Below are 62,843 nucleotides of genomic sequence, written 5' to 3' on the forward strand. Positions count from 1 at the left end.
TACAGCTCAGATGTTCAGATGGAAATCATTTCTTGAGTGATTTAGCTACATCTGCGACGTGTGAAACGAATAAAGTGTCAGTTCGTCTGCATGTGTCGGGGTAATTCTTTCTATTCTTCCTCCGTCAAAATAAACGGCCAAATACGGGAACTGTCCGGTCAACACAAGCCCTGCTTTTAACTGTTCTGTTTTCTTGTGAAAATTGTTGCAAATTAAACTTGATTAACACCAGAGCCAGGCGCACTGCACCGTTGTCTCCGTCGCTGTAAATGAGGGAAAACAAAATGATCGGATCCTTTTCTGACCTTCCCCACCTACAAAGTTTAATTACAACAATCAAACGTGACAGAGCCTGGATTTGTATTCTGAACAGTCTAAACATGTTTTAAAAGGAAACGTATGACAAAAGTGGCACCTGCTCAGTAAAACCACCAACAGGGTGAAAAATATCAAAATATTGTCGGCAGAGACGGGCTACAACTTCTGGATCCACTTTATATAAATCGTTTTATTGATTATTGTCTTATGAAAGATAACTTTGGTGTACACAAGCGACCGGTACCGGCTGCTGTCACCTGTTGTGAGCAGCGCTCTGCTGTCTGAGGGTAGGCCCTGCCCACAACGCTCCGGCTGCTGCGGTGTTTTCTTTACTGTGGGAAACGGGTAATAATGGCTCTTTGATGGGAACAGGTTGCTGACCCCTGGTTTAGCGTGACGTCTGATATATATATATATATATATATATATATATATATATATATATATATATATATATATATATATACATATATACATATACATATACATATATATATATATATATATATATATATATATATATATATATATATATATACATATATACATATACATATATATATATATATATATATATATATATATATATATATATACACACATATATATATATATATGTGTGTATATATGTACAGGTGCTGGCCAGTAAATTAGAATATCATCAAAAGGTTGAAAATATTTCAGTAATTCCATTCAAAACGTGAAACTTGTACATTATATTCATGCAATGCACACAGACCAATGTATTTCCAATGTTCATTACATTTAAATTTGATATTCATAAGTGACAACTAATGAAAACTCCAAATTTGGTATCTCAAAAAATTAGAATATTCTGAAAAGGCTGAATATAGAAGACACCTGCTGCCACTCTAATCAGCTGATTTACTCAAAACACCTGCAAAGGCCTTTAAAAGGTCCCTCAGTCTTGTTTTGAAGGCACCACAATCATGGGGAAGACTTCTGACTTAACAGCTGTCCAAAAGACAATCATTGACACCTTGCACAAGGAGGGCAAGACACAAAAGGTGATTGCTAAAGAAGCTGGCTGTTCGCAGAGCTCTGTGTCCAAGCACATTAACAGACAGGCGAAGGGACGGAAAAAATGTGGTAGAAAAAAGTGTACAAGCTCTAGGGATAACCGCACCCTGCAGAGAATTGTGACGACAAACCCATTCAAAAATGTGGGGGAGATCCACAAAGAGTGGACTGCAGCTGGAGTCAGCGCTTCAAGAACCACCACGAGGAGACTCATGAAAGACATGGGATTCAGGTGTCGCATTCCGTGTGTCAAGCCACTCTTGAACAAGAAACAGCGCAAGAAGCGTCTCGCCTGGGCCAAGGACAAAAAGGACTGGACTGATGCTGAGTGGTCCAAAGTTATGTTTTCTGATGAAAGCAAGTTCTGCATTTCCTTTGGAAATCAAGGACCCAGAGTCTGGAGGAAGAGCGGAGAAGCACAGAATCCACGTTGCATGAGGTCCAGTGTAAAGTTTCCACCGTCAGTAATGGTGTGGGGTGCCATGTCATCTGCCGGTGTTGGCCCACTCTGTTTCCTGAGGTCCAGGGTCAATGCAGCCGTCTACCAGGAAGTTTTAGAGCACTTCATGCTTCCTGCTGCTGACCAACTTTATGGGGATGCAGACTTCACCTTTCAACAGGACTTGGCACCTGCACACAGTGCCAAAACCACCAGCACCTGGTTCAAGGACCATGGTATCCCTGTCCTTGATTGGCCAGCAAACTCGCCTGACCTTAACCCCATAGAAAATCTATGGGGTATTGTGAAGCGGAGGATGCAATACGCTAGACCCAACAATGCAGAGGAGCTGAAGACGACTATCAGAGCAACCTGGGCTCTCATAACACCTGAGCAGTGCCACAGACTGATCGAGTCCATGCCACGCCGCATTACTGCAGTTATTGAGGCAAAAGGAGCCCCGACTAAGTATTGAGTGCTATACATGCACATTCTTTTCATGTTCATTCTTTTCAGTTGGCCAACATTAGAGAAACAAACATTTTTTCATTGGCCTTTAGAATATTCTAATTTTCTGAGATACCAGATTTGATGTTTTCATTGGTTGTCACCTATAAATATCAAAATTAAACGTAATAAACATCGGAAATACATTGGTCTGTGTGCATTGCATGAATATAATGTACAAGTTTCACGTTTTGAATGGAATTACTGAAATATTTTCAACCTTTTGATGATATTCTAATTTACTGGCCAGCACCTGTATATATATATATATATATATATATATATATATATATATATATATATATATATATATATATATATATATATATATATATATATATATATGTATATGTATATATATATATAGCCATGCCCTGATGTGGGGCTGGGGGGTGCGTCAACATGGACGGGACATAGAAGGGGGAACACGGCTAAATAAGTTTGGGAACCACTGTCCTAACACATGGATGGTCTGCTTCCTGAGCATGTGATCTGTGACATATGCGGATGAAGATCGGCTTCAGGGCTGAGATGTTTGTTCTCTCAGCGCGGGGGCTCGTTCTGATGCTCAAACAGTAAAAAAATGCAAATGACGACTTCAGTCGTCAATGGCAGTGAACGGTTGGATCTAAAATGACGACTTTAGTCGTCAATGGCAATGAATGAGTTAAACATGCAGCAGAAACTTAAGAATATGGAAAATCTGCACCTGAAAAAAACAACCAGAGATTTTCTTTTGTTTTAAAGCAAAGGATTGTTAGCCTGACGAACCACCCTGTAGGTAAAGTCTCCTCCCCTTCCGGTCGGCTCATGGGTCCCCTGACAAAAAAAAAAGAATGTCAATAAACGGGCTATGAAAGTTATCTTCTGGTCTTCTTTGCCTGATGCCCTGAATCACACACGCCTGTAATTCATATGATAAATAATTTTGTGTGTTCTGACCATGCCTGTCATGTAATTTGAGATTTATTTGCTTGTAAAAACAATTAAAAAGAGTACTAATCAGAAGTCACTCTGCAGAATCTTTCCTCCCCCAGCATAGCTGCACCTTACAACATTGCAGATTTCTAGTGGTTTTCTCCACGTTTAACGCTCTTTCATTCATCCCGTAAGAAGGATGTGAAGCTCGCTCAACTCACAGCCGTTTTCATCTCCTCGTCTGGTTTGATGATGTAAATGTGGTGAGACGAGTAGTCCACTGCGTGTTTTCACACAAAACCCAAAGTACATTGCTCCACCTGTCGAAAATAAGCGCTTTCTTTGCATCAAAATGGACAGCGCCAGGACCACTCAGTGCAATGAACAATGGTATTCATTGCTACAAAAATCAGTCGACCGGACAGTTCAACCTACACCGTTGAAAAAGAAAAAAAATACACAATTTTTCTAAATATTTGACTTACGTACCACTATCTACTCATTTCTCAAAGGAAAGCCCAAGTCTAAATCATTCAAACCGTAACGTCAAAGCCAAACAAGAGCTACACCTGAGCTGATGCCATCTTTGTAGTTGTTCACTGCAGCTCTGGCGCTTCAGCTCATCTAGATTCCTAGGCTACAGGAATGTCTCATTTGTTCAGGATTGGGGGCGCTGAACCAGGAATGGGGCCTGCAAGTTGTAGTTGAATCAGTCCCAGTGTCTCCTGGTGGCTGATTCCAGAGAAACTTTTAAAGGCACACTTGGACCAAAAGAAGAAGAACCAAAAGCGACACTTATCCCTTCGCTGTGTGTTCGTCTTGTTAACACCTCAATTAATCAGCCAGCCAGTCTGAAGTTATGAGTGCAATATTCTGGTCACAGGGTGTGGTGGGGTCTGAGTGACATTCCACTAACCTTGTAAAGGGTCGTTTTAGCACATACTGGCTCAAGAAAACGATTTAAACATATGAAAAAGTTGCACGAAGTTCCTTTAAGATCTGCCCACAAGCATCATGAACACATGCCTGGTCTATATAATGGTCAGAACTGGTCTCTAATGGCCCTTTCCACCACCTCCTACTGAGCACACTTTGAGTTGACTCTACAGGATTCTAACTCCCGATCCAGGGTGCATGTGCAGCGCGTTGCTGCAGTGCTGCGGTTTAGTGGCGAGCTACGCGGCGCATATATCTGGACCGGTAGTCTGTCAGAAACTAAGCAGCTGTCATTGTATTTGGACTCTCGAGATCACAAGTTTACGGGAGAATTGACGTTGAATGGTTTAAAATAACCTAAAATGACCATTCACTCCTCCTCTCGGTTATCTTGTCTGAGATGCTTCTACCTGAACCGGAAACCCGCAATGCCGGATGAAACGAGAACGCGCTAAACACCAGTCACTGTTTTCCAGGTCCAAACGTTCTTTTGTTGTCCGTGACTCCAAATGGTGTTTTTCTTTTAGGGACACTGATAGTTTGTCCTGAAGTTGAAGTGGTAGCAGCTGGCTGTTTCTCCTCTGATATTATTGAGTCGTGAACCTCTCACACCAGCGGTGTTTTGTTGCTAAATACTTGAGTGCGTAATGCGGCGGTTCGGTGAGACGGACAACCGGAGGGTCCAGTAGTTGCTTTCAGTCCAAAACGTATGATTGGTGATTGGACCATGTGATATTTGAGTTTTCATTTTTTTAATAAATCTGCAAAAATTTCTAAAATTGTGTGTTTTTCTGTCAGTATGGGTGCTGTGTGTACATTAATGAGGACAAAAAATGACTTAAATAGATTTGAGCAAACAGCTGCAAAACAAAGAGTGAAAAACTGACAGGAGCCTTACAGTTTATCTCCATCGGTTTGCCTCAATTCCTGAAAAACTCTAATATTTAGCGTTCCCACTGTATGGGTTGCCAGGCTAGTAAAAACATGAATGTATTAAAGATTTTACTCGCAATTTTAGTATCATTCTCTTGTGGGAATCCAGTTCAATTATTCCATAAAAAATAAAAGCTTTTGTATCATTTCTATCTTTGAAAGCACGAGTTAGCTAGTGACCGGTTTTGCTAAAGTTATTAAGAGACACTTGTGTCTCCGGAGTGCAGACCCTGCTATAGTGTTGGAAGCAAGTTCAAGATCCTGGTTCTGGTCTATAGGGCCTTACATGGACAAGCACCATCTTACATCGGTGATCTTCTTAGTCCCTACACCCCCAGCAGGTCCCTGAGGTCCAGTGGCCAAAGCGTACTGGTTGTGCAGCATCAGGCTAAAGGTCAAAGGTGACAGATCATCTGCTGCTGTGGCCCCCAGACTCTGGACCTCTCTCCCCCTGAGCCTGAGATCAGTGGACTCAGTGGTCTCCTTTAAAAAGCAGCTGAAACTCACCTGTTCAGGCTTTGGTGTGACCTTCATCACCACCTCTCCTTGTTCTGCTCTTTCTAATAATTTCTCAAAATTTTATGATTTTTTTTTCATCTTTTATTTTACTTTTAATTTTTGCTCTTGTGAAGCACCTCGTGATTTTAACCTTGAGACTTGCTTTATGGAAGATCTTTCTTCTTTTTCTTCTAAAAATTGTGGAGCAAAAATACATTTATGTTATTGGTGGAGGTTTGTAGACAAATGCGAGAGAACCACTGTGTTTAAATCTCCCCAACGTATTTATATCTATTCTATGTTAGAATGTGGGATGCATGAAAACAATGTTTTAAGTTAATTTGTTTTCCACATTTGCCATTGCAGCTTTAAGTGTGGCGCCACATCTTATCGTTGGCAGCTTGGTAAGACTCTTCTGGGACACGCTGGAAAACTTCTGTGTTGCATCTGATCTGAATCAAGTCATAACGGCTTCTGTTTGCCACAGAAAACTGCCACTGCCATGACGCACCACAGATGTGTGAATTGGGGCTAAATCAGCTCCGCGAGGGAGAGGCGCACACGCATTGATGGAGATGCTCTTGGACTTGTCTGTCAGCTCGGGATTGTTGCAAAACAATTCCCCGCCAGGACAAAAGAGGGCGTAGGTTTCCTGCCACCATTACAGTCACGTATCCGGTCCACCATAGTGTATTTAGTAATGTGTTTACATTGTTTAGATGTCTTTCAGAAACTTTTGAACACGAACAAATTTGTCCCTCATCCACTTCTTTGGCACCTCTAAACTCACGTTTCTCGTCTTTTCTGTCCACGAATAAAACCCTTGCTGCACATCTTACTCCTTCAGTCACGTGTGAATAAACATTCATATTTTCACACGTTTTCTGCGACGCGTTCTTCAATCTGTTCCGTGCCTGAAGCTAAATATCTTCTTAATTTCTGAGGGGGCAAAGGTGGTGCTGTTGACAAATGTACAGGAAGCAGCGTCCTGGCGAATGACAAGCATGTGGTTTCCATCACTTTCGACTGATAGTCAAAAATTGGAGGATGTCTCTGTCACCCTCTGCGAGTCCATCGGAGAGCTCTTTTGCTGGCATGGCATCGCATGTCTCCACACCGACGCAAAAGTGTAAATGAGGCTTTAGGCTTCTCCACTGTGTGCTGCACCTGTTTTAGAAACAACTTCGTTGTGGTCCCAAACAGACCGAGTCAGGCCAAAAACGAGATTGCAAAAGATTGCAGTCACTGACTGACTACGGTGTGGAGTCTCTGTTTAATCCAGAGTTTTGTCTTGCTGCAGCCTTTTCTGGGCCGTTTCCTTTTGGATCCTGGCTAAAAGCCACTGACTGGTCCAACCAGGTCCATCTCAAATGGTCTAAATCACCATGTTCTCCATTGTTGCATTGTGTCATGTCTCACTATTTTTTTCTGAGGTCCGTCTCTCTACGACCCCACCCATTAGAGCTTGTCGGTTGTAATGGAAAACCACCCAAGCCGAGAAAAGCATGTGGAGTGGCTCTGAATAGACGCTTGTGGGAAAGGACCATTTCTACAAACTGAGGCTGATCCATTCCTCTCCAGCAGCCACGATCTGTTCAGTTTACACATGGTTTGAGTTTTCGACACAGATTGTCCTCAAACGCTGAGAGGGTCTGCAGTGTTCACCCACATTTTCACAATCAATGTTGTTGTGACTGTGCGTCATTGCATAAACAACGCCAGTGGCATATCTCTCTCTCTCTCTCTCTCTCTCTCTCTCTCTCTCTCTCTCTCTCTCTCTCTCTCTCTCTCTCTCTCTCTCACACACACACACACACGCACGCGCGCGCACACACACACACACAGAGGTAAAGTTTATGTTGTTTTTTAGGAATATGAAGGGCAGAAGGGTTCATTTACCTGGGAGAACAAAACGCAGACGTAAATAGAGTGAGAGAGCGGTTTAATAAATCAGAGAAGAGCTAAAGAAAGAGAGGGAGAGGATTCAGCCTCCATCTGCAGAGGGAGTCAGGAGACATGCCTTCTGGCAGGAGCTGAAGACAGCTGTGTTTGGTGTGGTATTTTTAAACGCATCAATGCTGCTCCAATCCCTGCGCCTCGCCTGACCTATTTTTAGCCAGGGCTGGCCATTGTTCTATTTCTGTCACCTGTGGGCCCCGGAGTTGTTGATTCACATGCAAATGAAGCTCCCTCCCCTGTCTCTGCCTCCGCACAGCTCAGAGGCAGCGCGCACACGGGCAGCGCACGGCGTCGCACTCGCAGCTCTGTCCCTGCTCACACACGCAGCTGGAGAGGGAGATAAATGAACGGACCGGAGGAAATTGTGAGGAAGAAGCTGGACTTGTAGTGTCTGGAGACAGGCTGCAGAGAGAGAGAGAGGGAGAGAGAGAGCGAGAGAGAGAGCGAGAGAGAGAGAGAGAGAGAGAGAGAGAGAGAGAGAGAGAGAGAGAGAGCGAGAGAGAGAGAGAGAGAGAGAGAGAGAGAGAGAGAGAGAGAGAGAGAGAGAGAGAGAGAGGTCTCTCCCCCTCCTGAGTGGCTGAGGGCTGGCTCTTTAGTGACAGGAAACGCAAGGCTTGCGATGAGACCTGAGCGCTGAGTGGAGTATGCTGCAGACGATTTACGAGGGCGAGTCAAGTTTCTCCACAACAGAGGGGCGCGTTGGACACCAGCAGCTCCTCAGCCAGACCAAGATGCACAACGTGAACAGCTCAGGTGATCAGCTCCTCTCCTGCTTCTCCTCCTCACCCTGGAGGGTCGCCCATCCTCTTCTATTCTGAACCAGCTTCTACTTCTTCTGTTCTGTCTTCCACTCCTCTCACATTTCCATTTCTGTCTCATTTTCACTTTTTTGAGTGAAACAAGAAACTCGGCTTCACATCCCAGTAACCAGGTAGGACCAGACACCTGAAAAGCTCTTACTGCTGCAAACGTCTCTTTCTTGACGAGGCTGTGAAAACTCAGTGGGCTTTTTATTCTCGTTAACTGAAGTAATAGAGTGACTGAACTTTGCATTTCCTCTTCTGGAAACGAGCCTGTGTGAAGATGACAGGGATTTCGGGTTTTGTGTCATGGTGCACTTTTCAGGGAACAGGAAGAGCTGCAACAAAGATCCTGAAGTATGTGAGGCTTCTCTCACTGTTCTATTTTTGACCCAAGAACTGAACAGTTTACGTGGCTGACGTCAGAATGAGTAACATCCATTCTCTGTGTTGACTCGAGATGAGTCACAGTTAAATTGTTTCTCTTGTCTTTTGTTTATGCTGGAAGCCTGTTGGACTGAAACCCGTGTGTGTCCTGTGCACACTGGCTGAAGTGTGTGTGTCATGCAGTTGCTTCTTTTACATCTGAGTGCTTGCCACATTTAAAGTCCACGGCAGCGTGAGAAACATTTACTTTTTGATGAAGATGTTTGCAGAGATGAAGTCAGATCCCTGATAAACACTTGAAACATGACTACTTTATAAGAGGACATCTTTAGAGGCATGGGCTGAAGATGAAGAGAATAAAAAACACAGTATTTGGAAGACAGAGTGATGACACGGTACCCGCCTGTCAGGTTATCCAACCATCCCACTCCACTAGCAGAGCTTTTGTAATTTATCTTGCAGCTTGTGAACCAAATCCGACGTATAACCAGTGCCTGCATCCAGGCTCCTTGCTTATTCTGTGGGTCAGCTATTCTTAGGTGAGTTATTTTCAGCTTATGGCATTAGCCTGCTAAGATTAGGCGTCTGTGCGTTATCATTCCATCTTGTATGCTGCTGATTTAACAGCGGTTTGGAACAGATATTTATAGAAACACTCTCAGCTGCCTGGTTAATTTGGTCTTTCCACTTTAGAATCAAAGCACGTGAAAAACATGATATGTGAACCTAATTTGAAAGGGTTGTTTAAAGAGGATGGCTCTAATAGTTTCATTTGTGAGGATTCTGTTCATGTTGGGGATGTTGCTCCAGCTTTGGGTTGTGTATAATTTCTTTTTCCAAGGATCAGCAAACTAAAGGGCTTAGTCACAATTTTATTTTGATCAGCGTCCGGACCTTCCAGGTTCTGTGAAAAGCAATCCTCAGGTGGGCTCTGGAACACGGGGAGACTAATGAGCTTCCCTGGGAGAAAAATATCACGCAAATATGGAAAAAGGGACCTTCCAGGCTGGAACCATGCAGCACCCTTTATGTCCGCTCATCTGTGTCTGTTCAGGCCACGTTTATCTGAAGTGTTTACAACTGAGGGGATTGTGGAAGAACACACACACACACACACACACACACACACACACACACACACACACACACACACACACACACACACACACACACACACACACACACGCACGCACGCACGCACGCACGCACGCACACACACACACACACACACACACACACACACACAGGGTGTGGGCTTTCAAACTCGTTAAACAAGACTACATTTGCATTTGTTTGGGCTGCAAAGTGATTCTTTTGTGAATTCGTTTAATAATAATAATAATAATAATAATAATAATACATTTTATTTCAAAGCGCCTTTCAGGACACCCAAGGTCACTTTACACAAAACACGTAATAAAATACAATAAAACAATAATAAAACCCAAAGAAGAAAAAACAGAGAGAAACATTTCAATAAAATCAGAGGTTGTAGGCAGATTTAAACATATGTGTTTTGAGTTTTGATTGGAAAAGGGTAAAACTGTCGATGTTCCTGATGTCTGGGGGAAGTGAGTTCCAGAGTCGAGGAGCAGAGCGGCTGAAAGCTCTGCTCCCCATGGTAGCGAGACGGGCAGAAGGAACCGCAAGATGGATGGAAGAAGAAGATCTGAGTGAACGGGACGAGGTGTGAATACTTATAAGGTCTGAGATATATGGAGGAGAGAGGTTGTGGATTGCTTTGAAGGTATGGAGGAGAATTTTGAAGATGGACCTGAATTTAACTGGGAGCCAGTGGAGCTGCTGGAGAACCGGCGTGATGTGGTGAAAGGAAGGGGTTCTGGTGATAATACGGGCTGCTGAATTCTGGACCAGTTGCAGTTTATGAAGGACTTTGTTGGGGAGACCATAAAGAAGTGAATTGCAATAGTCGATACGGGAGGTGACGAGGCTGTGGACGAGAATAGCGGCAGTGTGAGGGGTCAGTGAGGGACGAAGACGGTTTATGGAACGTAGATGGAAGTATGCTGACCGAATTAAGTTATTAATGTGAGCCTGAAAAGAAAGGGAGCTGTCGAGAATGACACCCAGACTCTTGACATGAGGTGAGGGGGAGACTGTGGCACTGTCAATAGTTAAAGAAAAGCTGTCAGATGTTGAGAGGGTGGAGTTAGTGCCAACTAGAAGAAGTTCAGTTTTATTGCCGTTGAGTTTGAGGAAATTAGAGGTGAACCATGATTTGATTTCAGAGAGGCAGAGTGTAAGGGAGGATGGTGGGAGAGTTGAGTTGGGCTTACTGGAAATGTAGAGCTGGGTGTCATCTGCAAAGCAGTGAAACTGGATATTGAATTTGCGGAAGATTTTGCCGATAGGGAGGAGATATACTATGAAGAGGAGGGGCCCCAGGACAGAGCCCTGGGGCACACCTGACTTGACTGGGGAGGGTTCTGAGGTAAAGGATTTTAACTGGATGAACTGAGTGCGGCCAGTAAGGTAAGATTGAAACCAGCGGAGGGGGGTGTGAGTGATGCCTAAGGAATAGAGTCTATTAAGGAGGATGGGATGAGAAATGGTGTCAAAGGCCGCACTCAGATCGAGGAGAATAAGAATAGAGATTAAACCAGAATCAGCAGCAATGAGTAGGTCACTAGTGATCTTGATGAGAGCTGTTTCTGTGCTGTGGTGGGGACGGAAGCCAGACTGAAACTGTTCATAAAGGTTATTGCGGGTGAGATGTGAATGGAGCTGAGATGCAACTGTTTTCTCAAGGACTTTGGAAATGAAGGGAAGATGGGAAATGGGACGGAGGTTATTGAAATCATTGGGATCTAAACCAGGTTTTTTTAGAATAGGGCTGACTGAAGCGGATTTGAATAGGGATGGGACCGTACCAGAGGATAGTGAGGAATGAATAATGGCTGTTATAAAAGGGAGCAGAGAAGAAAGGCAGGATTTAACTAAAACAGTTGGAATAGGGTCCAGTTGACAGGTGGAAGGTTTGGATTTGGTGATGTAATCTAATATTTCTGAGGGATGGGGAAGTTCAAAGGAGGAGAATGGAATGGTGGGTTCAAATAAATCAGGAGAGGGAGGGGAGGAATGAGGTAAAGAGAGATGGATTCTATTGACCTTCTCATTAAAAAACTGAAGGAGAGAGTTACAGGTTTCTGAAGAGTAAAGATGGATGGGTAAGGAGTCGGGAGGCTGAAAAATGCTGTTCATGATGGAAAATAATGTTTTAGTGTTGCTGGAGTTGGACGAGATGAGACCGGAGTAATACTGAGATTTGGCATGGGAGATGGAGTCCTTGTAGAGAGAAATCTGAGCAGAATATAAGTCTTTATGGATGGTGAGACCGGTTTTCTTGTAGAGTCTTTCAAGCCTCCGGTTGGTAGCTTTCAAGGAGCGAAGGGCAGGGGTGAACCATGGAGCAGACCGAGTAAAATATACAGAGCGGGATTTGATGGGAGCAAATGAATTAAGGATAGAAACCAGACCGTTATTGTACTGAATGACAAGATCATCGGGAGTAGAGGACAAATTAGGGGTCAAGGTGGCAAAACTGGAGGACAGGGAGGCTAGATCAATGTCCTTAATATTACGAAAAGAAATGATACGTGGTGACTTGATGATGGAGAGACGGAGGGGAACAGAAAAGGAGATGAGGAAGTGGTCCGTGAAAGGGAGCGGGTCAGCTGTACAGTTGGAGGGGGTCAGGCCGGAGCAGCAGATTAAATCCAGGGTGTGACCTTTAATGTGAGTGGGAAAATTGGCATATTGATGAAAACTGAGGCTGTCCAAAGATGAGGAGAAGTCTTTGCTGAGGGGGAGGGCCATATTGTCCATATGAATATTAAAATCACCAAGTAAAATTACATTTGGGGAAAGGGCGGACAGATGGGATAAAAGAGCAGAGAGTTCATTTAAAAACTCAGGGCTGAACTTGGGGGGACGATAAACAGTGACAATTATTGTGGGGGTCGGGCCGGAGAGTTGACAGGCGAGGCATTCCAGAGTGGTGAGAGGCGGAAGGTTTACGGGAAGGACCTTCCAAGTCTCGCGATACAGTATCGCGAGACCACCGCCGCGGCCCGACCCACGGGGTTTGGAGAGGTAAACAAATCCGGGAGGAGTACAGTCATTGAGTTGTGAGAAATCGCTGGGTTGTTGCCATGTTTCGTTCAGACAAAGAAAGTCTAGCTTATGGTCACTGATGGTATCTTGGAGGAGATGTCCTTTACCAGAGAGGGAGCGAATGTTGAGAAGACCAAAATTAGCAGTGCGGAAGTCCCTGGCGACAGGAGCATTAGTCCGACTAGCCAGCCGGGCTAACACGCTGGAGTCGGCAGCTCGGCAGGTATTCCTGGGTAGCCGCCGGCTAGTCGTGGACCAGAAGGAGGGTATTCCTTTGGAGCCGTCGAGATGGAGGTTCCGCCGGGACCCCCGATGGATATACCGACGGCGAGGCTGGAAGGTGATGTCGGGGAAGAGGCACAGAGCTGGTGGTGGAGATCCGGAGTAGCGAAAGCGGAGGTTGAAGAGCTCCGCCGCCGAGTACTGGAGAAGGCCATCCACGGACAGAAGAATGAGCGACAGGATGATCCAGGCCAGTGCGAGGCACACAGAAATCCTGCTGGACCACATTATGGAGTGGAGCAGGGAGGTGGTGATGTGCAACCAGAACGCAAGCTGAGCAGGTAGGTGAAAATGAGTTTTCACCGACACAGGGATGTGACCAGGGTGAAAAAGAAGAAAAAAAAATACAAAAAGTTTGTTTGCCAGCGAGCAGCGGCAGCGAGACGCGCCAGCGTTGAACGCTGGTTAATTGATCAGATCATCTGAAGCCAGTGTTTTATTAATATGTCTGGGAAGAGGGGCCTCCCAGTTTGGCTGGATGAGGACTACAGGTAAGGGTGGGGCAGCAGACGAGTGGACGTATCGGCATGGATGAGTAGAGAACACTGGTGATAACCCAGCTCTGTCAGTAGACAGACTCTAAACCACAGCCCTGGCTCAGCTGCAAGGACGAGCCTAAGACTTCAAAATAAAAGACCCGTTTCCTGCTTTAGACGTACCAGCTGCTCAAAATAACAAGGCACTTAATGAGAGATCCAGCACCACATCGCAGTCCCGAGCACTGGCTTATTTTCTGCCCTCAAACATCTTCTGTATCTCTGTTTCTATTTATACAGGCAGACGGGGAATTTAGATGAGCAACTCGCTCTATTTCAGACTAACAACAGTAAAGTTCAAAGTGGAACTAAGTCGCTTTTCTCTTTAATTTAATCAAAACTGGCAACTTATGAAAAGGATGTGGGCGGTTTATGATTTTATTCCCCTGAAATATTCAAAACTCTAAATTAAATCAGTCTAGTGAAACTTGGATTGCACTGTTTGAGCGGTAACTAAACTACCAACATGATGTCGCACTTGAACATAATGTTGTAGCGCACAGACAGAGATCTTAGTAACATAGATGTCAGTTTAAAGGCTGCAGACGTACAAACGGGATGCGGCAGGTTTCTGATGAAAGCATCATCTCCATCTGGATGCTTTAAGCCCGGAAAGGTTTACTGACCGTTGTGATAACGGTCCACACGGGGTCAGTTCTCTAACGGCAAAATCTCTCAGATATAAATGATCAAAGCCTAAATTATAGTTTATATTATAGTTGGCAGTAATCTCATCTTTATTATTTTACAACCACTCTGAAGAACATTGCTTGTGGACAAATTCCTCTCTTTGTGATGTAATGAGTAGCATACTTTAGATCTGGTGCTTTTAACCTACTGAGAACCAATTCAGTCAGGTTTTGATGTGTTTGACTCGTCATGTTCAGCAGTAGGGTCACGTCTGCAGTCGTGTGCGTCTCTGGGATGGGAAGCCTGCTAATGTGGCCTGAGGCAATAAAAAGAAACACACGCAGCCATCAAACATCTCAAATTAAAGCTGTGAGAATCAGTCTGACTACCACTGGGGCTAATGAGAGGCAGATCAGTGATAGAAATAAACACGTCGGGGATACTGGCGGTGCGACGCTGCAGCGGGAGAGTGGTCACAGGCAGTGAGTCACCCAATCGCCCCTTGGCAGGCCCTCTGTAGGGAGGGATCTAGGCACGGTACAGGGTGCTTGTTGCTCCCCCGTGCTAAAAACACATTTGGGACCTGTCATTCATAAATCTCTTGTTTACCAGCGCCTACAGACGCTGCACTTTCCACGAATCGAGAGGCACCTCACCATCACCCGATATGAAGCATTCCTCTTAGGGGCTCCAGATCACCGGCGACACTGCTTCAGAAGAGGCAGGCTTTGCTTTAAGTGATGATTTCATAAGTTACTCAAATGTGACACTTTTATTTTAGCCCATGTTAAACTGAGCAGGCGGCCTCACAACTGCGACAGTATTTATCACGTTGTCTATATTAAGACCCTGCTCAGAAAAACATTTAAATTTAGCTCAAGCTACTGCTAGTTCCCCGCTCTCCTCTGCCTGAAGAGAACTGTCATCATACAAAACACCAGATTTCAATTTCAGGGGTCTATCTATCTATCTATCTATCTATCTATCTATCTATCTATCTATCTATCTATCTATCTATCTATCTATCTATCTATCTATCTATCTATCTATCTATCATCTATCTATCTATCTATCTATCTATCTATCTATCTATCTATCTATCTATCTATCTATCTATCTATATCTATCTATCTATCTATCTATCTATCTATCTATCTATCTATCTATCTATCTATCTATCTATCTATCTATCTATCATCTCTCTCTCTCTCTCTCTCTCTCTCTCTCTCTCTCTCTCTCTCTATATATATATATATATATATATATATATATATATATACATATATATATATATATATATATATATATATATACATATATATATATATATATATATATATATATATGTATACATATATATATATATATATATATATATATATATATACATATATATATATATATATATATATATACATATATATATATATATATATATATATATATATATACATATATATATATATATATATATATATATATATACATATATATATATATATATATATATATATATATATATATATACAGTACATGTATATAATTACACACAGCCAGAAGCTTTGTTGAAGCGGGAACTGCGCCTACTCACCTTAAGGGCTTTATTCTGTTTGCTCCTCATTGTCATTCAGTTCGGAGTTATTCTTGTCGACACGGTGAACGGTGAGAGGACAAGAATAGAATGTGCACATGAGGCCGTTGTGGTTTGCTCAGGGTCCGTTTCAAAAAGCTTACATTATTGAAAACGGCTTCAAGTGACTGTTCAGGTGCTGAAAGTGTGTTTCTGTGAAAATATTAACAGTTAATATGTTATTTTCCAGTGAAAAATAATGTAGCAACACAGAAAACGGATTTTATTATAAAATATAATTTGCTTGAACCACTATGACATTTGGGGAATTGGTGTTGTATTACAGCAGCAGTTTTCTTTGACCTAGCTGTTAGCCTGTTGGAATAGCTGTTAGCTCATCTCTAACTCTCCAAACTAAAGCTGTTCACAGAGCTTGCGTACAGGTAAGATATTAATTATTCACGGCTGCTCCATAGAAACCCACATCACAAGCTCTGAACTACCCTCTCTGTTAAACCACTCCGAGATGGTTTTAATGGAAGCTCTGCTTGTTGATCAAAGACGAGATCCTTACTGCCAGTCAGAATGAAACATGAGATTAATTAGACATCACAGTGGCATTTATTTCTGCGTGTGTGTGTGTGTGTGTGTGTGTGTGTGTGTGTGTGTGTGTGTGTGTGTGTGTGTGTGTGGGAGAGCTATATTTGGAGCCATTAAACAAAAGTAGCTCTAAGGCTGTCTGGCTTTCGAAGCCCCTCGTTGGTTCACAGGTTCACGGCTGCTCCTGGAACAGCGCCCGTTACAAAATGGTCCTTTGTCAAGTACTTCCAGGCTAAGATTAATATTCCCTGTCAGGAGAGAAATGGCTATTCCACAGGTGCCCGTTCACTGTGCCCGCCTCTGCCGTTTGATTGAAGTTGTTTTTAGAACAGAGAGAGAGGGAAAATGAAAGCACCGGGGTCCCCTCTGTTTGCATTCTCTTTTTGAACAACTTATCACTTAAGAAGCACGGATTCTGCGGCAAGTCTCGGTGTGTTGGAGCGTTCTGTACTGTCTCCTCTCATTCTGTCTCCACCTGGGACTCCGTTTTCTTATATAAGAGCTGAAAAGCTGATGTAATAGTCAACATGTCACATTGGCACAGTAGGAAGGAGATGACATGCAGGGAGACTTGATATCCGCACATTGAGGGGAGACATAATTACGTCGCTGGCGTTGCCATGGCAGCTGCGAGTTAGGGTGGTGGATACCAGGGTGTGGGGGTTGTCGCAGACCGGGATTGCGCCACTTGCTTTTATGTTTCTATTTCTAATCATCGCCGCCGCCGCATGCACACGGGATGGTGGCAACAAAAAGCAGAAGAAAAGAACGACGAGGCTGCATGGTGAACCTGGTGGGAGTCGGAGAACAGGAGGGCACTGCCTCTCTGATCGTGCCATGATCTCAGATCTTTTGGCAGAACATATTTTATTGTTGCTGTTTTACTCCAGTTTGTGAGCAGAGTTTAACAACAAGGCTGTCACGCTCGTACGAGTATTTGTGTACAAGGACAGAGTTCTCCTGTGCTGAACAGGTGGTTTGGGAGCATTGCAGATATTTGTTCTCTCTGATGTGACACTTGAGAAGATTAAGGCAATGAAATGTCCCTCCAGCCTCTGCAGTTTTAAGTAGGTGGTAATATTTGCTCAGCTTGAAAACAAAAGAGACTGAATACAGTCTGAACAGTTTCATATTCTTAGAAAAGTAATCCATAATCAGCTTTGTTTAGGAGAAAATCACCTTCCATCATGAATGGAGACCGTTTAAAAGCTGTGGCTCAAACCGAAGAAGTTTCAATGTGGAGAAAAAACTGTAAACGTTTTTAGAGCTATGTTATAATCCTTTAGACCGCTGCCAAGTTCACATTACATGGATGTTTACATCTCTTATTTTGCATGCAGCTGCAGAGAGATGTAGCCCTTCCTGTGCAGCCTGGGGCACTTCCTGCTGGAATATCATCCGATTTCTGCTGGAATAACCACATAAAGTTAATCTGACTGATGCAAAGATTTATAAAACTGCATTTATGTGAACTGCAATTAAAGAGTTGTTGCCTTTGTTCTTGGACCAAGTCGTGGATTAGGGCTAGGGTTAGCCTGTCAGTTTGGTCAGAATGAAGCCCCATTCCTCCATTCCGGTTGTTCACAGAGCCTACTACCACAAACAAGAGGCTAACTCCTCATTGTCCACGCCCAGCAATGTAAATTTGTCTTTTGTGCATTTCTTAGCCATTTGGGGCAAAATAATAAAAACAAAGAGATATCATCATCATCATCATCATCATCATCATCATCATCATCATCATCATCATCATCTTTCTTTATGTTTTTTGTTATTCTAGTTAAGCTCAGTGCTCACCTAAATCCTTTACAGGGATTGAAACACGGTGATGAGAAACCTCGAACAATCGCCGATCATTCTGTGTGGAATAAAAATTAAAGCTGTGTTCCTGTCTGGGGACTGATTTTCTCTGTGGTACAGTCTATACATAGAGCTTGGAGACCAAAGGGATGCCCTCTCTCACTTTGAATCAGCAAATTACTTCTAACAGAGGCATCATCTGGACTCAAGGGCAGAGACGGAAAGATCACAGGTACATAAATGCATGCAGCAGGTTCACAGCCGACGTTGTCTTGAATTACTTATGAGAGGAAAGAATATCTGCATGATGCTCTGCTGCAGACAGAGAAGCTTCTCTTTATTTATTCATCCAACGGCGAGACAGACTTCATAAACACGCCTTGAACAACCACTTCTACATTTTGTGCCACATGTCAGCCGAGTTCTGTAGTTCAGTCTCCCAGCAGACTCTGATTGGATAAGGTTTGTTTAGAAGTGCTATTGTCATTCCGGCGTTTCTATTGCCATAGGAGAGGTGCTCCTAACAAGCTTGTATTAACCCTTAACTAAAATCAAAGCGTGGTCTTTTATTCTGTCTCATTTCAGTGGACATCAAGGCGGACAGTGTCCTGGCTTCGGAGCCCTTATCTCCTTTGGACCTGCGTACAGATTTGAGGATGCTGGGGCCTGGCTCGGACCCCGGACTGTGGGAAAGGCAGCTGCAGCAGGAGCTGCTTCTCATTCAGAAGCAGCAGCAGATCCAGAAGCAGCTACTGATCAGCGAGTTCCAGAAGCAGCACGAGAAGCTGACCCGTCAGCACCATGCTCAGCTCCAGGAGCATCTCAAGGTTAGCACAGCACAGCGTGGCACCGTGCAGATCCAATAGAACAATGCATCAGAACAGCATATGAGAGCGTAGTGGAAGATAAACAACTCAGCAGTGCTGGGAAATGTGTGTAGAACAAGATTTTAGAGTGAGGTGCAGAGCAGAGCTGTTCTTTGCAGCAAAACAGAAACAAAAACATCTGTGAAAAAGCTGCAGTGGTGTTTGCTGCCTGCTTGCTGCTTTGAGCCCCCGTGTCTCTCAGCTCCAGCAGGAGCTCCAGGCCATGAAGCAGCAGCAGGAACTTGCAGAGAAGGAGCGGCGCTTGGAGCAGCAGCAGCAACAACAGAACCAGCAGGAGAAAGAGCAGGAGAGGCATCGACGGGAGCAGCACGTCTCTAGCATGAGCCTCCGGGCCAAGGAGCGCTCCAGAGAGAGTAAGAGCTCACCACCGTCGTCATCTACATCTTTTTACTGTCAGAGGGCCAAATACACACACACATATGAACAGGAGCATTTCATTCCACCTACTTCCTTCTGGGGAATCATCATCATAATTAGTATTATTATCAGAATAATGGTTGTGGATGCACATGTTGTATAGTTTAATGTAGCCACTAACCCTTTTATCCGTTCCATTCTGGAATAAACTGGTATCTGATTACAAAATGCAGACGTGGTAACAACACAAACTGGTGCTCATCCTTCTGGGTTGTTTTACATTTAATTTGCCCGGGTTAGTTTATGTTTCAAATATACTTTAAATATGGCTAATTGAACTGGATCCTTTCTCTTGAGTTTTAATAGTCAAAGTAAAGACTAACTGGGCAATAAAAACGGATGAGGGTAATTTGAACACCATTCATGAGAAGGACAGGAAAGATGTCAGAGATGAAACTCACAGTACTTAACCAGCTCAGGACCTGCAGCCGGCGGGCGGGGAGACATTTGACACCCCGATTTTGGAGAAACGTCTTTCAAAAGCAGGATGAAAATAGCGTCTGATATAATATTTCAATTCTGTTTTTAACTTATAGCTAATAATAGAGAAGATTCATGACTTTGTCGAGTCAGGTAATATGAAGCTTTTCTCTGCGACTGTAACCAGCTCTCTGCACTGTGCAGCGGCTGATGTAACCACTAGGGGGAGCTCTTCATACACGGGTTGCATGATCAGGGGAAGAGAAAGGGACAATCAGAAGTGCCATTATTGGAAAAAACGTCATTTATTCCGATCACAGCTTTTATGTTTTTATGTGCAACCACATTTATGTGACTTCATATGGTAAATTAGAACAAAGAGCCATTACATGCATGTTAGGGTAACCCCAATCCCTTTGGTTCTGGTTTTTTGGTTTCACAGGTGCGGTGGCCAGCACAGAGGTGAAGCAGAAACTCCAAGAGTTTCTGTTGAGCAAATCAGCAAAGGATCCTGTCGGCAGTGGAGCCAATCATTCTTTTATCCACCACCCAAAGCTCTGGTGCACGTAAGTGCTTTCTGATCAGAAACTAATCTGGGTTATCACGCCACATTGGTCTTTAAAACCCGACCTTTTCTTGTTACCAGGTCCTCCCACCACACATCCTTAGACCAAAGCTCTCCACCTCTGGGTGGAGCATCACCCACCTGCCAGTACACGCTGCCGTCGCCCTTAGAGAGCAAGGACGACTTCCCCTTGAGGAAGACAGGTTTGTGAATTCACCGATATTCATACATATGTGTTCTATGTACATGGATGCTGAAATCTGTCCAGGCATGTGTGCAGTTAATGTGACGTATTACTACAATTAATGTCTTTAAATATTAGGAACTCAACATTAAACTCTCCTGGATGATGAAAGATGCAAGTTAACTTAGATGTTTAAGGACTCAAATTAGTTGTAATAGTGATAATAATAAACATCCAGTGTTTAGAGGGGAGAGAATTGGAGAATTTTGTCAAATTAATATTGTTTTTTCAGTGAGGCTTAGCTAAATTCAGGGTTTGTTGCTTTAAAGCTTGTGAAATTCTCTGGGAACGGCTGTGTAAAATAAGATCGATTCATCTTTCTGTTTTTCTTCCTGTACAAGCATAACGGCTTGCTGAGGTCAGAGCTTCATAGTTTAGCTATGAAGTCACAAAATGATATTACGCTTCTCTGTTCATTTGGTCCCGCAGCAGCCTCACTGAGTGTGTGAAGTTCAGGCCCCGTGGTTTTGTGTGTATACCCAGTTTAGAGACCAGGAAGAAGGATCAGACCTTGTAAATAAAACCGTCACAGCATGGCAGCATCAGTTTCAACAGGTCAAAGTAAGCAGCTTGACTTGGTGTTCTTTCTTGTTTTTCGCTTTGATCTTCGACACGTTAGAAACAAAACCAAAATAACAGCTTCACAAAATATTCATACACCATAAAAATGCTTCTATAAGTAAAGGAATGAGGAACAGCGTGCATTTTTTAGCTGCAGTTATCAGGTTTCACTTTGCCAGATGAGACTTCCCGTTTTGATTTAGGGTTGATAAACTCTCTCCAGCCTTCTTCTCTTGCTCTGATCAAACTATTTCTCACTCTTTGAATTCCTGAATCTATATGTGGTCATTTCCTGCTCAGCCCCCTCCCCCCCCCACACACACACTTCCTTTCTGTCTTTATTAAAGTCCTCTGAGAGTTGGGCACGCGAGGCGGACTCGCACACAAAGGTGGTTTTGTTCACCAAGCTGCCGGCTGTCACTGATAACTGATTGGCAGGTGCTGCCGACTCCGGACTGGCACGGGCAGGATATGGACCTCGACGGGAATGTTTATTTATGCACAGAAAGCTCTCTCACAACAACGTGGAGGTGACTTTAGTGCTCTGAGTCAGACTCCCTGCTGCTCGATGTCAGAACGCTGAGCTGTCCTGGTTGAGATTCACAGAGAAGATTATATGATGCATTTAAAACATTAAAGCTATTAAATAATTATCATCTTTTAAAACTTGGACACAGTTGGACAACCCTGTCATTTACTTGTTGACAAAACCATCTGTGCTTTAAGATCCATAGAGGTCCTATTAAAAATCACATACACACACTTTTGGTCACCTCACCCAACTGAGAAATAGTTCATGCATGGTCACCTAATTGAAATGTTTATTTGAGAAATATTTTTTTTGTTTCAATTCCTGGAGTTAGGATAGAGTCGGCTGAAGGCACGTGATAGTCTGTGGCAAGAGTAGTCGTGGCTGTAAGCACAGTCCCCCGGCTCTGGTCCTGACCCAGTTAAAAGTGTGTGTTCAGCAGGTGCAGGAATGGTTTTCTAAAATAGTACCGCCACGGTAAAACTAAGTCTGAAGCATAACAGTTAAAATACTTCAGGAGTGTGTGCTGGCCAGAATCTGGTGCTACGGTACACATAGGGAGCCCAAGTCACGCCCATCTACTTCCGCACCATGGGTCCCCGGAAGAACAAAAAAAAAAAAAAATGAATGCAAGTCAGTGGGGCTAAAAACGCAGTTTTCTGAATCAGCTTGTTATGTGCCATGGATTTCACATAAGATGTCCGTGAATTTAATAGGATGTCCGCAAATTTAATAGGATGTCCGTGAATTTAATAGGATGTCCGTGAATTTAAATACGCATTTTGATACCAAGAATGCGCTCCTTTTCTAAAGGAGGGATACGTTATCTTAGATTTTGTGTGAAAATGAGTCCAGGACTACTGCAGACCACGGTGGGCACCAGAGTAAGAATTTCATTGTGCAGGAACACTCGTTTCCTTCTGCACTCATTTCCTTCTACCCTTGTTTCCTTCTACCCTTGTTTCCTTCTACCCTCGTTTCCTTCTACCCTTGTTTCCTTCTACCCTCGTTTCCTTCTAACCTTGTTTCCTTCTACCCTCATTTCTTTCTAACCTTGTTTCCTTCTACCCTCCTTTCCTTCTAACCTTGTTTCCTTCTACACTTGTTTCCTTCTACCCTCCTTTCCTTCTACACTTGTTTCCTTCTTTTCTTGTTTCCTTCTACACTCGTTTCCTTCTGCACTTGTTTCCTTCTTTTCTTGTTTCCTTCTACACTCGTTTCCTTCTGCACTCATTTCCATCTACCCTTGTTTCCTTCTACCCTTGTTTCCTTCTAACCTTGTTTCCTTCTACACTTGTTTCCTTCTACCCTCCTTTCCTTCTACACTTGTTTCCTTCTTTTCTTGTTTCCTTCTACACTTGTTTCCTTCTACCCTCGTTTCCTTCTACCATTGTTTCCTTCTACACTTGTTTCCTTCTACCCTCATTTCTTTCTACACTTGTTTCTTCTACACTTGTTTCCTTCTACACTCGTTTCCTTCTGCACTCATTTCCTTCTACCCTTGTTTCCTTCTACACTCGTTTCCTTCTGCACTCATTTCCTGCTACCCTTGTTTCCTTCTACCCTTGTTTCCTTCTACCCTCGTTTCCCTTTAACCTTGTTTCCTTCTACACTTGTTTCCTTCTACCCTCCTTTCCTTCTACACTTGTTTCCTTCTTTTCTTGTTTCCTTCTACACTCGTTTCCTTCTGCACTCATTTCCTTCTACCCTTGTTTCCTTCTACCCTCGTTTCCTTCTAACCTTGTTTCCTTCTACCCTCATTTCTTTCTAACCTCGTTTCCTTCTACCCTCGTTTCCATCTAACCTTGTTTCCTTCTACCCTCATTTCTTTCTAACCTTGTTTCCTTCTATCCTCGTTTCCCTTTATCCTTGTTTCCTTCTACACTTGTGTCCTTCTACCCTCCTTTCCTTCTACACTTGTTTCCTTCTTTTCTTGTTTCCTTCTACACTCGTTTCCTTCTGCACTCATTTCCTTCTACCCTTGTTTCCTTCTACCCTCGTTTCCTTCTAACCTTGTTTCCTTCTACCCTCATTTCTTTCTAACCTCGTTTCCTTCTACCCTCGTTTCCTTCTAACCTTGTTTCCTTCTACACTTGTTTCCTTCTACCCTCCTTTCCTTCTACACTTGTTTCCTTCTTTTCTTGTTTCCTTCTTTTCTTGTTTCCTTCTACACTTGTTTCCTTCTACCATTGTTTCCTTCTACACTCGTTTCCTTCTACATTTGTTTCCTTCTACACTTGTTTCCTTCTACATTTGTTTCCTTCTACCCTTGTTTCTTTCTACACTTGTTTCCTTCTACACTCGTTTCCTTCTACCCTCGTTTCCTTTTACCCTTGTTTCCTTCTACCCTCGTTTCCTTTTACCTTTGTTTCTTTCTACACTTGTTTCTTCTACACTTGTTTCCTTCTACACTTGTTTCCTTCTGCACTCGTTTCCTTCTACCCACATTTCCTTCTACACTTGTTTCCTTCTGCACTCTTTTCCTTCTACACTTGTTTTCTTCTACACTTGTTTCCTTCTACCCTCGTTTCTTTCTACACTTGTTTCCTTCTACCCTTGTTTTCTTCTACACTTGTTTCCTTCTACACTTGTTTCCTTCTACACTTGTTTCCTTCCACACTCATTTCCTTCTGCACTTGTTTCCTTCTACCCACATTTCCTTCTACACTCGTTTCCTTCTACCCTCGTTTCCTTCTACACTTGTTTCCTTCTACCCTCGTTTCCGTCTACAATTGTTTCCTTCTTCACTTGTTTCCTTCTACCCTCTTTCCCTTCTACCCTCATTTCCTTCTATACTTGTTTCCTTTTACACTTGTTTCCTTCTACACTTGTTTCCTTCTACACTTGTTTCCTTGTACCCTCATTTCCTTCTACACTCGTTTCCTTCTACCCTCGTTTCCTTCTACACTTGTTTCCTTCTACCCTCGTTTCCGTCTACAATTGTTTCCTTCTACACTTGTTTCCTTCTACCCTCTTTCCCTTCTACCCTCATTTCCTTCTATACTTGTTTCCTTTTACACTTGTTTCCTTCTACACTTGTTTCCTTGTACAATTGTTTCCTTCTACACTTGTTTCCTTTTACACTTGTTTCCTTCTACACTTGTTTCCTTGTACAATTGTTTCCTTCTACACTCATTTCTTTCTACACTTGTTTCCTTCTACACTTGTTTCCTTCTACACTTGTTTCCTTCTACACTTGTTTCTTTCTACACTTGTTTCCTTCTACACTTGTTTCCTTGTACCCTCGTTTCCTTCTACCCTCATTTCCTTCTACACTTGTTTCCTTCTACACTTGTTTCCTTCTACACTTGTTTCCTTCACACGCATGACAGTAATGCTTTGAATCCTTAAATCCTACAACCAATGAACTTTTGAATTGATTATGGGCAGTACTAGTAATTGACTTTGGCAAACAACCGTGACCAAAACATTGTTACTTTTATGTATTTTATGCAAAATTAAATGTGATAGCAGCAGACTCTGGGCCATTAACTAGTACTGGACCTTGAAAAAAGAAATAAACATATATAAAAAACTAAGAACAAATCTCTTCATGTATCCTAATATAATTGTTTTGCAGGGCAATTTATTTTTAAATAAATTAAAAGAAAACAGTGAATAGTAATTACTTTTGTTCTATATGTATGACTTCCACCCCTATAGCCACTTTTTTCTGGGAAGAAATGTTGTTTTGAGGAAATGTAGTCATCGTTGCAAAAATGGTTAAAGATATTGAGATGGTATGAGATCATTGTTGCATCATTTTTGACCAAGGGTCTGAGTTCCTTCAAGCTGAGGCTAAAAAAGTCAAGCTATCTGTATGATTGAACATCAGTATAGGCAGCAGGTTCCCTCGGTTTTTTCAATAGACGTAGGGTAAATTTTCATTTTTATACCAGTCTTTGTACTTCTAAAACAGGGGTGTTCAACATTTCTGAGACAAAGGCAAAAGTAGTCTAGTTACAAGTTTCTGTGAGGCCACAGAATTTTTTAAGTTAATAAATACAAAATAATAATTTATGGTAGAATTTTTTGTCTTTGCATTTAAACAACACTCCTAGGATAATCGTTCTAGCAAAAATCTGACCATAACGATGACCATCTGACCATAAATCTGCATTAACATCCAACCAAACCATTCTAGACACGCAATTGGGGGCTGCACAAAGTCACACTGAGGGCCGCCAATAGCCCCCAGGCCTAACTTTGGACAGTCCTGCTCTGGAAGAATGTGTTTTTCCCTTATGCACTTAAAACCGACTAAAAATGGCACCTTCACCTAACAACAAAACCTATTTGTTTGGGTCTGTATACATTTTATTATTAGCTGGCTGTTGCAAAAGATTCTTTTAGCATAAAAACAGCAGTTAGCTGAAATTGTAATTCCAGGGTAGAAACTCATTTCAAGTGACACCCAACTCTCCACATGGCAGCATGCAGAGATGAAGTCCTTGGTCAGCACCACCTGTTTACCAGACGGTGCTCCTCTGTAACTTTGGTTAAAAAGCCGTGTTTGAAAAATAAGCATTCATTTCTTCAGTTCAGCAGTAGTTAAAACAACCGAATCAGCAAAATGCCCGACAAGTGTCCTGATTTCCAGAGAACACACCTCAGCTTTTCACACAGCCATCTGTCCAGATCCAGGCTGCAACAGAAGCACAGACGATGACACCGGAGATGTCTCTCTGATCGATTCACGATCGCCCGCGTCAGCTGACGTTGTTGTTAAAAAGACGTCAGAGCAGACGTGTCCCAGGTGTGTTGCTGCCTGTTGCTCCAGTATTTTTATTTTTTTCCCCATGGAGACGTATGAGAAAGTGTTTGTTCCTGGGCTGCTGTCTGGCGTTCCCGTGGCGACCAATTGGGATGCGTAGCTTGGTGGTTGCAGTGTGTAAAAATAGAAAGCAATCAAGGCAGCAGGGCGTGAAGCACAGAAAAAAAATCATGCGACTCCCGACAGCGCTTCCTCTCCATTTATCTCTCCTGCCTCATTTTCTTCCTCCCCAGCTTTTTCTTTTACCTCACACCCACAGGATTAGAGGTCTGTGCCACGTTTTAGGGAAGAAGGTTCTGCTGCTTTTGACTAAATCCAGAAATAGCAGCATCTGGGCTGCTCGTTTTTAGCTGTGCCCTCATGGCTGATCCCTCTCCTCCCCACAGTGGTTCACGTCACAGCTGCACTCTCCTCTGTTTAGACGTACGATCCAGGAAAGGTACTTTTAATTATTCATTAGAATTATATGATTGAACCAGGTTTGCTATTGTATAACAGAAGGTTTACGTAATAAAAGATTTAGTCCCAAAATGTGAGCATATCTGCTCTGGTTATCTATTAGAGTGAGTCAAGGTGAGATTTAAAAAGCTGAAAGAGTTTGATGTGAGTGCGATGATAAAAAGGAGTTCCATTCATTTAACTGGTTTTCATTCAGCCTTCAGTCTCGGTAAGAAAGCATCCAACATCATTTATCTGATCTAACCAACAGCTTCAGTATAAAATGGGTATGAGGAACTCTTTTGCTGCAAAACCTTTAATCATGATGTAAAAACGAGGTCCTGCTGCAGCCTGTAGATCCGTATTGATTGTGATGTCATCCTTCTTTCCCAGTCACAGTTGGAATCTTGACAACGAGAGGCTGACCGTTAGTTCTGTGTAACAAAGCTAGAAATGTGGTTTTGGACTGAAGACTTCACACTGAGGGGATTTCTTCCCTGCTGACTTGAGGTTTAAAACTGATCTAAAAATGGAAAGAGAGACAAGACGCCATTTTTTTTACTGAAATCCATCATCTCAAGCAGATGGGAAGTTTAAAAACATCCTTTTAGGACTGATAGTAAATTAGCATAAAGTTGGAACAGAGGCAGCGTGTAAGGGGGTGTGCTCGGACCGGGTCCGGGTACTTCTGGATTGCATTAGGAGCAGGTTGTGTGTGTGTGTGTGTGTGTGTGTGACATCTGCATGTTTTTGTGTTAGTTTAACTGTTGCTACTGTATCAGACTGTGGTCACCGGGGCGGCAGGTAGCTTTTGACCTAATGTGGTCCAGATGATGTGGAAATGAGCCCAATCCAGACTCACTTAACTCGCCTCAAACCTGCTGAAATTGATCTTTAACTGAATTAAAACATTTCGTTAATACTTCTAACTGTGTTTTCTCTTTTCTTAATTTAATTTTTTGATCAGAAAACAATTCTTATAGCTTTATAGGATTGTATCAGTTAACCATATTTTATAATCAAATGAATCTCTCATGATTTTCAAGGCCAAGATCACTTGGAGAGCATTTTTACTTGTTATTCTTGATCAGCCACTGCATGTCTCCGCTGGTAGATGCTAACCATTAGCCTTAGCAACTCAACATGGCAGAACTCCATCAGGCTTGCATTTGGGGAGACCAAACACAACATTGCAAAGCAAATGGAGTCAGTGTTCGATGTGTGTGTGTGTGTGTGTGTGTGTGTGTGTGTGTGTGTGTGTGTGTGTGTGTGTGTGTGTGTGTACTGGTGTTGGTGTGTGTGTGTGTGCTTGTGCGTGTGTGAGTGTATGTGTGGACTGGTGTTGGTGTGTGCGTGCGTGCGTGCGTGCGTGCGTGTGTGTGTGTGTGTGTGTGTGTGTGTGTGTGTGTGTGTGTGTGTGTGTGGACTGGTGTTGGTGTGTGCGTGCGTGCGTGCGTGTGTGTGTGTGTGTGTGTGTGTGTGTGTGTGTGTGTACTTGTGTTGGTGTGTGTGTGTGTGCTTGTGCGTGTGTGTGTGTGTGTGTGGACTGGTGTTGGTGTGTGTGTGCGTGCGTGCGTGTGTGTGTGTGTGTGTGTACTGGTGTTGGTGTGTGCGTGCGTGCGTGTGTGTGTGTGTGTGTGTGTGTGTGTGTGTGTGTGTGTGTGTGTGTGTGTGTGTGTGTGTGTGTGTGTGTGTGTGTGTGTGTGTGTGTGTGTGTGTGTGTGTGTGTGTGTGTCTGCCTGCTCTGTCTTCTCCATCCCCAGTGAGTCGTGGAGGATGGCTGCTTATACTGAGCCAGGATCCTCTGGAGGTTTCTTCCTGCTAAAAGGGAGTTTTCCTCTCCACTGTCGCTGCATGCTTGCTTAGTATGAGGATTGCTGTTGACACTAGTCAGTGACTCAGTGCAACCTGCTGAGTTCCTTATATAGGAAACTTTTTACTGATTGGCTTAATGAACTGACCTGTACTGGGATGTTTATTATGTGAAGTGCCTTGAGACGACTCTTGTCGTGATTTGCCGCTTTATTAATAAACTTGAATTGAATTGAATTGAGTGGTGTTGTTAGCCAATCAGAGGCGAGACGTCTGAATATCAGAGAGAAAAAAAACTACAAATCCTGCCATGTTCAGCTCAACGCTGAACAGGCTAAATTCCTGAAACAGGAGTTCCAGAGCTTGACTCACAAGACATTCATTCACACTAGAGACCACTGCAAATGTACTGAAAAAACAATTGAACTTGGTCTTTAAAGCTTATGTATGGAAATCTTACATTTTTTAAATCATGAGCTGAAACTAACACGGAATGTATTTGCATTATTACGTAGCATCCGAGCCAAACCTGAAGGTCCGATCCAGGCTGAAGCAGAAGGTGGCAGAAAGGAGAAGCAGCCCGATGTTGAAGAGAAGAGACGGAAACATCATGACTCCATACAAGAAGCGGGCACTGGAGCTAATGGGTAACATCCGTTTTTACCTAAACTGAATGTTGTTGCACTATATTTGAGAAATAATATGTTAAATTCTGGTTCATGAAAATAACATAAGTTGTGTGTTCTTTAATTATTTTTTACACATTTAACACTCGTAAAACAAAACGTGTAAAATAGGATTTATTCCATAGCAACCGAAGGAGCTGGGATTCCAGGTCCGTGTACTAGTGTTTGGACTGTGAGTATATGAACGAACCCTTTGGCTTTTTTTTTTTTTAGATTCAGCTCCAACTAACAGTGCCCCTGGATCTGGCCCTAGCTCCCCCATAGGGGCCTCCAGTGCCTTGGGGGCTGAAAACGGTCCCTCTTCTCTGCCAACCACTACCAAAACCGAGGTGGGTGTATAAACCGCTACAATATGTATTTAGTATTGTGTTTGGAAATAAAATTTTTGTTTTACCATATTAATTTATCATTATACCCAATATTTCTGCTGCTTTAAGAAATTAAAAGCTGTGAGAGATAAAAATTAGAAATGATTATTTCTGTTTGTTTCCTGTTTGACTTCTGGTGATCTTCCTGCCCATCGTCTCAGCAGGGACACCTAGTGTTCAGGAGGAGAATTATAATGTGTTGTAGTATAATCTTGGCTTTACGCTCGACTAAAACGACTTTCCACCCTGACACTGAGAGTCATAACTTGACTCAAATGTCTCATGTCTATATATAAAACTGAATTTTTGAACATCCAGATGCTGGAAGTCACAGTTGTGTAAACTTTATCAGATGTTGTCAGGTGTTCCAGATGTGCATTTTCGAAGTGAAAAAAAAAATCTGCAGCTTGGCTGCGAGGTTGCGTTTCTGTATTTGCCTGCTGCTCGTTTTGAGGCGTCTCTCAGTAGATTCCTGACTGGTTTATGGACCAGAACTCCCTTTAGACTGAGCTCATGAGGCCGGCTGCTGCAGAATGTGGCAGATATGACACATCAGCGAACAGTCTGTACAGAGCAGCTGTGTTTGCTTTAACCATTACTGTTTACTTTCTCAGGGACCTCCAGTGACACCAAGTAGGGAGAGACGCCCTGACACCGGGCTGAAGGTTGGGGCTTAGGAGGACACATGAACTGTGGATTTTAATTGATATCCCAGGCGCTGGTAGCCAGAGACACCCACATGCTAACAACATTAACAAACGGGTTTGCTATTGTGTCAGCCCAAGCTGAGACTCTCACGAAAGTCATGGGTTGACTGCGGGGCTGCTCATGGACCCCATGCCTGCTCCAAAAGCAAGGCGTGTTTGTGTACCGTTACATTAGGTATCCCTTTTCAGAGGGAACTGGTCCCTCGGGTCAAATATGGGCCGGATATCCCCGTACAGGTCACTGAGCACTGGCAGGGGTTGGAAGGATAAACATGGCTGTTCCAAAGCCACATGCTGCGCCGCGGCTCTGCTGGGTACAGGAAGTATGCCCCAGTGCTGATGATCTCTGAGAGAGTAGCCTGAGGGTGGGGACCGACTGGGAGCTGAAGAACCGAGGAACAAGCTGCAGATTCAGACATTTTCATGTTTTTTTAGCAGTATTTTATCTGTGCTGCTGCCACGCTTTGATCATCTTGCTTCTATAATATCATCGTTCCTTTCTCCCTATCATGATGCAGTCATGCTTTCATGTTGAGACTGCCCATGACATCTCCTTGAATCTTTCTGTCTTGCTCTTCCCTGCATGTGTGATGTAGAGGTGGCCTTCCCAGCCAAGATTATTCCGACCCGAGGGCTCCGTGTCCATGCTGAGCTTGTACACGTCTCCATCTTTACCCAACATCTCCCTGGGACTCTCTACAGCATCCACACCGATGAGTGTAAGTACAACTTCTGCAAGTATTCTCACATGTAACCTGATCAACACTCATTCAGCAGATGCAGGGTTTTCATCTCAGTGTGTGAGCTGCTAAAGCAGCCATCAGTGGCTGTCTGGGTTCTCCGTGTGGGCACGGGTCACTGACCTGTGGCCCCAAATGATTTTATTGGGCTTAGATAAATATTGTTCTGGAGTGTCTCGTGTCAGCTGTGCTCTTATCCTCCCTCGCTTTTACCTCATTTATCACAGCTTTAAAAAAGTCCAAGTGCTCTCAAGTGCAAGCCCTGATAACATGGCTCATGATAAATCATCCTTTAGCTCAGTGGCACATTCCACAGAAGCCTGTTTCATCAGCTTTTACCCGATGAAGCTGTCTCTGTAACTCACACTGAGCTTTAAACCACGAGAATACGTTTCATCCAATAGAAACAGCTGCATCGTTTCTAACTTAACCGTAGGAATGAGAAGAAACACCTAAATGACACCAGTGCCTCTCACTGTTCTCTTCTCTTTCAGGCTGCTTTGGGGTTGAAAGACAGAACAACAGAAATCAAACATGGGCTGCCTGGGCACCTGTTGGGCCCTGTGCCCCTTCAAACGGGCCTGGAGTCCAAAGTGAGCCCCAGTCATCAGGCTCTCCTCCAGCACCTCCTCCAGAAGGAGCAAATCAGGCAACAGAAGATAATCTCCTCTGGTAAGACCGTTACACTACATGTAGCTTATTTTCATAAAAAGCAGGAAAAAAGCGACATTTTATAATATTTTGTTTTTAGGTCAAGGCTCCCACCATCAGTCCCCGCTGGCCATGAAGGATCGGCCCTCCACCAGTCGCCCTAAGCTACCAAAACACCGACCTTTGAACAGAACCCAGTCAGCGCCGCTGCCTCAGAACGCGCTGGCCCAACTTGTCATCCAGCAGCAACACCAGCACTTCCTGGAGAAGCAGAAACAGTACCAGCAGCAGGTCCATATAAATAAGGTATGATGCTGAAGTCATCCACAGGGCAGGTTTTGACTGTCAGACTGCTTTTCGCCACATTCTGTGCCCTTTTTGGTTCTCATGAGACGACATTTTACTGCAGGAAGCCTTAAATACACAGATGCAGTTCTATTTTTATGTATTTATGAAAGCGTCGGTGGCAGCTCATGTTTACAGACCTGCTCTCTGAAATCTGCTGTTAGTTCTGCAAACTAAGGAACCTCTGCCTTACTTCCAACAGGGAAGAAATCCTTCCCCTGCACTCATTCTGTTATCCTAGTTAAAGCATTGCTGCTGTTCACATGCTAATGCTGTGAAATTGGATTCATCAGAAGAAAAAAATAGTGCCTCGAACGCATTTTGTCCTTCCTAACAATATTATTGTTCCTGCGAGCCGACCGAGGCGACCTGGCTGTGCACAGCCTGTCATTATGCCGGTACGCAACGTGTGTGAGGTGGCAGCCGCAGTCAAAGGCAGCATTGTGTGAGCTCATACTGGGTTCTTACAGAACCAGGGGAACCATTTAGCAAGTCACACGTAGACATAATAAAAATCCCTGCGAGCATCAATACAGCTGCTTTCTGTGTCGTTAACAAAGCGATTAGCTGGAGTCACCAAAATGAGAGGCAGCAGCGTCTTTGGAAACATTTCACCGGGCCTCGCTCTGATCAGGCCAATGAGATTGCCGGTAAAGCCTCTTTAAGTGGAGGTTATAAATGGCCACTAATCAGGGATGAGCCTTTAGTCTTTATTGAGAGGGAGCCCTGAAACATTGCTCTAATGAATTTCCTAGCAGTTCTGTGGTTGTTTTTAAACGCCCTTTGATTCTATTTTTCCATTGCTGGTAACAGCAGGGGGCGACTAATAGAAAGCTCCGCCAGCTCAGGGATCTTAGCAGTGTTTACTAATGCCACGCTAAAGAGACTCATTCTTACAGCCGAAAGGGATTTTTGTAGAAGGCCTCCATTCTGTACGTGGTGATGTTGTCGATGCTGCTTTGAGAGCCCTCTTGTGGGCAAACAACCAGCTCCCTTTCCACAACACTGCATCAAAAATGATTTTATAAAGATGATTTTTTTCTTCTGAGTTCCTTTATTCTGTGGTTTTTAGATGAAAAATGTCCACGGACACAAACCTTTGATCCAAGACTTGAACCGTTTATTATCCAAACACAGAAATGTCACCGTGTTGTTGGGGATGTGCAAACAATTTAATCTAGTCATTTTTTTAACAGTTTGCTTCCACTAAGTGTGATAAGTGTAAGTCTTCTCACCGTAGTCAGGCGCTAAGTGACCAAAAAGAGATACAGAGCAGGTGAAACGTTATTTTAGCCTGAAGACTGTTAAATGATAAATGGTAAATGGCCTGTATTTGATATAGCGCCTTCTTGAAACCATAGCGCCATCGGTCCCTCCGACCACCACCAGCAGGCAACGTGGGTTAAGTGTCTTGCCCAAGGACACAACGACAGCGACAGACAGAGCGGGGCTCGAACCTGCAACCTTCCGATTATGGGGCGAGCACTTAACTCCTGTGCTTTCCCAGAATATTTGTTTGTGCAAGCGGAGCATCAGCTCGTTTTGAAGGAGAAACTTACTTTCCCTGCATGAGAACAACGGCACAAGAGAGGGCTAAAGTTTCCCTTCGTTTCCATGGAAACAACTTTATTCCTCTTGTGTGAAAGCAAACGACCAGAATGTATTTGATCGAAAAAGCTTTAAATACATGTGTGAGTCAGCAACATAAATACAGGAATATAATATATTTATTTTAATAGTCTTATTAGTTTTAATGTTTTAAAGCATTTTATCCAAATGATAATATTATATAAAAACGTGTACTTCTAGAAACGTTTTAAATCACTGAAACATTAAAAAGACTTTTTGTTAAACGACTACAGATGGTTTCAGGGCATCAGCATTACAACTTCTTAACTTGTTTTGCAGCTGTTATCTAAGTCCATCGAGCAGCTCCGTCAGCCCAGCACACACCTGCAGGAGTCCGAGGAGGAGCAGGAGCAGATAGAGGAGACTGAGAGCATGCAGGAGGACAGGCTGCCCCCTACAGGAGTCATCCGGAAGCACACGCTCAGCAACAGCAGCAGTGGCGGCTCGAGCAGCGAGCTCCAAGACGCTCACTATGGGGTCATCAAGGTCAAAGAAGAGCCGGCTGATAGTGAGGACGAGGCTGTGACCAGTCAGCGCCTAGAGTCTGAGCAGAACACCTATCTGCACCAGGTCAAAGGGAGACTGGTGATAAGAGCCATGATCTAAGGAGGGGACCTTAAAGCCACACACACACACGCACGCACGCACGCACGCACACACACACACACACACACACACACACACACACACACACACACACACACACACACACACACACACACATATACACATACACATACACATACACACACACACACTCAGTAGGCAACACATGACCTCTTCTTCCACTCGTCCGACTCTCTTCAGACTCTCCGTCTGTGATCTTTGTGTGGTGATCTCTGTAAATAAACCTTTGTCTGTAAATATAAAAAACTATTTAGTCTAACCTTTTTAAGCGCTGCTTTGGTCTCTTTGAGTCTGCTGAGCTGAACGGAAGAATTAAAACAGCTTGTCTGTACATATGCTGTGGACTGTTTAGCAGGTGTGCAGCTTCATGTCCCCACTCTGTACATTTGTGCTCCTTTAAGTACTTTGTAATTGGGAATAATCAGTCTTTGTTGTTTGTTAAGAGGATGAAAACACTATATGTACTTAATTTTATTTTACTTTGAAAATCTGTGACAACGTTCAGCGTTTGATGGTCTAACGAGGAGTAACGAACACCTGTCTTAGAGAGAAAGCACGCCTCAGTCCTAATGGAAGGCTGTGCTATACGAGTGCTTTTACCACTGGACTGTGTTGCCATTTGAAAGGATTTTGAAGCACTATAAATGCAACGTGAACTCTATGAATCCATCCTGCTCTCTTTTCTCTCAGAGCAAACCCAGAGCTCCTCTCCTGTCTCACCCTCTGGGTCTGAATCAAAGCTCAACGAGGTTCCCGCCCGGCTTTCAGCAGAGGAGTCAGACGGAGTGGAGAAGGAGAGAGGGTCGGGCAGGAAATGCCTTTTAGAAGCCAGCAGTTGGAGTGATTCATGTGTGCAGGAATGCTGAGAGAGGAGGACCGAGAGTTGGAGGAGTCCAAGGGGCCAGGCTAGAGAACTGATTTACTGTCAAGGCGAATTACAAAGTGAGTGGGGATATGGTTAAGAGACTCCTTTTTTTAAGGGAATCGCTTCCTTCGTATTCCCTCGTGGCATGCTTACCTCGACATGCAGGTTTGATGTTACTTAAGAAAAAAAAACCTAGAGGAGACCTTCTTTTGTGATCCCATTTCCTCCCCAAAAAGTGCCCATTGAGACGTGTATAGTTTGTCTTAAAGTGATGAGTCTACATGTATTTAATAGTCCTGATCCTTTCTGTTTCTGTTGTAACGTTGGGTAAATGTTTAAAAAAGGGTCCTGCTGTAAGGCTTCGTGTTTGGATTCATGTCTGCCCTCCGCTGTACGGTCAGGTTGTCCAGGTTTTATGTTTTTAGTGTAAGTAAACACAATCAGAACAATGCAAGGCCTGTTCTCCTGCTCCTTTGATTTGGTTATAATGAGAAGGCCTTCGCTGCCTCTGAGTGCGTGTGTGTGTGTGTGTGTGTGTGTGTGTGTGTGTGTGTGTGAGTGTGTGAGAGGGGGTGGAGGGAGTTAGAGGGGGTCCTGTGGTTTGTTCACAGTTTGCATTTCTTTTCTTTGTTGCCTTGTGTGATAAACTTTTCTTTCTTTTTTTAAAATAAAGCTAATTTACCTCAGAGATTTCTTCACCTTTGATTGTTGTTTCATTTCATCTCAACAGCCTTTAAAAAAGTATTTGGCGTTGTTGTGGTTAGTTTAGAACAAACAACTCAAAGCGCTGGCTAGACCAGCGTGGCTTTCCCACAACTATTCCTGCGACTCAGCTGTTTACTTGCAGGAGGAATATTCGTGCCCCTCTGCAGGGAGCTTAAGGGACTTTAAAATGTTTCTTTGATGTGAACAAGCAAGGCTCTGTGTGAAAGTATAGCAGCGTTTCAGATAAGGTGAGCTGGTGATATATGACATGCATGAATACTTTCAAACTCAGCTTTAGCAATTTCACAGTGAGATCAGGAGGGACTGATCGAGCTACACTCAAGACGAGACTCGGGAAGTTCACTCTTGGTCTGATGTTACTTCTGGAGGCTTCTGGTTAAAGTTCATGTTGGAGGTGCAGAAAAAAAAAACGTTCAATGCTCGACTCCTAAATTGTTTTTGGAACATTCCCGACAGCACCTAAAGCATTTTCACAAAGGTGTAGAGTTACGTCACGTTAGGAGGTATTTGACTGGAATTAGACTGTTTCTTTCCTACGTAGGCTCCATCTGTCTTGGGCTTCAGGCCCTTGTGATTTTAAACGAGCTGTTAAAGGAAGAAAAAAAAGTAACGAAGCACAAATCCATCTGCGCTGCCCTTCCCCGGCTGCCCACGGAGCCTGTTGTAAAAGCAAATAAGCATTTTTTAAAGGTGTAAGGAAGTAAGAAAGACTCACGCCAACTTACTCACTCCAAATGGGCAAAACTCAAAGTGAGACCTGATTTAATCAGCTACAGGCTACAAGGAGGTACTTTAATGCATTCATCACACACACACACACACACACACACACACACACACACACACACACACATACACACGCGCGCGCACACACACACACACGCGCACATGCACGCATGCACACACACGCATGCACACACGCGCACACACACACACACACACACACACACACACACACACACACACACACACACACACACACACACGCACACGCGCACACACACACACACACACACACATGCACGCATGCACACACGCACACACACACACACGCACGCACACACGCACACACACGCACGCACACACACACACACGCACGCACACACGCACACACACACACGCACGCACGCACACACACGCACACACACGCACACACGCACACACACACACACACACACACACGCACACACGCACACACACACACACACATGAATACATGGATGGTGATTATGAAGATAAAAGATCCATCAGGTACCGTGGAGAGTCTCGACTGGTGAAGGTGATGCAGTCAGGAGACATTCAGGAAGAGGAGAGCTTCTTCATGAGCCAGACCACGCTGTTTTAGACCTCTGGGAGCAAAGGTAGGCACAATGATAGAACATCACCGTCTGCACTATTGAGGTGCTACTTTAGCTTCGAAGCTTTCAACTGAATGAGTTCAAGGTAAATCTGTAGGTGATTAGAAGATTCACAAAACCTAAAAGTTGGTGCTTGTTTTAAAGTTGGGACCGTTATCCTTTTGCTGCAACATTTCTCATGAAGACAGCACTTTAAGGGATCAGGTCTGGACACTGTTCTCCTTCACTGACAGCAGACCAGCTCAGCATGCAGACTGATGCTTTTGCAGGGGCGGTTAACAAAATCTGTTGGAAATAAAGAAGACCTTGATCCAAAACTGAGAACTCACATTGAGAATGGTTGACACTGATGAAAAATCCCAGACTGGACTCATTCGGGTTTTCACAGAAGTGGAGAAGCAGCGATGTACTTTATCAGCTCAAAGTTGGTGTTTATTTATGTTTCTGAGGAAAATAACGTGACTTCATAATTTTCTTCCTTTCGTTTCTCTCGATTTCATGACTCATTTGTTTGTTTTGTTCACTTTGGAAACAAAATCTTCCACTGATGCTTTTCTGTTTATCAATCAGGCGGCGGCACAATTTCTGATAATGAATAAATGTGATTAAACACACTCCTCACTCTCATTTCTAAAGGTTTAGGATTTTTCTGCACTCCAAATTTAGTCTCTTTGATTTTTGAAGCTAAAACTAGACTCTTCCCCAGATCTGTTAGATCTTCCAGTTTATTTCTTTAATGTTTCAAATGCTTTGAACTTGCTGTGAAGAGGACACGAGGTCGGTCTCATCACATATCTTTAACATTTTGTGACTCATCAGTTACGTGAGAATTCTGAATGAATCAAGTTCTTAGTTCATCTTTAAGGTTTTCTTAGCTGAAGATTTTATTCAGTTTATAAACTTTTCTGAGACAATCTATCCAAGCATCCCTTCAAGACTCGTTATATAAATAAACGGTGGGTATTACAATACAGATGAATGAGGAAAGACACAGAAGGGACTTATTTTCATCCCAGAGTGGAAAGTTTTATCATCTCAGTCTGACAGTGATGTGATGCGGTGTGATAATCGACACGCTTACAAAGGCAAAGAGCTCTTTAGGTGAGGGGAAAAAGCCTCAACTTCAACTCATCTAATAAATCTCTGCTGAAGGGGAACAGCTCATTGAGAACAGCTCACCAAAAAGGTTCTGCCTCCTCTCACCGGGTCACGACAACGATGACAGGGATAGATCTCCAACTGCCAAGAGGCCGAGACAAAAAGCTGCCAAGTTCTTCTCTCCTGGTTTGGTTTTTGCAAACGTCGTCACGCTGGAACAACAACTTCTCGTACCTCATAAACAAAGACAGAACGTGTCTGGAATTTCTATTGTTTTTTATTAAATGCAATCAGGAAAGACATTTTCCCAGATTTCTGAATCAAATTTAGCTCCTGAAACATGTCTGGGTTGGCTTTATGCAAAGACTGGATGAAGACCTTTCAAAGGTTTTAATGAGCAGATGTGTGTGTGTGTGTGTGTGTGTCTCCTGTTATGATGTAACTTTAGCTGTTGTTACTGTTGATATGAAAATTCAGCCATCATTAACACCAGGATGTTCAAGCAAAGGTGAAAAAACCAGTTCCTTTATGACTTATATTTTTACAAAGGTTTTGCCCATTTTCGATAAATAAATCTGCGTTAGGGTGAGCAAACACGTCCGAATGTAGACAGAAGTATTTTCCGAGGACCAAGTCTCACATTTTAATAACTGAAGGGAATATTTTAAATCCACAGAGCAGTTGAGATCCTGACCTCGGGCTTCTCAGACCAGCTGTGGAAACACGATTTTGCGGCTTCCTTCAGCCAGGTGGCGAGGTACACACCTGTTGATGGGAGCGGTGTGAGTTGGGATCATCTGCAGTTAAAGTTTTTACTGAAATAGTTGAGATGTGGTTGAGTGTAAACATGGCGCTAAAGCCCGCTGACACATTCATCCGGCTCATTTGGGTTAGGGTCATGGACTCAGTCGTGTCTTCAGTGTAAAGACACGTTTAACAGGACATCAGTGCTGTTCAAGAGGACGGGTGTTTGGGGGCATTAGAGGGCTACCTGCTTCTTGAACAAGCAGACAGCTCCTTTAATATTAGTATTTAGCAGTATTTTATCCCAGTTATGAGCCGATTCTTGTCCTGTAAAAACAATCTAGGGGAAGGATATCTGTGTCATGTAAAATATCATCCTTTACTGCGAGAGCTTGACATGTAGAGCTGCGTAGAAACCTCATCATTTTAGGTAAAGAGGAAGTCACATGTCAGGTGAACTTTTCTGAGCTTCGCCCACCAATGCTGAGGATGACAGAAAACATTTCAGAAATTTTCCAGCCCATTTTTGTGTCTGTCAGGATTTGTATGAATCTGGCGGTTAGCTGTAGGATGTGGTGTTTTTCTTTCCATGTGCTAACCATGCTCAAGGTGCGCGGCTGTGCTGCGGTGGTGGTAAAACGGGAGGTTTGTGAAGGGAATAAAATTAAAAAAGCCCTGATGTCAGATAGACGAGCAGTGGCTGTTTGTTGTGTCCTTTTTTCTGTCGTTGAAACCAAGATTTCTCATTTTGATCCCTTCTGAGTGATAAATCTGTGAGACAGACTTAAATTGGTCTGCAAGTGTTTGTCTTCGTAAACATCGATTTTGCAGCTTTCTCTGAACCAACCCAACACACAATAGTTCATACTTTACAAAAGAACTTATTTAGGAATTCCCCATGTTGTCTTCCGAGATGAAACACCAATCACACCAGAATGATAGCGTTCATTTACCAGTACGACTCCCTGACTGGTGTCATCCATGTTTTCCTCTAAGCCTTTTAAGGATTAATATCCCCCTCAAGTTTAATGAGATAGGAGACCTGGGGGAGTCCTCCTCCTGCTGTGTTCAAAGGCCTTCCAGCTTTAGTGGTTGCTTTATCTTGGCCACCGACTGACCCAGCTGATAGGTGATACTGAGGAAGCACAGTGACACGGGGATGTGACCTCTTCTACCAGCCAAACCTGGGCTCTCCAGTTTGAGAGATTCCCATCAGAGACGCCATGCACCCCCAGGATATCTGTCTCTGTTCGTTCATTCCTCTTAACAGCCATTTTTACTCACCTTCCTCCCTTACTGCCCCCCAAAAATGGAGCTCATAAAAAGCAAACCTGCCTCTCTGCAGCTATTGGACCGGACATGTGTGTAAGTGTTGCTCAGCACCGGGCTGACACTCTCAGGCCTCATTACTTAGAGGTTTCTTATGCAAGTCCTCCCACGTAGACTCTTTCAAGTTCCAGTTTAGATCATCTGATATTTAGCCATTCATGGCATGGAACCACTGAGATCCTCTTTATGGCAAAGTAAGGGGTTTAATTTGGAAAGCAGCCACCAGGCAACCACAGGGAGGCAGAAATAATGGCCTGAGTGAAACACTGAATAATCTAAACCTTAAACAAATGATCAGACATACACAAATCTTTCAGTAACTGTTCAGATAAATCATTTTTAAAGTAGAACTCATTGTTTTTTAGAGAAGGTTTCCAAGTTCCTTCATTATCAATGAAAACCAAGCTGATAAAAGGAAAACTCCATCATAGAGCAAGTGAAACATCTCACTAAATAAACTCTTGTCACAGACTGAATCAGAGGAAGTGTGCTTGGAACAGTTGGGGGCAAATGTTACCCAGATTAGAAACAATCTGTCCCTTAGTGTTGCTGCAGTTTTGAAATTGGGATGTCATCAATCGCTTTTCACATTTCAATAATCTGTCCATACGTTTCAACAACACTGGCTTTTCTGTTGGGTCTCTGTGGCGTCTCTAGGCTTTTGACAGATCCGTTTTGGTCACCAAAACACACACGAGTTGGTTGAAATGGTGAAATAAAAAGTAGGACAGAAGTTTCTATTCAAGCTAATATTTTAGCTTCATTCAACACTCAACAGTCTCCTCATTAAACTAAAATGTTCCATCTTTGGTGTGTTTGTACTGTGTTTAGTTTCTAATTCCATTTTTGGTTCATTTTAAAACACAGGAAAGGTTTTTCTTTACCTTGCTAACGTTCTCTTCTCTTCTCTTCTCTTCTCTTCTCTTCTCTCGAAAACAAACCAAACTACGAGGTAAAGTCATGTTTAAATGGAATAAGTTGTTTATCCTTGCTGTGTGAAACCACTGCCAGGTCCTGGGGGACCATGAACAGCTTGAAGTTTCTGTACGATTTACGAGCTCTGACAAGTTTTAGAAGTTCTAATGTGTCCCAGAGAGTCACTGTATAATTCATCTGAATCCTAACGAGGAGCCAGCTACTAAACTTCATGTTGTGTGACTGGTTTGGGCCGAAGCCAGACTGTGAAACAGCTCTGTGACAGATCCGTGGTGCTACATTGCAGTTTGAGCAGAACAGCTCAGTGTAGGCACGCTGTTGCCTGAACATAACACACCACTAATGCAGTGCAAGTATTTTCTTACCCAACCAGATGGGAATTTGTGTGCCCACGTTGGCTCTGAGAGTCGTGACAGAGCATTTCTTTTGACAAAGTGGGAAATTACCATTTACACAAAGGGATCATGTGATTTAAGATGCCACAGATTAGGGTACACAAGTTAATAGCAGACCCCCCCACCCTTGTGTTTTGAAGTTCAGCTGGCACTACCACCCGCATGTGTTCTGGTGTTAATCTGCCATGAACCAGCCAGCATTACGCCCAGAGTGCAGCAGAAGTGAGTGAGGAACAGGTGGCCTTGACTTTCTGGTTCCAGCTCTTCAGCTTCTGCAAGTTGAACAGTTTGTCAGACGGATTAAAGCTTTCTTCTGAGCAGCTTTATTGGTGCTTGAAAATAATCCTTAGCTGTGTTTATAAAAAGGCATCAATGAAAGGAGGGAATGTGGATGTGTAGGAATCTGCTTTTTTGCTTTGATCAGATGAGAAAATGTGACTTTGCGGATGACGCTCCAAGCACTGTTAAAGAGATAAATGAGACTCCTACAGAAAAATGTGAACAACAGCTGTCGTGGATAGTTTTATGAACAACCTCAGTTTGGAGAAACAGAAATAAGTCCTAGCCAGATTGTCAAGCTAATAGCTAGTCACTCTCAGTGTGGTCACACGTGTGTCTAAATCGTCGTCGTCGTCTTCCTCCGCTTATCCGGGTCCGGGTCGCGGGGGCAGCATCCCGACTAGGGAGCTCCAGGCCGTCCTCTCCCCGGCCTTCTCCACCAGCTCCTCTGGCAGGACCCCAAGGCGTTCCCGGACCAGATTGGAGATGTAACCTCTCCAACGTGTCCTGGGTCGACCCGGGGGCCTCCTGCCGGCAGGACATGCCCGAAACACCTCCCCAGGGAGGCGTCCAGGAGGCATCCTGACCAGATGCCCAAACCACCTCAACTGACTCCTTTCGATCCGGAGGAGCAGCGGTTCTACTCCGAGTCCCTCCCGAATGTCCGAGCTCCTCACCCTATCTCTAAGGCTGAGCCCGGCCACCCTACGGAGGAAACTCATTTTGGCCGCTTGTATCCGCGATCTCGTTCTTTCGGTCATTACCCAAAGCTCATGACCATAGGTGAGGATTGGGACGTAGATCGACCGGTAAATCGAGAGCCTGGCTTTCTGGCTCAGCTCCCTCTTCACCACGACAGATCGGCTCAGCGTCCGCATCACTGCAGACGCCGAACCAATCCGCCTGTCAATCTCCTGATCCCTGCTACCCTCACTCGTGAACAAGACCCCGAGATACTTAAACTCCTCCACTTGAGGTAGGACCTCTCCCCCGACCCGGAGTTGGCAAGCCACCCTTTTCCGGTCGAGAACCATGGTCTCAGATTTGGAGGTGCTGATCCTCATCCCAGCTGCTTCACACTCGGCTGCAAACCTAACCAGCAAGAGCTGAAGGTCAGAGCTGGATGAAGCTAGGAGGACCACATCATCCGCAAAAAGCAGAGACGAGATTCTCCTGCCACCAAACTCGACACACTCCACACCACGGCTGCGCCTAGAAATTCTGTCCATAAAGGTAATGAACAGAACCGGTGACAAAGGGCAGCCCTGGCGGAGTCCAACCCTCACCGGGAACAGGTCCGACTTACTACCGGCTATGCGGACCAGACTCACGCTCCTCTGGTAAAGGGAATGGATGGCCCTTAACAAAAAGCCACCCGCCCCATACTCCTGGAGCGTCCCCACAGGGTGCCCCTGGGGACACGGTCATAAACCTTCTCCAAATCCACAAAACACATGTGGATTGGTTGGGCAAACTTCCATGCCCCCTCCATCACCCTTACAATGGTATAGAGCTGGTCCACAGTTCCACGGCCAGGACGAAAACCACATTGCTCCTCCTCAATCTGAGATTCAACTATCGATCGAACCCTCCTCTCCAGTACCTTGGAGTAGACCTTTCCAGGGAGGCTGAGGAGTGTGATCCCTTTATAGTTGGAACACACCCTCAGGTCACCCTTCTTAAAGTTTGGGACCACCACCCCGGTCTGCCACTCCACAGGAACTGTCTAAATTGAGCTACGGCAATCATCAAGCCAATACCCAAACCAAAATGGGAGCCTTTAGTCTAGCTTACAAGTGGGATTATCGACTAAAGTGTGTTCTACTCATGGTTCTACTCCTCAATAGTAGGTGGGAACGCGTGACCGTTTGTGTTGGTATTCTGCAAAAGCGCCACACAACTAGTAAAATAAAAACGCTGGTGGGAGAGGAGCATATGGAGTTAAAGCAGGATGCAAAATGGCTGTAGGAAAGGATGACTACACTGTAGCACGGTACATATGCTATGTCCTGAACTGTTTGATGGTGTTTCTCACCACCCAGAAAGGGGAGTACTCGGTTGGTCATGGCTCAGATAAACTGGGATGTCGCTTACATGCAGAGAAGTTTGTTTTTTACCCACAAAATCTGGATTAGGAGTAGTCCAGTTTGGTTTGACTTCAACTGGTCTAAAGCATTAATTTGGGTTTCTCTCACTGCGTTTGAACCCACTGAGTGAGGTCACTGTCTTTAAAATGGCCGCCCATCTTAGTTCCGAGCTCTTTCCTGTTACAAAAACATTTTATTTTCCATTGTCACTCTTTGCACACCACGGCTGAGATGAAGTGAAGGTTTGATTCAGTCTGGTTTCCATTTGAACTTTTTAATTCTGGACCAGTTTTGGTGTAAATTGAGTTTTATAAAGTTGTGGCAATAGTAGGTTTTTGTAAACCAGCATAACATAAACAAACTCAACTGGAATAAATGACTTTGCTTCTCATTTATCTATTCTGCTTGATTTGCAACTTTTCCCCCAACAAAACATGTAACAACAAACACAATGAGAAGGTGAGGCAAAGCAGATGTTTACTAACAATGTCAAAATATGTATGTCATTAGCATCTTCAGTGTCCCAGGGCCAAAGTGGAAGGCAGCACGGGGACGAACATGGAACAGGCGGGACTGATGTTGCCAAACATGAGGTTTACCACTGATGTCAGCACGGATTTGGAGAAGAACCCAAAACACTGTAGCTCCAAGTCCAATGATGAGATGCAGCTCGAAAGACCCAAACATTTAGCCTATAACCAAAACCAGATGATGGGCCTCATTCCTAAAATTACATGAGATGATGAGGAAAATTAAATGCATTTAAGTTTTGATGAATTCACAAAGACGAAGGGAAAAAATCTGTAAACAGGTTAAAAAGGAAACAATAATGTTAAAGGTCAGAGTGAGGGCTAATGGGCTCGACACGCGGGAGGCGACATCGCCTCTCCTCCATTCATTTTCAATTAGACATGCGCGACAAAGCGATAATCGCGGGTCTCCCTCCTACTAAGCGAAACGCGAAAAACGTGCGTGTGAAATTTTGCGCTCATGCATGTGTCGTACACAGGCGACCCAGCAACGCCATCCCAGAAAGTTGAAACATTTTCAACTTTTCATCGCTGTCGCTCGGACGAGGACCAATCAACGGAGGTTTCATTTACTGACCAATGAGCGGACAGGATGCTCCGTACATCTCCGAGCAAACATGAAGGAGAAGTTGATTATTACTATGTTTTATAGTAAAATCAGAAGTAAGATTTCACATAACTCTAGCAGCACCTTGTGAAACATCATATCTACCGCTTTATTAACTCTGAACAGCTTAAATTACCTTAATTCCCTCCAACCTTACACAGCCAATCAAAACAACGGAAGTTTAGATTTCGCCATGGAACAGAACGCGTAGACGGCATTGCCGCTGGCCGCTGCCGCGGATCGCCTCTCGTGTGTCAGGTAATAAAAGCGACGGCGACAAATTTCACTGATCGCGGTCATTTGTCGCCTCCCGTGTGTCGAGCCCATAAGGAGGCAGGTGAGCGAGAATCTAAATCTGATTAAACTAAACTAAACTAAACTAAACTAAACTAAACTAAACTAAACAACTACACTACACTAAACTAAACTAAACTACAATAAAAACTAAACTAAACTAAACTAAACCAAACTGAACTAAACTAAACTAAACTAAACTACAATAAAAACTAAACTAAACCAAACTGAACTAAACTAAACTAAACTAAACTAAACTAAACTAAACTAAACTAGGTCCTGGGTATCTCAAGGATGTTGTAGGGCTGCCATGGTTGACACGTCTGCAACATTGCGTGGTCATCGGGGGCAGTTCCTGTGGAGTGGCAGACCGGGTTGGTGGTCCCCAACATTAAGAAGGGTGACCTGAGGATGTGTTCCAACTATAGGGGGATCGCACTCCTCAGCCTCCCTGGAAAGGTCTACTCCAAGGTACTGGAGAGGAGGGTCCCATCGATAGTTGAATCTCAGATTGAGGAGGAGCAATGTGGTTTTCATCCTGGCCGTGGAACTGTGGACCAGCTCTATACCCTTAAAAGGGTGATGGAGGGGGCACGGGAGTTTGCCCAACCAATCCACATGTGTTTTGTGGATTTGGAGAAGGTTTATGACCGTGTCCCCAGGGGCACCCTCTGGGGGACGCTCCAGGAGTATGGGGTGGGTGGGTTTCTGTTAAGGGCCAATCAGTCCCTATACCAGAGGAGCGTGAGTTTGGTCCTCATAGCTGGTAGTAAGTCGAACCTGTTCCCGGTGAGGGTTGGACTCCGCCAGGGCTGTCCTTTGTCACCGGTTCTGTTCATTACCTCTGTGGACAGAATTTCTAGGCGCAGCCGTGGTGTGGAGTGTGTAATCGATTTGATATTCGAGAGGAAAAGATTGATTACATTGGTAGAATAAAAACACCAGAACACATTGCTGTTTTTAAAAGAGAATTAGAAAATTATGACTGGAAAAAGGTTTATGTGGAAGACACTAATGATGCATATAATGCATTTCTAGACATATTTTTGTCAATCTATGACATCCATTATCCACTAAAAAGTTCTCTGAAAATCTCAAAAAGAAAAAACATGGTTGACAAAAGGTCTGGAAAGAGCCTGTAAAAGGAAAAATAAGTTATATAAGATTTTTTTGACAAATAGAACTAAGGAAAATGAAGACAAATATAAGAAATTTATAAACAGATTAACAACTATTTTGCGATATGAAAAGAAAAGTTATTATGAAAAGCTGCTTCAAAAATCTAAAAATAATATAAAGGCTACCTGGAGTGTACTTAATAAGATAATAAAAAATCAGAATAATATACGTTTTCCAACATGTATAGTAAAAGAAGGTAATGTAGTGATTAAGAATACTGAGAGCATAGTCAACAAATGTAATGATTACTTTGTTAATGTAGGTCCCAATTTGGTAAAAGAGATTTCTGTACAAGGAAGACATGATGACAACATTTTTTAATTTTACTTCTTATAAATGTAACTCAATGTTTCTTGGAGGAGTCTGTGAGAGTGATATTATAGATGTGGTGAGTAAATTTAAGAGTAAAAAATCCATGGATTGTGACGGCATTGATATATCATTAGTTAAAGAAGTTCTTGTCACGATCCGCCCCTGCCTTCCTGACTGTCTCTCTCCTGCCCTGATTAGTCCTTATTGTTGTCACCTGCCCCTCGTTAACCTGCCCATGTGTTCCTAATTTTCCCTGTGTATTTATACCTCCCGTCTTGTACCAATCTTCGTTGGATCATTGTATGTGCATGTGCTTGTTTTGTCCTGTCGCTCCCATTCCACCATTAAAACCGTTTTTATTTTTCATCCATGCCTGCTCTCCTGCCTCCTGAACTCTCCACCACACATGGTCTACCATCTCCACTCCTCCCAACATGACAGAATGATCCAACCAACCTGGACCTGTGGTGAGCGTTACATTCGGTTCTGGAGGATAATTTTTTTTTCTTTTTCTCCCATTTCAGCGGTGGGAGATTCCGGCCTGGAGTTTTGTTTTTCGGCGCATCCTACCTGTTCTCGGGGTGGTCGAGCCCTCTGGGAGATCCTGGCGCATCCTATCTGTTTTCGGAGTGGTCGGGGTCATTCTCCTCTCCTGCTGTTCTGCCCCGTCCTGTTTTTCACGGAAGCTGCTGTTTCCTGGAGCTTTTTGATGGAGGTAAAACCCCCTACGCACGCCAGCGTTCTTCGGAGTGGTAGGGCTGGTCTTCCTGCTCCATGTCTGCTTCCCTTCACCCGAGCCTCCGCCGATGGAACCAGCTGGATCGTGATGTGCACCTGCTCAGTTTGTCGAGTACCTGCCGCCGAGCTGTGTTTCCTCGCGTTGCTTCTGCAGTCTCATCCACTTCCTGGTCCATGCCTGTGGGGCCTATGCCTGCAGGTCCTTCATACTGCAGCCTCTTCCGAGTGCTGCTACTGCAGCCCAAGCCAGAGCTCATGGAACTCTCCAGAACCAGAGTTGTGCCGCCTATTTCAGAGGCCCCTGCTCTGCCAACCCAGTGTTCGAGTTTCCAGTGTCCGAGTGTCCGAGTTCCTGAGTCTACGTGTCCGAGTTCCAAGTGTGTCCAAGTTCCAAGTGTTCCAGAGTCCCCAAGTCAAGTGTTCCTGAGTCCCCGAGTCAAGTATTCCCGAGTCCCCGAGTCAAGTGTTCCCGAGTCCCCGAGTCAAGTGTTCCCGAGCCCCCGAGTCAAGTGTTCCCGAGCCCCCAAGTCAAGTGTTCCAGAGTCACCGAGTCAAGTGTTCCTGAGTCCCCGAGTCAAGTATTCCCGAGCCCCCAAGTCAAGTGTTCCCAAGTCCCCGAGTCGAGTGTTCCCGGCTCTCCTGTGTTATGTGGCCTTGTGGGCGTGTGGTATCCGCCCCTTGGGGGGGGCGGGGGGGGGGGGGGGGGGGCGACCATCACGATCCGCCCCTGCCTACCTGACTGTGTCTCTCTCCTGCCCTGATTAGTCCTTATTGTTCTCACCAGCCCCTCGTTAACCTGCCCATGTGATCCTAATTTTCCCTGTGTATTTATACCTCCCGTCTTGTACCAGTCTTCGTTGGATCATTATATGTGCATGTGCTTGTTTTGTCCTGTCGCTCCCGTTCCACCATTAAAACCATTTTTATTTTTCATCCGTACCTGCTCTCCTGCCTCCTGAACTCTCCATCACACATGGACTACCATCTCCACTCCTCCCAACATGACAGTTCTTCATAGTATCCTTCAACCATTAACTTATATTTGTAACAAATCATTTCAAACTGGAATTTTTCCAGATAAAATTAAAATTGCCAAAGTGATCCCATTATAAAAAATGGAGATAAACAGGTTATGTCAAATTATAGACCAGTATCTTTGCTGCCTACATTTTCAAAGCTTCTTGAAAAACTGTTTGAAAACAGACTAAATTCTTTTCTTGAAAAATATGATTCATTGAATGACCATCAGTATGGGTTCAGAAGAAATCGCTCAACATCTCTAGCAGTGATGGAACTTATTGAAAATATTGCAACAATTGTGGATAAAAAACAGATTGGAATAGGTGTGTTCATTGATTTTTAGTTTTTTATTTTTACTTTTTTTACAGTGTCCTGTCTGGCTGTGAAGCAAACAGAATTAATGTCTGAATGCTGGTAACAAGCCTTACAGATTTACTCTCAGGTGGAGCATCAAAGCGTCTGCTTTTAATGTCACGCGTGATACTTAAAACTTTGTTATTGTTTTTGAATGCTTTGTAATGCCGACCAGACATGGAATCAGAGGTGAAAGAGAAAGAAAAAGACAAAAGGTGGGAAGAGAGGGGGGAAGGGGGTGGGGGGTTCCACAAAAATAAACAATAATGAACAAGAGTCTGCTTCTAGACCTGCAGAAAGAAACAAGAAAAAATGCAAAAGAACAAAAAAAACAAACAAACAAAAAAAAACAAACAAAGGGACACAACAACAATACAACAAGATCAAGCTATCACTGCATACACTTGATGAAGAAATATATAATCAACATTGTTTAACTGAACAATCACACGATAACAAATCACAGTGCATTAAGTGCCCACCATAGTCTTAAGACCTGTGTTTAACGTGCCCAAGTCCATACTTATGAGAGCACCATGTGAGCACCTGTGTGTGTACACCACGTGCTTGTTTTTGTAAGGTTTCTCTATAGGAGCATCCAATAGAGAGTGTGAGGGACCACAGATCTGCCCCCCAAAGATGCAAAGGAGATGGGGGGAGCTCCAAGTCCCAGAGATCCAGGCACTGCCCCAGAACACAGGAACCCCAAGGAGACTGCTACCAGAAAGCACGCACACAGGCCCACCCGCAGCCTCCCACCCCCTAGCCGGCCGAGCCCAGGACCCAGCAACCACCCCCGCCGGGGACCCAGCAGAGCCCAGGGACCCAGACCCCACCAGGCAGCCACCGGGATTGATCAGGAAGACGCCAACAATCTTAAACCCCCTGACCCGGGAGCCACAAACACTCAGGCAGACCGAAGCACCACACCCCACACCAGGTGTGGCAGGGGGAGGGGGGACAAAGATCTATAAATATATAATCAAAAGAAGTCCCAGGAGAGGGGAGGAGTCAAAGGCCCCACCTGACATATACAGTCATACACAAACACAGTCACACACTCCCTCCCTCATGCTCACACATGCACATACAACCCAAGACTTTCAAAAATGCACGCCGGACACCCACTCATGCTCCCCATGCACACCCTATTCACTCTGGTCCCGGTACTGCTGCACATGGGGTACAATCATCACCGGTTACCAGAGTTTGACCCTTTCTGCTGGGGTGCTGATGAGCAGGCTCCCCCACCCAACGCTGAGCACAGCAACCCACCACCCCAGACCCCAACCGGACGGCCAGATTTCCCTCCTAGCCTCCAGCCCCAGGAAGCCTAGCAACAACAGAGGTGTGCTAAGACCCCTAGTTTAAAATGAACCAAAAATGGAATTAGAAACTAAACACAGTACGAACACACCAAAGATGGGACATTTTAGTTTAATGAGGAGATTGTTGAGTGTTGAATGAAGCTAAAATATTAGCTTGAATAGAAACTTCTGTCCTAGTGGTGAGCGGGCAGTGCGGGCATTCTCTGGCCTATGCCAGCTGATGCCATCGCACCACCCCACTTGCACCCACAGCCCTCGGTGTCTAAGTGCAGTTTAAAATTGAAGTGGGCACCGGCACCCGGGAAGAGGCTGAGAATTCCCCCTGCCAAGTGTCATTGAATGTGCTCACTCCCAAGGCCCTAAGTGTATGTTTGCGTGGAATGTCATCGGTGGAAGTGTATAAGGTGCAAATAAAATTGGGGGTCTAGGTTGCCACAGGAATGCAGAAATGGGGTCCATACCCGCATCCATACCCGCACTCCCCGTCTTGTCCATCCCCCAAGGTCCTATGTGTATGTTTGTATGATATTGTTCGGGAGCAGGAGGAGAGAAATATGCGGGGATGGGGAGGAATGGCTGGTTGGGCTTAGCCCTCCAGGGAGCCAGCTCCCCCACTGGCCCCAATAGACACCTCTGTTGTCAAATTGCCACCCAGGGCATGGAGACCCCAGCCCATCCTGCCAGGGCCCAAAGCAGCAGCATTACAGAGCCTCACGGAGTCCGAGGGCACCAACCCAGCCCCACCCCAGCAGAATATCTATGCCCATCCCTGCATTTGCAAATTTTCCAGAATATATAAGACATGGGACATCCAGGTAAGGTTGGGTCCTCCCCCTCCTGGACCTCCCCCTCCCCTGTGATGGGACAGCAGAGGAGCCAAGGTCTACCTGAGGCCCCTAAACCCGGGCCAGGCACTGCTGCATGTTCCTGCCTTCTTCCCGGCAGCATACATGTCAGGACCCGACCCCCAAGACCCCGCCCAGATCCCCACACGGGGCCGGTCACCCCCAAACCCCGAGCCCCAAGGCCCCCACTCAGTCCCGCTCAGGGGCAATGCAGCTGCCAGGCAGTGATAGGTATGGGTACCTTTGACATTTCAATCGATTCGGTACTAATTCCCGGTACCTAGGAATCGATCCCGGTACTTAACGGTACCAATTTTCGATACTTGAGTGTTTATTATTTGAATTCTCTTTTATAATTAAATATATATTTTTCTCAATATATAACAATATTTGATAAATATCACGATAAACAACATTCAACTGTTTGTATTTTAACATCGTCTTTTTAGTTTTATAAGCTGATAATTAAACTGAAGCAAACATCTTTACCATGAACTAAATTTACTGTGTATCTTCATTCTTTTTGCCGTCTTTTTTTATTTGATTTTTCCTACTGGCAAGTTAGAATTTCCGAGGAGAAAGTGAATGCACCATTAGCTGATAACAACGGTGGCAATGGAAGCGAACATATCAAGCTAACGTTATCTTTAACAGTTTATTTAACTACTGGAGCAGATTAAAACAATGATGCCTCACACTTAGATCATTGTAAAGTGAAGCCAAACTTTAGAGCGCATTCATGTTCTTCTAGTCGGAAATTTGGAGTTCCGAGGAGAAAGCGAACACACCATTAGCGAAACGGAAGCTAACAAATCAAGCTAACGTTATCTTAAACATTTTATTTACCTACCGGAGCAGATTAAGATGAGGATGTCTCACTTGGATCGTTGTCGCTGGTTTCATCATCACCCAGTTACCATCACATTTAGTGAAGTGGACCCAAGCTTTAGCGTGCATTTTTTGCATGCTGCTCTGTTTACAACTGGCTCGCAGCGAGCAACGACATAACGCTCTTGCACATGCGCAGCTGTCCTGGCAATTTTTCGTTATGAAGGACGGGCACCGAAACGAGGCACCGTTTGAAATGACGTGAATTGGTGCTCGGTCGGTACTATGGAATTCGGTCGGTACCTTCAAAAGTACCAAATTCGGTACCCATCCCTAGGCAGTGACCCATGGCCGCCGCCAAGACCTCCAAGGGGCCCCACTCACAACCGCCAATAGTCCACCCCCCGAGGCAACCCAAGCACCTCCAGAGGGGGGCAACGGCCCCCCAGTCCCAGACACCCCCCAGTGAACCCACCTCCAGGGAACATCCGGATACTCCAAACTCAGACCCCCCCCCCATCATCCCGCAGGACAACATCAACGGTCCCCCATCCTCGCTATGTGATGGAACCGATCAAAGGAGCCCAGAGAGACTGATTTGAAGTAGAAGCAAAGGCTAAATCAAGTGTAATATGATCCAACAAAAGATTTCTATACAGGTTAATGCAGAGAGTTTCTCTATTTTTATAATTCAAGAGGATAGTTTTCTTAGCGATGCATATGGCAGTCGTAAAAAGTAGCATGACAAAACAATTTTATGGAATAAAATGGAGCTAGCAGCCTTGAAAAATAACTTACTTGAGCGTCTTGTTGGTTCTGGTCCATTTTGCTGGTGCAGGTGAAACTCCCGCTCAGGATCAGGGCGGGTTTTAGCCAGGCTGTTAGTGCGCAGATGTGGCAGCCACACAGGAAAATCCACAGAGACGTCAGGTGGCCTCTGCTTGACCACCATGTCGTCACAAAAGGGGGGGTCTGTAATGTGAGGAAATATGGGTTTTCTGTCACAAAGGTGGTGTTGGACTCAGCTGTGTCAAAGCTGGGTCGCTGAGAACTTTCACCCACAGATTAAGACCTGAACGCCAGCGAGTCTGGGAGGAAACCATAACATCTGCCACCTGCGGTACCAGAAGAAGGAGTTCTCATGGACAAGTAGTCATAACAAGTCAAAACATAAAGTTTAAACTTCCTTTTCTTGTTTTGAATGTTAAAAGTTTAATCATCAATTTGCTCATTATAAATGTGTTTTAATCAAATGAATGACTATTATGCTTTTGGGTAATTATAAGAGATTTAATGAATCCATAATTAGATAATGTTGAGAGTGTTTGTTGCTGACCTTCACACACACTCAAGCACACACACAGATTCTCACAGTTAAACTCCAAAACACATTTGCGACGCACACGTTTGCTTTGAGAGGAGAAAGGTTTTTGGTAAGTTTCAGTCTTATGTTTTCAGTTCGTGCTTGACAACAAAAGAGAGAGGACGTGTGAACAACCGCTAACGGGGGCACAGAGCCCATTGGCTCAATCCCCCCCCCCCCTCTCTCACGCTGTTTCTGCCAAGCCAGGCAGAATAGCTGAATCGCGACTTCTAACGCAGACTCATTACAGAGTCTTTTGATTTCTGAGTGAATTAACTTAAGAAAGCGCATCGACAAAACGCTCTACCATCCACGTGTACCGAGGGCAACTCTGGACCGGTTCCGTTCGACACCTACGTCTCCTGTCAGCCGCCGGTGTCATCTGGATGAACCACAACATCCTCCACGGCCCGGATCCGAAAGAGGGTCCACAAGAGTTCGGTGAGACAGAGCACGGGTTTTAGCGTTTGATGCAGTTCTCTGATAAGACCTAAGTTTATCCAAACCATCACTTCACTCAGACACCTGTTTCTTCCTGAAGCAAAATCAGACTCACACACGCATTCATGTCACGACATTCTCAATCTTCATAAATTCACCAGAAGGTCTATTTGAGCAAGAACATCATATCAACTGTTAAAGATTGTCCCACAAAGTGCCAATGTTGATTGTTATTTCCTGTTTGTCAATTTCAAAATTAGTTTAATTTGAAGAATTAAAACTTTTAATTGTCAAACTGGTTTCCTCATTGAACTGAAACACAGACACACAGATATTATCGTCAGTTTATCGATGAAAACAACCTTTGAGTCTTCTTAACAATATAACTGAGTAAAGACAGTTTCTCCTTACAATATAACTGAGCCAGTCAATATTTTCTTTACAAATATGGCTGAGCCAGCCAAATTTCTTTACACGAGCGCACCCCAAAGAGGTTTGTTCCCGCCCAGTCCCACAAGTCCTTTCCAGTCTATTGGCTGAGCGGTTGCTAGGAGATATTACTTCCAAGTTTTGAGCGAGAGCAGATGAAATCCGTGAGAGCATGGGACAGACTTGTGGGAGGAGTTTTGATCCGTGCAGAGAAAAAGTTGTCACGTGAGAAGACAATACCACTGTAAGAAGGTTAAATCTGAGCGCAGAAACAAAGATTTGAAGGAGAACAGTGAATTTGAAAGAGAGCAGAAATTTTGAGCGCAAGCATTACAAGTTTTGAGAGCAATAATATAAAATCTTATTCTGAAATTAAAAAGTTGGTCTCTTGATATGAAATTCTGCTCTCAAATTGAAAGTTCAAGTGCTCAATTTCTGGCACTTTAATTCTTCCACACCTCCAGAGTGCCAAAACTCCCAACAGCCGAGCGAGCAGAATCAGAAACCGAGCGCGCAGAAAGGCTGCCACACACGCAGTGAGGCTGCCGCACCGAGCGCGCAGAAAGGCTGCCACACGTGCAGTGAGGCTGACGCTTGCATGTTTTCCTCTGCCGTGTGCTCGTTGGCCAATGCGCGCACGCAGGTTTGTCACTTGTGCACATCCTTGTGCGCTCACAGACACAGTTTGCTCCCTCTCAGTGTACAAATGACCTCCTCGCCATGTATATTTTCACTTGTGAAGTTGTAACTTCCACGCGCGAGTCCCGTTTGCACGCTCGATGTGGACAATACGCGTGCACGGGTTTTGGCGGAATTCTGACGCCATACATAATGATCCAGAATTCTTTGTAGAACTCTGCTGGAGACCCGTCTGGACCTCGAGCTTTCCTATTAGTCATGGATTTAAGGGCTTCCTGGAGCTCCGCTGATGTTAGTGGCGAGTCCAGGACTGTAACTTGGCTGTCTGATCATTTAGGAAGTGTTATCCTGTCAAGGAACTCATTGAGCTTGTTATCTGATGGGTTTATCTGTGGTGAGTACAAAGTTTGGTACAATTCTCTGAAAGTGTTGTTTATGCTTTCAGGGTCATAAACTATATTCCTGATTGAGTCTTTAACAGCAGATATGGTAGTTTTCTCTTTATAAAATTTTAACTGGCTAGCTAAAAATTTACCTGATTTATTACTATGTTAAACGTTTTCTATTCGTAGTCTTTGTACTAAAAATTGTGTCTTTTTGTCAATAATTCCATGAAGTTCTAATTTAGCTTTACGTAATTTGCTCATTAACTCTTCTGTGGATTTCTCAAAACACTTAACGATTTCTTCTAACTCCTGAATACGTTTGGTTTCTGTTTTTTTCTTATGTGATGAGAAAGAGATTATTTTACCTCTCATCACTGCCTTCATTATTTCATAATTTTTTCTCTGTACTCTCCGAACACTTGGACTGTCCACTTATACTTGGAGGCGATTTTTATTTTTGGATGAACTCTTTAACAGACAGGCTCTGTACAGCTGGGACTCAGCGCAATTGGCAATCCACTAATATATTTAAACATTACATGAGTGATTACGGGCTTTGTGATGCATGGCGATCTCTTCATCCTAACCATAGAGAGTATACTTTTTTTTTCCACACGTCCATCACTCTCATTCACCTTTGGATTATTTTTTAGTCAGCAGCTAATTTTTGGCTGACATTTCAGACACTGAGATTCACCCCATAGTTGTCAGCGACCATGCTCCGGTTTCTTTTACTCTGGTAAATAAGAAGACAATCCCACCAAGCAAAAACTGGAGGTTTAATACATCACTGCTTAAAGATGAAGGTTTTATAGAATTTTTTAAAAAGGAGTGGGCTTTATGTTTAGAACATAATGACCTGCCTGGAACATCAGCATCTGTTCTCTGGGAGGCAGGAAAGGAAGTGTTGTGTTCATTGATTTACGCAAAGCCTTCGATACGATAGATCATTCTTTACTGTTACAGAAATGTGAAAGATTTGGTTTAAGAGGTGTTGTACAACTTTGGTTAAATAGTTACTTGGAAAGAAGGTTCCAATATGTGAGTATTAATAATATGAAATCTAAACTTAGAAAAGTAACTTGTGGAGTTCCGCAAGGATCGGTGTTGGGACCTAAGCTATTTGTACTTTTATTTGTACAGCTAGTGGTATTTCAAAATATGTGATGTTTGCTGATGATACAAATTTATTTTGTTCTGGAGATAACATAAAGGAATTACTGAAAACAGTGGAAACAGAACTGATGAAGTTAATAGATGGTTTGTATTTAATAAATTATCACTGAATGAAAGTAAAAAAAATATGTTGTTTGGAGGTATTAAGAGTAATGTTGAAGTAAAATTGAATCTAAATAATGTTGAAATTGAAAGAGTATATGAGACTAAATTTTAAGGAGTAATAATTGATGATAAACTTTGTTGGAAGTCTCACATAGATCATGTGAAACAGAAATTTTCTAAGTCTAGTTCTATTCTTTATAAAACAAGAGATTTATTGCACAAGAGCTGCCTTTATTTACTGTGCACTTCCCTTTGCTGTCATGTTTTGGGGTAAGTGTCTAACCCAAGACATAGAGAATCAGATTAGGAGGTGAGGTAAAAGTAAAACAATAATCTTTATTTATGATGAGGAGAACTAAGGGCGCACTGGCAATCCAGCGGATGGTGAAAACAGGAAGCAGTGTCTAGAGGAAAACAGTTGAGTACTGGGAATTGTAGTCCAGAGTAAATGTTTGTAGGCAGGACTTACAATGCGGATGTTCAGGATGAATGTGGAGGGGGAATGAGCCTGGGTGATATCCAGAGGAGAAATGTAAACAATCCAAGTGGGTGAGTGGAGTGGAAGAAGATGATGATGATGACGTGGAAACGGAGAGGGAGCATGATCACGGTGGAGAGCGGGATGGCTGAGCGGAGTTAGGAATCTAGGCAGCGAACCGGAGAATAATCCTTTCTTTCCAAGAAGGGAGAGGATCCAGAGGTGAAGGAAGCCTGAGGGTAAGTATCCAAAAACGAGTTCAAGGTTAAAACAAGTTCAAAATTTTCACAAAGTCAAAAATTAGGTTCTAGAGTTACGAAGGGCTAGAGATTACCAGTCAGTAGTTAATCATCCGGCGTCGAGTCAGGAAAACCATCCTCCTTATAAAGCCACCCCACTGATCAGGCTGATGAGGATCAGCTGCGCTCCCTCTCCTGCAGACAAAACTCAAAGATGGTGTATGATGGGCAGAGTACTCACCCCGGTTCATGACATTTGCTTGCCTTATATGAGTGATTGTGTGGAAATTTGGGGGAAAACACACAAACATATCTGGATTCAATTTTTAAATAGCAAAAAAGAGCTATTAGAATAATAAATAAAGCTGGATATAGGGAGTCCACAAACCAATTTTTTGTAGGATCAGCTATGTTAAAATTTAAGGACATTATATATCTTAAAACTTTAGAAATGATGTATAGAGTGGTGAAAAAGAATGTTCCAATTTGTATTTTAAGCATGTTTAAATTAAGAGATGGAAAATATGATTTGAGGGGGTCTTATATGTTTGAAATACCTAAAGTGAGAACTAATGCTAAGTATAGATGTGTGTTGGTTTTGGGAGTGAAGTTATGGAATGGACTTAATGTTGAACTGAAGATGTGTTATTCTTTGTCATTTTTCAAGAAAATTTTAAAAATTTGCATCTTCCAAAGTTATAGAAGCTTAGTTTGATGTCTAACCTTGTGTTGATTTGATTTCTTGATTTATTATTGTTTTTTCTTTAAATGTTTTGCATCTTATCTATCAGCCCTACTGTTTTTTCTCTTGGCTAAGGATTTGATTATCTCTGTGGGAGTTAAGGATAGGCTAATTATAGGCCACTAGGCTTCAACCTATTCCTTTTTTCGGTTGCTTGATTACTTTTATGTAAAATTGATAAATTGTTGTTGTTGACCGAATAAAAATATCTTTCTATCTATATTTATCCATTAACCCGGATGAACCTAATCAGTTAGTTAGGTTACAGGCTTGTCTTGAAGACTTAAAAAGTTGGACGACTCAAAACTTTTTGCTTTTAAATCAAGACAAGACGGAAGTTCTCATCTTTGGACCAGAAATCCAGAAAAGGAAATTGCTTAGTCAATCACCTGACCTGAATGGCATTACATTAATCTCCGAGAACAAAGTAAGGAACCTTGGTGTTATCTTTGACCAGGACATGCCCTTCAAATCCCAAGTTAAACAGGTTTGTAGGATTTCCTTTTTCCACCTTTGGAATATTGCTAAGATCAGAAGCATCCTTTCCAGGAGTGATGCTGAAAAACTAGTTCATGCATTTATTACATCAAGACTGGATTACTGTAATTCATTTGGCTTCTTCCGACTCTCGGTGGGTGCAGACGTTTTTTTTCCTCCTCTCCTCCATATCTTATCCTCAAGGCCTTTGTCTGTCTCTGTGTGCTGGGTGCACGGCTGCTTCTGCATTTTTTCTGGAAACTGGAAGCTGAAATTCACTAAAATGGATCTCGTCAGTTGGGTTCTCAACGCGATTGATACATTTTTTCAACGATGAGAACGGGAGAAGGGGCTCCCAGATGCACCGCCGGGACAGACCCAGTTGGGCACATCATGGACTGCTGGAAACAGTGGAATTTGATTTGTCTATCTCAGCTGTCTATGGAGGACTCTGAATACATGTGGATATTCGTGGTGTTGGGTATTTTTATTTATTTAATCCAGGCGTACCTCAAAGAAAGTCCACAACACACAAGGGGGGTCAGAGATATTATTGTTATTAATACCATTTACCAATAAACACAAATAATCAATAATCAGATTTTGCAAAACCGGAGAGATTAAAGAAACACACCAGTTGAGGGAGGTCGGTTTAGTCTCTCGACGAGCGGGGGCTCATCAAAAGGTTTTATTCACAGATGACATATGACATTGCACACACACATTAAAAGATGACCACACCCACTCCTTCACAGACAGCAAACTTTCCCAGGTTCAGAGAAACACTCCATCTGGACTTCAATAGGGAGCTTGTTGTGACAACAGAACTGCAGACTTACAAGGTCGACTTTCCTTGCGGCAGGGGCCGGTTAATAACACCAGATGGTTCCCAGACAAAATCATCTTCCATGCATCCATTACTGTATTTACCATGTTAAATGAAAATAAGGCTAATGAACTCTGTTTGAAAAAAACAATACTATTAAAAAGTGAAGGTGAAAATCAGATTTTTATCCAACAGGTTTCCGGCTCATTGGCCTTGGAGGCTTCCTGGCTTACCGGAAAATTAATGAGCTGTCGAGGAATATTAGCCTAATCCTGAAGCTCAGAGATGGTTTGCACCACACTGTGAATTCACCGGCTCACATAATTGTCGAGATGAATCGTCAGCTTGGGACTTTGGCCGAGATTCATTCACTGGCACAAAAGATGGATGCCATCAAGAAGAGAGTGGACGAATCAGCGCGGATTGGGACAGATTAATGTCCATTATTGGGATTTTGAGAGGTTGAGGACCAACAAACTGTAAGACAGAGAGGAAATTATCTCTGTCTGGCCCCAAAACAATTTCTAATCGGAATCTGGTGTCCTTGAGCCTGCAAGGCTCCAACAAAAACTCCCCCCTCAGAAGATATGTGGAATGTGCCGTCGCTATGGCAACTCAACTCTGTCTCCTTTCCCAGCCTGCGGGAAGGCCGCTGAAATGTTCCAGGGTCACTGCAACCCTCCAACCCTCAATGCTCCTGCCCCTATCCACACTGAGGTGACATGTGCTGCTTAACGTGGCTGCAGGAACTAAAGTGGGGATAGTCCCAACCCACCACCCCACCTAGTGGACACTTATGTTGTGTGATGTCTGAAGTCTGTTGCATATCTGTCTGAGGAGTTTTTTTGCAGAGCAAAGCTGCCCTCCTGGTGGCGGGTAGCTCTGAAGTGCCTTTTTTCCCTCCACCTGAAACAATCCTCATGTAACCCCTCTTATCTCTATTAAGGTAGCGCGGCTCAGGGTTGCGAATGTCCACAGTCACCAATTCTTGTTATGTGTCTTGCCCATGTATGTCTGATCTCTGCATTGTGTGTACTGAAACTCTAATTTCCCTCTGGCATTAATAAAGTATCTTTGATTTGATTGATTGATTTGATTACTCTCAGGAAGTCCACAGAATGTAGTTAAAAGTCTTCAGCCTGTCCAAAATGCTGCAGCTAGAGTTTTGATGAGAATTAAAAAGAGAGATCATATATCTCCTGTCTTGGCTTTCCTACATTGGCTACCTGTTAAATTCAGAATACATTTTAAGATCCTTCTTCTCACATATAAAGCTCTCAGTAATCAAGCTACATCATACATCAGTGACCTGATCGTTCCATACGTTCCTAACCGAGCACTTTGCTCTCAGACTGCAGGTTTACTGGTGGTTCCCAGACTATCTTAAAATAGGATGGGATGCAGATCTTTTAGTTATCAGGCTCCTCTCCTGTGGAACCAGTTCCCAGCTTTAGTCTGTGAGGCAGACACCTTGTCTACTTTTAAGACTAGGCTTAAACATTTTTATTTGATAGGGCCTATGGTTAAAATCTGATGTTAGCCTAAATCTGGACAAGTGGGGGAGTAGAGCGAGGTGGAGTGTACAGTCGGTAAAGACGGCTCTCCCTTGCCCTGCCTCCAACATGCCTCCAACTAAAAGGCTTGGTTATCCAGAGTTATCTCTGTAGTTATGCTGCTATGGGCTTAGACTGATGGAGGACACACTGACCACTTTTCACACTACCACTTTCTTCTACAATCTGGGGTCTCATTCATCAAACATTGCGTAGAATCCTTACTAGAACCGTACTTAAGCTCAGCAAACAAAATGTACTTGTGCCAAATAGGTTTGTGATCTATCAAACATGGATTACTCACAGCTGCACATAATCTCCGCTAACCCTAACCCACCATCCATCCATGCATCCTTCCTTCAATGCATCAAACCATCCATCCATTCTTCCTTTGCTCAATGCATCCATCCATCCATCCATCCATCCATCCATCCATCCATCCATCCATCCATCCATCAATTCATCCTTCCTTCAATGCATCAAATCATCAATCCATTCATCCTTCCTTCAATGCATCAAACCATCCATCCATTTGCCCATCAATTCATCCATCCATGCATTCTTCCTTCAATGCATGCATGCATGTATCCATCCATCCATTCATCCATCCATCAATCCACCCCTCCATCCATCCAATCATCCTTTCTTCCATCCTTACATTCATCCATCCATACTTCCAACCATCCATCCAACATTCTTCCATACATAATTTCATGCATCAGTTCATCCATACATACATCCATCTATCCTTCCTTACTTCCTTCCATCCATCAATAATCCTTCCTTCAATGCATCAATCATCCATCCACCCATTCATCCATCCATCCATCCTTCCTTCCTTCCTTCCTTCCTTCCTTCCTTCCATCCATCCATCCATCCATCCATCCATCCATCCATGCATCCATCCATCCATCCATCCATAAATTCATCCTTCCTTCAATGGATCAAACCATCAATCCATTCATCCATCCTTCAATGCATCAAACCATCCATCCATTCAATCATCCTTCCCACCATCCATCCATGCATCCTTCCTTCAATGCATCAAACCAGCCATCCATTCATCCTTCCATCCATCCATCCTTACACCCATCCATTCATTCATTCATCCATCCATCCACCCATCCATCCATTAATCCATCAATCCATCCATCTATCCATCCATCCATCCTCCCTCCTTCCTTCCCTCCCTCCCTCCCTCCTTCCCTCCCTCCCTTCCTTCCTTCCTTCCTTCCTTCCTCCCATGCATTAATCCATCCATCCATTCATCCACCATTACATCTATCAATGCACCCATCCACCCACCCATCCATCAGTTCATCCTTCCTTGAATCCTTTCATTCATCTGTCCATACTTCCAAACATCCATCCATCATCCTTCCATCCATCCTTCCATACATCAGTTTATAATTCCTTCCATCCATCCATCCTTCCTTCCTTCCTTCCTTC

At 43.7% G+C, this 62,843-nt stretch overlaps 1 protein-coding gene and 1 long non-coding RNA gene across 5 annotated transcripts; one reads left to right on the plus strand and one right to left on the minus strand.

The window, feature by feature from the left end:
* Positions 1 to 8,041: 8,041 nt before the first annotated feature.
* Positions 8,042 to 34,784, plus strand: hdac9b (histone deacetylase 9b). Of its 4 annotated transcripts, XM_070551736.1 has the most exons (12): positions 8,168 to 8,302; positions 18,409 to 18,520; positions 18,874 to 19,115; positions 19,357 to 19,528; positions 20,455 to 20,578; positions 20,659 to 20,780; positions 29,451 to 29,582; positions 29,835 to 29,950; positions 31,293 to 31,415; positions 31,931 to 32,108; positions 32,188 to 32,393; positions 34,341 to 34,784. In XM_070551736.1, exons 3-12 carry the CDS (start codon positions 18,945 to 18,947, stop codon positions 34,665 to 34,667), a joined length of 1,671 nt encoding a protein of 556 aa, XP_070407837.1. In that variant the 5' UTR covers positions 8,168 to 8,302; positions 18,409 to 18,520; positions 18,874 to 18,944; the 3' UTR covers positions 34,668 to 34,784. The 4 variants fall into 4 exon arrangements, with proteins under 4 accessions (XP_015804521.2, XP_070407837.1, XP_070407835.1 ...); XM_015949035.3 differs by lacking the exon at positions 18,409 to 18,520 and having other exon boundaries at positions 8,042 to 8,302; XM_070551734.1 differs by lacking the exons at positions 8,168 to 8,302; positions 18,409 to 18,520 and adding an exon at positions 8,324 to 8,480.
* Positions 34,785 to 57,395: 22,611 nt separating this feature from the next.
* On the minus strand, positions 57,396 to 57,812 carry LOC139069918 (uncharacterized). The gene is made up of 2 exons (XR_011520589.1): positions 57,549 to 57,812; positions 57,396 to 57,483 (listed from the first exon to the last, which is right to left on the minus strand). It is a non-coding gene; the product is annotated as an uncharacterized lncRNA (long non-coding RNA).
* Between the last annotated feature and the right edge of the window lie 5,031 nt (positions 57,813 to 62,843).

This window comes from Nothobranchius furzeri, chromosome 5, assembly GCF_043380555.1.
Source record: "Nothobranchius furzeri strain GRZ-AD chromosome 5, NfurGRZ-RIMD1, whole genome shotgun sequence".
Classification (NCBI taxonomy): domain Eukaryota; kingdom Metazoa; phylum Chordata; class Actinopteri; order Cyprinodontiformes; family Nothobranchiidae; genus Nothobranchius; species Nothobranchius furzeri.

What these genes read in the sequence shown, in the direction of transcription:
- hdac9b (XM_015949035.3), top strand. Translation starts at nt 8,194, where the DNA reads ATGCTGCAGACGATTTACGAGGGCGAGTCAAGTTTCTCCACAACAGAG. An exon ending in AGCTCCAGGAGCATCTCAAG is followed by an intron (nt 19,116 to 19,356) that starts GTTAGCACAGCA and finishes CGTGTCTCTCAG; the next exon opens with CTCCAGCAGGAGCTCCAGGC. An exon ending in ACAGAAGATAATCTCCTCTG is followed by an intron (nt 32,109 to 32,187) that starts GTAAGACCGTTA and finishes TTTTGTTTTTAG; the next exon opens with GTCAAGGCTCCCACCATCAG.